This window comes from Moschus berezovskii, chromosome 20 (assembly GCF_049115385.1).
Source record: "Moschus berezovskii isolate FMDL1 chromosome 20, NW_MosBer_1.0, whole genome shotgun sequence".
In the NCBI taxonomy this organism is placed as follows: domain Eukaryota; kingdom Metazoa; phylum Chordata; class Mammalia; order Artiodactyla; family Moschidae; genus Moschus; species Moschus berezovskii.
The window spans coordinates 20,907,656-20,979,744 of NC_142479.1; the positions used below are offsets into that span (position 1 = coordinate 20,907,656).

Genomic DNA, 72,089 nt, shown 5'->3' on the forward strand with positions numbered 1-72,089 from the left:
GATCCCGTAGCCATTTTCTTTATTGCTTTGGGTTCGAGTTTATACACCCTTTCTGTGTTTCCTGTCTAGAAAAGATCCTTTAGCATTTGTTGGAGAGCTGGTTTGGTAATGCTGAATTCTCTCAGCTTTTGCTTGTCTGTAAAGCTTTTGATTTCTCCTTCACATTTGAATGAGATCCTTGCTGGGTACAGTAGTCTGGGCTGTAGGTTATTTTCTTTTATCACTTTAAGTATGTCTTGCCATTCCCTCCTGGCCTGAAGAGTTTCTGTTGAAAGATCAGCTGTTATCCTTATGGGAATCCCCTTGTGTGTGTGTGTTTTTTTTTTTTTTTGAGTGAGTAATGCAACTCTCTGTATTAAAGTCATTACCATTTATCAATATCCCATTTACAATGGGAAATGTTGGGGGGAAACCCCAGTCAAAGAAAATATTATTAAGAGGCACCATGAGACAAATCACATCTTGCAAACACAGGACACAGTCCAAAGACAACTAACTTACAGTCCCATCAGAAGACTAACTCACTCAGCAGCGGCGTCTGAAGGCACTGCAGCATGGTCTGGGCTAGTTAGGCAGTTTTCAGAAAGTCCAAGAAAAAGGGAAACCCTTTAACGATGGCAAAATAATATGAGAGCTTAAACGCAGTTACAGATAATGCATCTTCTCATTTAAAAAAAATGTATTTAATTCCTAAAAACATCTCTTTTTTCCCTAAATTAGCATTCATATAAAAACAGCCAGCTACCGTCTCATCATCTCCAGGTGGCCTGAGGATCCCAAGCCCCTTTCAGATGACAAGGACCGAGGTGCACCGAGGACAGAGATGATTCGGGAACAAGAGGTAGGTGGTGGCGAATGCACTGCAGGGCCAGAGCTGACAGGACGGAGGCACAAGCCCAGATGCCCATGTCCAGAGGGTATCTGGGAGTATCCACAGGTTCCACCTCTTATGATTCTGAAGATCAAATACGTTCACCAACACGTAAGCTCCCCAAGGACAGGGACTCCCCCCATTTTATTTACTAACCTACCTCAAGCACCCAGAAGAGTCCCTGGCACACTGTCAGGCCTCAATAAATATTTGTGGAATGAGTCAAATGAGAAAACAGGGAAGTGCATTTTATATGCTGTAAAGTGCCATCAATAGAGTATTAATTACCCGTTCATCTTTCAGACTCATTTAATTAGAACTTCATTCCGAAGTGAATTTTTTTTAAAATACTGTTTAGACAGTGACCAAAAGCAAAATATTAATTTCCTAACACATGTGTGGACAGCTGTTTTTGTTCAAGGAACAGTGGAATGGGAGAAACTACTAATGAGAGTAGGTGAGAGAGGAAGGGGCCACAGACAGAGTAAAATAAAGGCAGGTGCCTCAGCAACCCAGCTGGGGAGAGAGAGATCAGGAACTGGGCAGGTGGAACGGAGAACTTCCTCTCACTCAGCACTCACTGGGAATGGAACTCAGGGTGCTCTGCTTTATTAACAAGTCTGCTTCCAGAGCCTGATCCCACATTCTGGGGCAATGAGGTCTCAGCTGTCTGGTCATTGGACTCCCAGTGCCAAACACACGGTAGGTGTTCAATAAAAATTTGTTAAACAGAAGAGAACTGGGGGGAGAGAGGGAATCAGAACCTGAGCTAATGATCTTGCAGGGACACAGCCCTCAGGAAAATGAGGTTCAAGCTGCTGACAGGTAAGATTTCACCACGAGGACCAGATTCGCTCAGGAGGTGGACGTGAACATCCATGGAAGGAGAAAAACCTCGACCTGAACTGAAACTTGGGCCATCACTTCCTGGAAAGAAGGTTAAGAAGTGCTAGCACCAGTTGGGTGAGAGAGGTGGCACCTCAACTAAAGCAGGCCTCTCCCTTAGCCAGCGTCTGAAACGAGGGATAAGAAGAGGCGTCAAAGGGCCTCTCCAAACCCAACACTCCTGACACCTGCAGCCCTTCAGGGAGTAACAGTGGGTACTTCCTCCCTTGAGGTCTGCCTCCACTGGTGGTCCCGGAAGGTCCCGCCTTCTCCATGAGCCAAAGGGGGGCAACCGGGCCAGGCGCCCTCACTGCCCCGGGGGCTCCTGGCGGTGCTGCGTCTTCTGATGCCGGTTGAAGCTACGGCCACAGGCCGGGCAGCGGTACGGCTTCTCCCCAGTGTGGATCCTCTGGTGCCGGACCAGCCGCTCCCCCTTGCTGAAGCGCTTCCCGCACACCTGGCAGCCATAGGGCTTCTCGCCGGTGTGGGTCCGCTGGTGCACCGCCAAGTTGGCGTTCCTGCTGAAGCGTTTGCCACACTCGCAGGTGTATGGCTTCTCGCCGGTATGGGTCCGCCGGTGCACCTGCAGATGCTGCCGGCGGCTGAAGCTCCTCCAGCAATCCGCACACTGGAAGGGCTTCTCGCCTGTGTGGCTGCGCTGGTGGACCGCGAGGTGGTGGCGCTGGCTGAAGGTCTTCCAGCACTCACCACACACGTGCGGCCGCCGGCCCAGGTGCGTCCGCTGGTGCTTCAGCAGGTACTCGCGCAGCGCAAAGCCCTTGCCGCACTCCCCGCAGCTGTACGACTTCTCTTCCTCGTAAGTCCGCTGGTGGCGGACCAGATTGGAGCTCCGACTGAAGCCTTTCCCACACTCAGGGCACTGGAAAGGTTTCCAGAAGGAGCTGTTGGTCTGGAGGTCATTGGGCAGTGGGGCGACACTGTGCTGGGGCAGGAGCGGCCCTGGCACATTTCCCAGCGAGCTCCCGGCCTCCTGCTCGCATGGTCTTCCCAGCTCCGGGCCCTGGAGAGCGGCCTCCCCACACCGCTCTGCCGGCCCGCCAGCGAGCTGCCCCTTGGGGTCTGCCAGCTGGGTCTTTGCCTCCTTGTCCTTGCTCCCCAGGCCTGGAGGTGAGACCCCGCAGTCCTGGGGTTCCACATACTCCCCAAAGCAGTCTATCTGGGCTGGGGTTACGTGCCTCCACTCCTCCTCAGGGAAAGCCAGGGCCATGTCTTTAAATGGGCCCAACCCCTGGGATCCAGCCGTCAGGAAGCTGGCTGCCACCTCCTGGTCTCTGGGGCTCACTGCAGGGAGGCCAGCACCAGCCTGAAGGACTGGCAGAGCCTGCTCCTGGAAGGCCTACGTCCCCTCTCCAGGGTCCTGGCTGAGCTGCTCCTCAGCGCCTCGGTCAAGGCCTTGGACGCCTTCCCCGTGGGACATCCCCCACTCGGGCTTGACCTCCACGGGCCCCTGGTGGACACTTGGTTCCCAGGGGTCTCTGCAAAGTGCTGTCTCCTCCCGCTGTCCCTGCACGTGGCACGGAACCCACGGCCTTGGCCTCCAGGGCTCTCTGCGTGAAGTCCTCCACCATGGCCACCAGGGCCTTGCCGCTCTCAGGGCCATGCTCCCAAATCCAGGCGTAGAACTCCCGTGGCAGAATGGTCAGGAACTGCTCCAGCACTAGCAGCTCCAGGATCTGCTCCTTGGTATGCAGCTCGGGCCGCAGCCACTGTCGACAGAGCTCCTGGAGCTCCCTGAGGGCTTCCTGGGGCCCGGCGGCCTCCTGGTAGCAGAACTACCGAAACCGCAGGCGAAAAGTCTCCGGGCTGGGGTCCTCCCTCATCCTGCCCCATGGCAGCTCTTTCTCTAGTTTTACCACAGGGCCACCCGTTTGCTGCTGAGGCTCTTCTGCCATCCCTGGACGCTCTATAAGCATCTTCACACCCCCTCCCAGAAGACTGAAGGTCGTAGTCCAAGCAGGAGATAGAGACTTAGATCATGGGGGTGGCAAAAAAGCAGACAGTCAAGGCATTTTGCAGGTAAAACCAATAGCCTTTTTGGTGGCTAGAATGTGACAGTGTGCTCAGCCTGAGCCGAGCGCCGTGCGGCCCCCCGGGATCCCGACCCGCAAGGCCTCGGTGCTGCGGGAGGCAGCTCCGGGGAGACGTGCCGCCCTCAGCGTCAGCCTCGCCACCACCGCCGACGCCGGCAGCAGCCCCACAGCACGGATCCCGGGCCCCAGCCACCTCGGCCCCGCCACTCAAACGTGCCACCCCTCACAGACCAACACCTGAGGTAGGCTCGCCCCAGCCCGCAGCGAGCCGGAAGTGGGCCCCCTTGTGTGTTATTTGCTGTTTTTCCCTTGCTGCTTTTAATATTTGTTCTTTGTGTTTGATCTTTGTTAATTTGATTAATATGTGTCTTGGAGTATTTCGCCTTGGGTTTATCCTGTTGGGGACTCTCTGGGTTTCCTGGACTTGGGTGATTATTTCTTTCCCTATTTTAGGGAAGTTTTCAACTATTATCTCCTCAAGTATTCTTTCATGGTCTTTCTTTTTGTCTTCTTCTTCTGGGATTCCTATGATTCGAATGTTGGAGCCTTTAACATTGTCCCAGAGGTCTCTAATATTGTTCTCATTTCTTTTAATTTGTTTTTCTTTTTTCCTCTCTGTTTCATTTATTTCTACAATTCTATCTTCTAACTCGCTTATCCTGTCTTCTGCCTCTGTTATTCTACTGTTTGTTCCTTCCAGAGTGTTTCTGATCTCATCTATTGCATTATTCATTGTATATTGACTCTTTTTTATTTCCTCTAAGTCCTTATTAAACCTTTCTTCCATCTTCTCAATCTTTTTCTCCAGGTTATTTATCTGTAACTCCATTTTGCTTTCAAGATTTTGAATCATTTTCACCATCAAAATTCGAAATTCTTTATCAGGTAGATTCCCTATATCTTCCTCTTTTGTTTGTGTTGATGGGCATTTATCTTGTTCCTTTACTTGCTGGGTATTTCTCTGCCTCTTCATCTTGCTTATAATGCTTTGCTTGGGGTGGCCTTTCCCTCTTCTGGCCGTTTGTGGAGTTCTCTTTATTATGTAGTTTCCTCACTGTGTGTGGGGTTGGACAGGTGACTTGTCAAGGTTCCCTGGTTATGGAAGCTTGTGTCAGTGTTCTGGTGGGTGGAGCTGGATTTGTTCTCCCTGGAGTGCAATGAAGTGTCCAGTAATGAGTTATGAGATGTCAGTGGTTTTGGAGTGACTTTGGGCAGCCTGTATATTGAAGCTCAGGGCTATTTTCCTGTGTTACTGGAGAATTTGCATGGTATGTCTTGCTCTGCAAGGTGGTGCTTGGTTTTAGTGTAGGTATGGAGACGTATGATGAGCTCCTATCGATTAATATTCCCTGGAGTCAGGAGTTCTCTGGTGTTCTCAGGATTCGGGCTTAAGCCTCTTGCCTCTGGTTTTTGGTCTTATTCTTGGAGTAGCCTCTAGACGTCTCTATCTGTCATTTCCAAGGTGGTTCCCTCTGTTTTACCTTCTGTTTGCTGGTCTCTTCAGTGTCTAATTTCCTCCCTGATACTGGGTGGGGGGCGGGTGGACACTTTTTATGGCTCAGTTGTTCAGTCCTGTTCTGGGAAGGGAGGAACGCTGCAGACAAATATCTCTGGCGTCTGTGGGGAGTGCTCGCAGTGACTCGGCCACACTGGGTTTGCCCCCGCTCACAGCGCGTGTGCTGTCCCAGTCTACACTGCACAGGCTCTAGGTTGCTGTGCCGGGAACTGTCCGAGGCTGGCACCGGGTTGTATGCACTTTCCAGGTCTGAGCGGCTCAAGTTCAGGTTCTCAGGTACTCGACAAAGGCGCAGACTTGGTTGGGCCTGCGTTTTGTGCCTTCCCTGGTCCGAGCAGTTCAGGGGACCAGGTGTTTGGCGAGCGCTGTCTCTGTGACTTATCGCCTCCCCAGTCCCCGCCACTCAGTTTTCTGGGTGTACAACCGGCACACCTTCTCAGGGGAATATCGACCGGCCCAAGCCCAAGAAGTCCTGATTAGCAACAAGCCTGTCTGCAGTTTGTATCAGATGCCTTTCTGGGGCCATGGTTGCCCGCTCCGGCTCTGGCTGCGCTCCCTGACAGTCTCCGCGGGGGATGGGGGATGGGCCGACCGCAGCCGGCTCACTCTGCTCAGTCCTTTATTCTGTGAGCGGGGCTGGCCGAGTCTTAGGTTAGAGCTTTCCGCCTTTTCGTGGGGAAACTATCCCACAGTCTGCTTTGTTCTCCCCAGTTCTCTCAAAATGTTCTCGCGGCATTCAAGCCCAGTCCTCTCTCTAAGCAGTTCAGCTGGCTTCTCCCTGCCCAGCCCCCGCTTGCTAATGGTGTATGCAGGCGTCTGCGCTGCTTCTCCGCTGGGAGTTACCGTTTGGCGGGTAGTCTGTGGGTTTTAAAAAAATCTTAAAAAAAAAAAAGAGGGTTATGTGGCCCTCTGATCTTCCAAGGCTCGCCACAGATTCCCCAGTGAGAGTGTTTCCTGGTGTTTGGAAACTTCTCTCTTTTTAAAGCCTCCCTTCCCGGGACGGAGCTCCGTCCTTACTTCTTTTGTCTCGCTTTTTATCTTTTATGTTTTTTCCTACTTCCTTTCGAAGACAATGGGCTGCTTTTCTGGGTGCCTGACGTCCTCTGCCAGCATTCAGAAGTTGTTTTGTGGACTTTACTCCACGTTCAAATGTTCTTTTGATGAATTTGTGGAGGAGAGAGTGGTCTCGCCGTCCTATTCCTCCGCCATCTTGTTCCATCTCTCCTCTGTTTTCTTTCTACATGAAATACTTAATTTTTCTGCAGTTCATTATGTATGATATAATGTCTTCTCTTTTTAATTAAATTTGAATATATGTCAATTATTATTTTTCACATTAAGTACTATTTTTGACCCCCGTCAAGGTATATAACCTTATGTTCTATCTCATAATCATGCCAGTACATGATGTCAGTACAATTTTTCATACTTCTAAAAATCCTTATAAATTCTACATTTATGATTGGCAAAAGCAAAATTAAATCTATTTCTTTAATTATCCATGTCATAACTGAGGCAGTGTGTATATATTTACTTCAAGATGAGGAAATCAGTATAGGTTGGGCTTACCCTTCTAATTTTTTTATTGTATAATCTACTTGTTTGAAACAACTTACTATAATGTTATAATCTTTAATTTTGTCTATTTTTTCTATCAAAATATTTTATGTCATTTTCCTTGTTTTATACCAAATTAGAATAACTTTTGCAATTATATATTTAAATGTTTAGTGATGCCAGGCACAATTAAATGGCCTAAATCAGGTCATTTAAAATAAAATGTTTTTTCTTGATTCGAATAGAACTATGAGCTCATTCTTAAAAAAAAAAAAGATGTAGCAACAGAATCAAAATTTTCTGTAATCCATAGGAAAATATCTTTGTGGCTTTCTTTTAAAAATTATTTTATTTATTATAATTGGAGGCTAATTACTTTACAATATTGTGGTGGTTTTTGCCGTACATTGACATGAATCAGCCACAGGTGGACATGTGTCCCCCCATCCGAAACCCCCTCCCACATCTCTCCCCATTCCAACTCATCCCTCTGGGTTGTCCCAGTGCACCGGCTTTGAGTGCCCTGTTTCATGCATTGAACTTGGATTGGTTATCTATTTCACATATGTGAACTGAACATACCTGTTTCAATGCTGTTCTCTTTACAATCACTTTTAAAAATCCAGATGCACATTAGAAACACCTTGGAATTTTTTGAAAACTACAAATGCCTAGGTATTGTTTTTTTTCCCCCCAAAGCTCTAGATGTGATTCTAATGAGCAGCCATGTTTGAAAACAGCTAGATTGTATGATGATCTTTTACCTTTTTCTAGTTTGTTTCACTTTTTCTATTTCATGTTCAGTGTTCACATTTCATTCAGTTTATATTTCCCAATTTCTCTCTTTTTGTTGTTGTTCTTTCTCAGGCCTTTATCTAGTAGAAAAGCTTGTGTGTGTGTGTGTGTATAGTATATATAATATTAATAAAAATATATTTTAGAAAACATGAATTTTTGCTTATCTAAATATTTATGACATTTGGTTCCACTTGCAGGACTAAGCATGAATAGAATGCTAGATTTCTAATTTATATTTACTTAAAACTTTGAGACAGTTCCATTTATTCTGGCCTCTAGCATTACTGCCAAAAGTTTAGAAAGCTTATTATTTTAGTGATTTTTAAAAAATATTGAATGAAGCTTGATACTCCTAATCCAATTCTGAGAATATAAACAAATACTATGTTGTGAAAAAAAAAAGCAAACCAGGAAATTAACATGTATTATTAATTAAAGTACAGATTTTGTTCAAATTTCACAAAAATTTATGTTAGTGTCCATTATTTATTTTCATACCTTATTCAGTATTCCGCATTGTATTTATGTGCACTGAGCAGCTTCAACTGCATGCAACCAATTCTGATAAATTCTCTTTTCATTTTTATTGTTACAAATATTTTCTAATTTTCCTTGTTGTGGCTGCTTAGATACATCCATAATTTAAAAATGGACATTTAATTTCCAAACACATGGGATTTTTAAAGTATCTTTGATATTAATTTCTGATTTTTATATTAATTTCTCATTTAAATGCTTTCTTCTCTGCAATCGCTCTCTGTGTTTTTTCAGTCTTTTAACTTTATTGAGGCTTTCAATGGCTAAGTCAAAGATCTCTCTAGGTAAATGTCACATTGAAGTTGAAAATATGTAGGTTATTTTCAAATACCTTCTGATAATGATTTATTTTTTTAATTAATTAATTTTGATTGGAAGCTAATTACTTTACAGTACTGTGGTGGTTTCTGCCATACATTGGCATGAATTAATCATGGATGTACATGTGTCCCTCCATCCCGAACCCCCCTCCCACATCCCTCCCCATCCCATCCCTCGGGTTGTCCCAGTGTACCGGATTTGAATTCCACAGTGATGAAAGAGAACACACCCTGTATGATTTCAGTACCTTTAGACTGTGAAATACTTGCACCTTGTTTTACATCCCTGGATAAGTTCCAGTGATTCCTGGTTTATAGTATATGGGAACTTGAATAGAGCTTATAGCCCGCTGTTGTGTGAAAACTGTATAACTTTTAATTACATTGAATTGGTTCATAGTGCTTTTTAGGTCTACTATATCCTTCTGTCTATTCATTCTATAATTTTTGAGAGTTTGATATTGAAGCACCAACTAAAAATCTTAATTTATCTACTTAAAAATAATTGTAATATATAGTAGAACTATATGAAACTTTGTTCTGTATTTTCCAAGTTTCCTGTAAGTGTGTTATCATACTTTCATAATTTAGGGACTTCCAAGGTGGTCAAGTGGTAAAGAAACACCTGACAATCCAAGAGACATAAGAGACACTGATTTGATCCCTAGGTCAGGATGATCCCCTGGAAGAGGGCATGGCGACCCACTCCAATATCCTTGCCTGGAGAATCTCACAGATACGTGAGCCTGGCAGGCCAGTCCATAGGGTTGCAAAGAATCAGACAGGACTGAAGAGACTTAGCACACATGCATGCATACTTTCATAATGTAAAAAATAAAAAAAGAAGAAGAAAGAAAGTCATCTATAAAAAGAAAAAACAAAGACAGAAGACCTAAATAGGCATTTCTCCAAAGAAGACATACAGATGGCTAAGAGGCACATGAAAAGATGCTCAATATCACTAATTATTAGATAAATGTGAATCAAAACTACAATAAGCTATTACCTCAAACCAGTCAGAATGGCTATTATCAGAAAATCTACAAGCAATAAAGGCCGGAGAGAGTGTGGAGAGAAAGGAACCCTTTTACAATGTTGGTGGGAATTCAAATTGGTTTAGCCACTATGGAGAACACTTTGGAAATTCCTTAAAAAACTAAAAATAGAGCTATCATGCTGCTGCTGCTAAGTCACTTCAATTGTGTCCAACTCTGTGTGACCCCATAGACGGAAGCCCACCAGGCTCCCCCGTCCCTGGGATTCTCCAGGCAAGAACACTGGAGTGGGTTGCCATTTCCTTCTCCAATGTGTGAAAGTGAAAAGTGAAAGTGAAGTCGCTCAGTCGTGTCTGACCCTAAGCGACCCCATGGACTGCAGCCCACCAGGCTCCTCCATCCATGGGGTTTTCTAGGCAAGAGTACTGGAGTGGTTTGCCATTGCCTTCTCCATAGGTTGGTCTCAGTCAGTTCAGTTCAGTTCAGTCGCTTAGTCGTGTCCGATTCTTTGTGACCCCATGAACCACAGCATGCCAAGCCTCCCTGTCCATTACCAACTCCCGGAGTTCACTCAAACTCATGTCCATCGAGTCGGTGATGCTATCCAGCCATCTCATTCTCTGTCGTCTCCGTCTCCTCCTACCCCCAATCCCTCCTAGCCTCAGAGTCTTTTCCAGTGAGTCAACTCATCACATGAGGTGGCCAAAGCATTGGAGTATTGGACTATTTAGCATAAGTCCTTCCAATGAACACCCAGGATTGATCTCCTTTAGAATAGACTGGTTGGATTTCCTTGCAGTCCAAGGGATTCTCAAGAGTCTTCTCCAGCACCACAGTTCAAAAGCATCAATTCTTCGGCAATCAACTTTCTTCACAGTCCAACTCTCACTAGGACAAGCTTAATTGACTGGTTCACCAAACCACAAGCTAGACCCTACCATCCACTTTGTAGCAGTTACCTCAGCCACAGTGTGTAAGTTACAATCTTATAAATCTAAAAAATTAATAGTAACACTACAGTTTAAACTAGTAAAAAGTATGGCACCAAATCAAAGTCTAACACTACTACTCTCTCTATAGCTTTATTGTGTATGTGATTTTGCACATAACACAGAGTTTGCTGCAGTCTCATCCTTTTCTCCTTTGAAAGGGAAAGTTCATTTGTTTGGGGATGTGATCTTATTAATGGGTAGAGACCAAACTGGTTTCTTCAAAAATAGGTAGAAGATAGAGTAGAAGTGAAGGTCTCTGATTGTAGGTGACACATTTTGTCCTTTCTGTGGCCCTGAGTTCTGCATTGGAAGCCACACTGATCGGTCTCAAGGTTAGGTTTAAGCTACACCTCCTTCCTAGTCTTCTACTTAGATGACCCAAGAATTAAATTACCTGCTTTCAGTCACTTGGAAATCAAAATTCCCAATCAGTAAACCTGACCTCCGCCTGACTGGAGATTGAGGATCTTACTACAAGGTTTTGCTGTTTCGTTTTTCTTTTCCATCATCCAGGCCAGATCCAACCATGGTTGCACACCTTCTACAGCAGGGACTTAGTAATTCCAAAGTCCTTTTGGTTGATGGAAGGTGTGTGAGGTGATATTTCTGAAAAAGGTTATTCTGAAGGCTAGGTTTCCTACTTCTTCCCTCCTCCACAACCCACTAATATTCTGTTCTCCTAAATGACCAAATTAAATATTCTACTAGGGAATATACTTTATGATCCTGCAATCCCACTCCTGGGCATATATCCAAAGAAAAACATGGTCTGAAAGGATACATGAACCCAATGCTCATTGCAGCACTGTTTACAATTGCCAAGACACGGAAGCAACCTAAGTGTCCATTGACAGAGGAATGGATAAAGATATGTGGTGCATGTATACAACGTAATATTACTCAGCCATTAAAAAGAATGAAATAATTCCATTTGCAGCAACATCAACGGACCTAGAGATTGTCATACTGAGGGAAGTAAGTCAGACAGAGAAAGAAATATTGTATGATATTCCTTATATGAGGAATCTAAAAAGAAATGATGCAAATGAATTTACTTATAGAACAGAAGCAGACTCACAGACTCAGAGAATGAACTTACGGTTCCCAGGGGGCAAGGATGGGAGGAGAAAGATACTTAAGGAGACTGGGATAGACATGTACATCCTGCTATATTTAAAATGAATAACCAACAAGGAAGTACTCTACAGCACAGGGATCCCTGATCAATGTTATGTGGCAACCTAGATTGGAGGGGAGTTTGGAGGAGAATGGATACTTGTATATGTATGGTTGAGTCCCTTTGTTCTCCACCTGAAACTATCACAATATTATAAATTGGCTATGCTCCAATATAAAATAGAAAGTTAAAAAAATAAATATAATTGAATGACTAAGTTAATGAACAAACACAAAATGAAAAAAAAAAGAGTAATTTTAAAATCTACCTCACTTATATGTGGAAGAACTTCACATTGTACTCTTATCCAGTAAAAACAGATACTCTATTTTGCCAAGGATAAACATTTGCAGTGAAATAATTCAGACCAATCTGGAAGCCCTATGCAGAACAGAGAATTCTAAGAAATAAGAAAGTTTTACAGCACATCAACGTTCAGTTCAATTCAGTTCAGTCGCTCAGTCGTATCCGACTCTCCGCGACCCCATGAATCACAGCACACCAGGCCTCTCTGTCCATCACCAACTCCCGGAGTTCACTCAAACTCATGTCCACAGAGTCGGTGATGCCATCCAGACAACTCATTCTCTGTCGTCCCCTACTCCTCCCACCCCCAACCTTTCCCAGCATCAGAGTCTTTTCCAGTGAGTCAACTCGTTGCATGAGGTGGCCAAAGTATTGGAGTTTCAGCTTTAGCATCAGTCCTTCCAATGAACACCCAGGATCGATCTCCCTCAGAATGGACTGGTTGGATCTCCTTGCGGTACAAGGGACTCTCAAGAGTCTTCTCCAACACCACAGTTCAAAAGCATCAATTCTTCGGCGATCAGCTTTCTTCACAGTCCAACTCTCACATCCATACATGACCACGGGAAAAACCATAGCTTTGACTAGACGGACCTTTGTTGGCAAAGTAATGTCTCTGCTTTTTAACGTTACAATGCCAATTAATTCCAGTGTTGATCACTTTCTCATAATGAGAAATATGTGGGTTTTCTGTACCAATCCTTGTGATAGAGGTAGTATGAGTTCACAGGTAAAGAATGCATCTATTCTTTAGATGACTAGATCTAGGAGATCTTAGAATAGATAAAAAAGAATAATCAAGTCACTGTATAGATGATCTAGTTAGACTTGGGATGGATGGTAAAACAGTATGAGGGCTTTGGTTCTCAAAATAAAGGACAAGGTTTATAGGAAGTAAGTTTCCACTGTATTGATAGAATATGTTTGTCTGTCTATGACTATTTCTAAGTAAAGATCAGTTAGGCTTAAAATTAGAAGAAAAGGAAAAAAGGGTGAAAGAGGAGAACAGGAAGGAAGGAAAGAAATCAAGCCAGTTATCCATAAGATTGCAGAAAAGAGAGAGAAAGCTTGTCTGTTGAGGAGCAATTCTGTGGTTCTCAAAGTGTGGTGCCTGGAGCAGGGGAATCAGCATCACCTGAGAACTTGTTACAAATGCAGATTCTTGGCCTTATCACAGGCCAACAGAATGAGAAAGTCTAGAGGTTGGGCACAGTGATTTGTCTTTTAACAAGCTCTGCAAGTCATTGTCTCAAAGGTAAGAATCATTGGTCTAAGAAATGGGTTCTTCTAAAACTCCCAGGGAGTCTGTTTCTTTTGAAGAGATTCCTGTACCTTTGGATCTTGACCGAGGAATCCTGAATTCTACAAATTTACAAAATTGTATTGTCCCTGGTCCTTTTGGCCTTCAAGGAATAACTTTTAATGAATATGTGATTTTGAAACACTTAGAAACTTTTTAACAACTCCCATTGCTCCCTTCCTCCCAGTGGTAATCAGCCCATCCCTATCTCCTGAGCTGAGTCCAGTAGTTTCTCCCAAGGATATTCCCTCTTCCCCTTGAGTCACACTCATGATGTATGGGCAGTAACTGGGAAACTGATGCTGGAGGAAAAGGATCTCCAAGAAGATGGAAGACCTGGAGACTCTCTCCCAGTCTGGCTGAAGGAATGTGAGACCAGGGTTTTCTCACCTGTGGATACAGTAAGAAGGACCCAGAGTCACTTGCTGGAGAGTGCAGAGAATAAACAAGGGACACAGACTGAAGGTAGGAAATCTAAAGCGTGATGGGAGACTCAGAAAGTAATGCAGAGGAAATGAGGTTCTGAAAACAGATTCCTCAAGTTGCATGTGCAAAACCAGGCTTTTAACAACCAAGTGAGAACGTGGTCCTGTGATTTAGCGGGAGGATGTTGAGAGCAAAGGATAAAGAAATACACCACAGAATTCTTCGCATGGTCACACTGAACAAGTTCATGTAATTCCCCTAATACAGTAGGATAGCCAACTGTTTTTTGAGCAAATGCTAAATCAGAGTTGCTATTATATATTTTGGGGCTACTGAGTAATTAAATTTAAAATCTAATTCAAAGGGACAACAGAAAAGACATGATAAATGCCATACTAGAGGTACTTATAAAATGTTATTGGGACCCTAAGAAGGGAGGGATTAATTCTGCATGGGAGAAATGGAGAAGGAGTCAGAGAGAAGGTGATATCTGAGGACTCCTAGGTTGAGAAAGCTGTAGAATGTATTTCATGAAACAGAATTCATTTCCAAAGCTACAGAAGCAACTGAGTATATGACATATGTGATAGATTATGGATTCCTTGAACAGCAACCAGTTCCTGGGTAACAGGGGTACCGATGAGAAGGGTAGATGGAGGCTACATCTTGGAGCTTGGTGTGACACACTGAGAGGGAGTCACATGTATGTAAGCACGTGTTTCAACCCTGAATTAACCCATTAATCATGTTAGGTCACTTCCAAGAGTTTGAGTTTTAAGCTGTGGGCCCTCAATACTCATTAAAAGATTATAATGAGGGAGGGAGGTGATCAAATATGAGTTTAGAAAGGCCTCTCTGACAGCTATATAGTATATGGACAAGAGTGGAGGTAGATGGAAGCCCAAGGATGAGACTAAAATGATCTCTGACGGACAATGGATTGCAGGAGGCAAGTGAGGAGGGGAGCGAGGCAAGACAGGGGAGTGCGGAGGCCACTTAACCCTCACTTGTCACCTCTATCTCTCCCCTCCCTAACCTTCTTCACCTTTCTTCCCTTCCATCTCCCGCCCCTCCACCTTTTTCATTCCCTTTCCTTCCTCCCCCTTAATCTTCTCCTTTTTGTTCCTTTGTCTCTTCTATTTCTCTTATTTCAGTATCTTCCTGTGTCTTCTGCTCTTGTATTCAGTAACACTTTACAAATTCTTGGGCTTTTTAAAAAGCTCTTCCAATCCCCTTCATACAGTATCCACCACCTGTTTTTAATTAGAGAATCTCTCTCCACTTTCTCATGTCTCAGGACACACACACTACATATGTCCTGGCCCCTGTCCAGGAAGGGGCCACCTACACCAGGAAGAGGGGACACTCCCTGTAGTTGTTCACCCAGCCAGAGTCAACACCACATGATTTTTGAGTACTGACTATCACGAAGCATGAGCACTGCAGGACACAATAAACTGTGAATCAAGACATGATGTCAGTAGCACGTTATGGTTGAATTGGGGAGGAAAAACCTAGAAACATAAAGCTCATTAACATTTTGATATGTTAGCTGTTACTTGAGAAATGAGTGGTACAAAATGTATCAGAGACTTGGAAGAAGGCAAGAGATCTTTACAGTGGGACACTCCACAGAGGAGAGTGATTACCATGTAATATTCCAGGTACTATTTAAGGAACCTATGTGTTATCTTATTTAATCCCCTAGACACTCCACACTCCACATTTTTGTTGTGGAAACTGAGACAGAGAGCTTGAGTAACTTACTCTGGGTCAGATCTCAAGAATGAGAAGCTCTGGAGTTCGACTACAAGTCTATTGGACTCCAAGCATCTTCTCATCACTGTACTACCCAGAATGTTTAACAAGCAGCCTGAATGTGTCTCTGGATGGCTATTTGATACAGCATGGATATCTATTTCAGCACCAACTTCTACATGCTCCAAAGGCAATGCCGTTCAATCAGTACCTGGAATTATGATCTGCACAAAAATGTCCATCATCTAGAAATGAAAATCAATTTGAGCCCCTGAGCACCAATACATCTCTGTCCGTGATGTGTTTTCTTCACGTGTATGGAGAAGACACCATGCAACCAGGGAACCTCACATGGGTATCAGAATTTGTCTTCCTGGGGCTCTCACAGAGTCAGGAGCTCCACCTCTTCTTTTTTCTGGTGTTCCTGCTTGTCTACACAACCACTGTCATGGGAAACCTCCTCATCATGGTCACGGTGACCTCTGATTCCAGGCTCCACACACCCATGTATTTTCTGCTCAGAAACCTGGCCATCATAGACCTCTGTTTCTCCTCAGTCACTGCCCCGAAGATGCTGGTAGACTTCCTCGCTGAGAAGAAGACCATCTCCTACCAGGGCTGCATGACCCAGATCTTCTTCTTCCACTTTCTGGGAGGTTCCATGGTCTTCTTCCTCTCAGTGATGGCCTATGACCGCCTTGTTGCCATCTCCCGGCCCCTCCACTATGTCACCATCATGAACACTCAGCTCTGTGTGGGACTGGTGGTGGCTAGCTGGGTGGGAGGCTTCATTCATTCCATTTCCCAACTGGCTCTGATGCTCCCACTGCCTTTTTGTGGCCCCAATGTCCTAGATAACTTCTACTGTGATGTTCCACAGGTATTGAGACTCGCCTGTACTGACACTTCTGTCCTGGAATTCCTCATGATCTCCAACAGTGGGATGCTGGATGTCATCTGGTTCCTCCTCCTCCTGGTCTCCTACTCAGCCATCCTGGTGATGCTGAGGTCCCACTCAGGGCAGGCAAGGAGGAAGGCAGCTTCCACCTGCACCACCCACATCATCGTCATGTCTATGGTCTTCATTCCCAGCATTTACCTCTATGCCCGGCCCTTCACCTCTTTCTCCATGGACAAGGCTGTGTCCATCAGCCACACGGTCATGACTCCCATGCTCAACCCCATGATCTACACCCTGAGGAACCAGGAGATGCAGGCAGCAGTGAAGAGATTAGGGAGGCACTGGCTGCTTTGTAAAAGGGAGTGATTATGGGTCACTTCTCTTTGACTTTGTTTTCCATTGATAATTTGGAGAGAAAGCTGCTGTATCTGGCCTCTTCAATAACTTGTGTATGTGTTATAAGGGTCATCATAGAAGTGAATGCCTGTTGAAAATAAGCAGCTTACCCAGATTTTGAGGAAAAAGGTAAATTCTTACTTGTTTGTGTTAGATGATTTGAACACTCCAATGACAGCAACATTTGTTGTCATGGAAACATTCTGGCAAGCCACAGCCTCCTTTCTGCCTTCTTGGTGGACAGTTAGTTTCTTGTTAGAATGACAGCATTTCCCAAGAGGAGCGGTTCTGTTTTCTGTATTTTGACCTCTTTCTCAGTACCTCATTTTGATGTGAGGATGGATCATTGGAAACTGCCCAGGATTCTGAGTCTTAACCTTTAATTTGGCTTTTTAAAAAAAATTTTATTGGAGGCTAATTATTTTACAATATTATATTGGTTGGTTTTGCCATACATTGACATGAATCTGCCTCGGATATACATGAGTTCTCCTTCCTTCCCTTATCCTCCCTCTGGGTCATCTCCGCACACCAGCCCCGAGCATCCTGTAATATGCATCGACCCTGAACTGGCGATTCGTTTCACATATGATAATGTACATGTTTCAATGCTATTCTCCCAAATCATCCCACCCTCACCCTCTCCCACAGAGTCCCAAAGACTGTGCTATACAGCTGTGTCTCTTTTGCTTCTCGTATACAGGGTTGTCATTTCCATCTTTCTAAATTCCATATATATGCATTAGTATACTGTATTGGTGTTTTTCTTTCTGGCTTACTTCACTCTATATAATAGTTTCATCCACCTTATTAGAACTGATTCAAATGCATTGTTTTTAATGGCTGAGTAATACTCCATTGTGTATATGTACTACAGCTTTCTTATCCATTCATCTGCAGATGGATGCCTAGGTTGCTTCCATGTCCTAGCTATTATAAACAGTGCTGCGATGAACATTGGGGTACATGTGTCTCTTTCGATTCTGGTTTCCTTGGTGTGTATGCCCAGGAGTGCGATTGCTGGATCATATGGCAGTTCTATTTCCAGTTTTTTAAGGAATCTCCACACTGTTCTCCATAGTGGCTGTACTAGTTTGCATTCCCACCAACAGTGTAAGAGGGTTCCCTTCTCTCCACACCCTCTCCAGCATTTATTGCATGTAGACTTTTGGATAGCAGCCATTCTGACTGGTGTGAAATGGTATCTCATTGTGGTTTTGATTTGCATTTCTCTGATTATGAGGGATGTTGAGCATTTTTTCGTGTGTTTGTTAGCCATCTGTATGTCTTCTTTAGAGAAATGTCTGTTTAGTTCTTTGGCCCATTTTTTGATTGAGTCGTTTATTTTTCTGGAATTGAGCTGCAGGAGCTGCTTGTATATTTTAGAGATTAATTCTTTGTCAGTTGTTTCATTTGTTATTATTTTCTCCCATTCTGAAGGCTGTCTTTTCACCTTGCTTATAGTTTCCTTTGCTGTGCAGAAGCTTTTAATTTTAATTAGGTCCCATTTGTTTATTTTTGCTTTTATTTCCAATATTCTGGGAGGTGGGTCATGGAGGATCCTGCTGTGATTTATGTCGGAGAGTGTTTTGCCTACGTTCTCCTCTAGGAGTTTTATAGTTTCTGGTCTTACATTTAGATCTTTAATCCATTTTGAGTTTATTTTTGTGTATGGTGTTAGGAAGTGTTCTAGTTTCATTCTTTTACAGGTGGCTGACCAGTTTTCCCAGCACCACTTGTTAAAGAGACTGTCTTTTCTCCATTTTATATTCTTGCCTCCTTTGTCTAAGATAAGGTGTCCGTAAGTGCGTGGATTTATCTCTGGGCTTTCTATTTTGTTCCATTGATCTATATTTCTGTCTTTATGCCAGTACCATATTGTGTTGATGACTGTGGCTTTGTAATAGTATTGGGGACCTGCCTCGATATGGACCCAGGGTATCCTCGGGATGAACAGCGTCAGCATCAGCGAGAGAGAGAGAGAGAGACAGAGGCTGATGATTCCTTGGTTTACGCAGGAAACCAATAAAACCCCAGCACAGGGTTTGTTCTGTTTACGTAGGCCGCAGGCGCCCTCTCGAATCACTGGAGGCACCCCACCAGGGCACCCCCTCGAGTGGGTCTTAGAAGCCCAGGCAGAGAAGTAAACGCAGAGGGCCCAGCACTCCAAGGATCTCAACCAGAAAAAGGAGAATAGAGAAAAGGACGGAAAAAGAGAAAGAACGACACGGGGAGACCAAGCTTCAGTAAACAAGGCCCAAAACTTTATTTTCCAGTGCTGTTTTTATACCCTAAGTTGTACACATAAAAAAAGAGAAAGGGAGGTATAGAGTCACGCCAAAATCACGCGGGGTCTGCAGTCTTGACCCTTATCAGAATCAGGGCTTATTTTTGTATGTCTCGTGATATACAAAAGTTTTAGGTGGTTTACATCATCTTCTGTCCAGGAGGCCTGCTAACAGTTTATGGCCCTCTCTCCTAACAAAGGTTAGTTAGCTAGAAAAAGGCTTATATTCTTTCAAGGTGATTTTCCTAAAGTCAGGCGCTATTCTCCAAAGACACATGACAAGGTTACATTCCTATAAGGCAAGGGTGTGGTGAGCTACAAGAAAAGAATTTATTAACTTAAGATCTGATGTGGATAAATCAAAGGCTACTACTTATTTTCTCTATATGTGATTAATATATTTCCAAGGATACAATAGATAGAGGAAACTCTGCAGCAAGCATTGATTCAACAATGAAATCTTTTTTAGTACTATTCTAATGATTTTAACTTCTTCAACAAATTCCTGTATTTTAGAATATTAGGCTTTCTGTCCTTGCATGGCTGGGAGGCTGTAAACAGTCACATTTGTAGTTGTTAAGAGCCTGGACAAACTTGTCATGCAAGTTAGAAAGCTATCAGAGGGGCTTGGATTAGAACACTCTTATTAAGCCGAGGAGAACTTTTTAACTACAGCTCTGAATTAATGTTTTCAGAGAAACGTGGTTGTGGGGAAGCCCCCGTAAGTATTAGAGGACTTGGTAAGAGGCGTAAGATAGTAAGGCGGTCAGACTCCGGTTTTCTTTGGGGTAGATTCTCGGGTAAGTCCAGGGGGTTCCTCGAGTCCTGATTAGCCTTTGCCCGTCAGGCCTCTTCCCCAATTGACCTTTGCCACGGGTAGGATTTCCCTCGCTGGTTCCCGGCATCTCGCCCTTTTTTATTTCTTAAAACAGCCAGATGTAGTTCAGCTGCGAGCTTCTGAGTGCTCTGCCGGAGAGTTCTGACAATACAAGGAAGAATTATAATGAGAAGCAAAATTAGAGCAGCCACAGCAATATAGCTGAGAACAGTAGATAGAATGTGTTTTCCAAAAATGAAGTTAGAGAAAGTATGAAAAAAGTCATTTGCTATTCCTGCAGCAGTAAAATCTAGTCGGGAGTGTTCCAAGGTATTTATCTGATTATGAAGTTTTCCTAAATCTATACTAATGCTGGAACTGTTCCAAACCCCCAAAATGTGGTTTTTAACTTTCTCCCAGTCATAATCTGTGTCGTTTACTTTTAGGGGTGTAACACATATCCACCGATAGTCGGCGTGACAGGACAATGCCAATTTTACTTTTAAAGCCTGTAATTCAGTTCCAATATACATCATTGCCTCTTCTAGGGCATTTACCCTTATTTCTAGTTTCCTATCTATAACTTCCTGTGTAGCTAGCATTAAAGAAACATCTTTGGACATATTGTCAACATATTGAGCAGTATGTACTTGTTGAGTCAATGACACTGCTGCCGCAGTAACAGAAGTGATTGCTACTGCTAAAGCTGAAATTCCTAGGATAAGCAAGCCCACAAATCGTCGCGGTCGCATTAAATCTTATAGTTGTTGTAGCACAGCAAGACCATAGTTATCATACTAATGAGTAGTTATAGTTACAGGCACCATTAGATAGGGTGGTCATTGTAATACCACAAAAGAGCAGACATTATATTGGGGAGTCAGACAAGATGAGAGCATACATTGTTTACAAGACACTACATTAGGTCTGCCTGAATAATTCATATGTATATTAATTCTCTCAGAGTGATTAGTAAGGAGAAAAACATAGGGAGACGGTAAGCAAGCTAAAATAGAGTAAGTAAAAATATTCTTTGGTCGAATTAGAGTAATGGGGGCAGTAGCGGCAAGCAAAGTACAGAAGCAAAAATGCATTACAGGAGAATTAAGTTCTACATTAGGTTACAACATCTAATCTGAAATCACACCCATAATATCATTTTTCAGGATATCTGGGAAATAGTTATTTCCCAGGATGTCTGAACCATAGCTACTCTATTTTGACTTTCAATTGTAAATTTTTTTTTTAATAACCAAAGCAGATGTCACCATTAATGACGTCAGTGTTTTCTAGGTATGAGAAGATGCAAGAATTGGAACTCATAAAACCTTTTTCTGAAAAGATCTAACTATCTGAAGGCCTGTTCTGCCAGTTTTTTCAGAGCACAGAGTGCCTCATTCCTAATTTCCACGCTGAACTTCTTTCAGGGGGTGTTGAAGGTCAGCAGCTTGCTATGGTCATGATGTAATCTTTGTAGAGGCAGTTGGCAATTACCAACTTCCAGTCAACAGGGTCCCTTCATAGCCACATATCTGACCATGTGACACCATTTCATGGCCATTGTGTCCCGTGGTGCTGGGATGGCTCATTCCCAGGTCTAGGGAAGCAATGGGCCACTCAGTGTGCTAAAATTGGACCAGGCCTTGCAAGTAGCAATAGTCTCTGGACCACTGTCTTACTAGCCTCCTGGTCCAGGAAAATATTCCCTCTTGTTGCTTTTTCTCATACCCAGAGTCACATTATTACAATTATTGATCTCATATGGAACTGTATATCAGCATTATATCACAGGCTCAGTGAAACAAGTGACATAGAAAATAATATAGCCATAGCTAGCAGTTATTAGTAAAATAAGAATTATAAGACAAGAACTTTTATTAGATAAAGCCCGGTATACCCCAAGTCACCTGACTTCATTTGTTAAATGACTATAGCCTGGTGTTAATCTCCTGGTTGTACATTATGGAGCATCTGACCTTTATCGAACTGTCTCAGCAGTGAGTCTTAGTAAACACTAGACCTTAATTAACAAAACTAGAAACTTAATTTATCAATTTACAAAACTTAATATTAGAGGTCTAAGAAGTCAAGAAAACATTATAAATGATCATACGAATCAGGTCCAACATCTTGGGAAAGCTGTCTACCTCTGATGTCATCGTCTTCTCATCCTGGTGTAGCATAGTTTCTTCTGAAAAAAGTCCTTCCATCCAGGTTGGAGACAGTCCCTTAAATTATGTCTTTTTTTTTAGTCCTGGTTGCAGGTCATGAGGCATCTGATCTTCATCCAAAGATAGATGACTGAGACAAGCTTCAGAAACAAACTTAGGGTGTTCTTTAAGAATTCAATTAAATTTTATATTAATATCACATAACAGCAAAGATCCATTCAGGAAATGAGTCTTAGTAGATACAGACTTCCATTAACAAACTAGGATTCAACGTTCATTGAAACATCCTTTTTTTTTTTCTAAAATTACTCTCATTTTTTATCAAATATAACCAAATTAAGACTTGTTTACAAAATAGATCTGTTCTCAATAAACTTGACCTGATTATTTATATAACCATAGACTTTTTATTTATTTATTTTTGCCTTGCTGAAACTTTTATGGAATCTTAAACTTAACTTTAAAATAAAACCTTTCAGGGCTAGGAAAGTCATCCCAAAGGCTTATCACAGATTTCGCCAAACAGATCTAAGTGAATTCCTCCCTTTCTTAAAGTCTCCAAAACTGAGATTTTTGTACCAGTTAGTGAGATAACCTTCCTAATTTATCTGATAAATTTACTGGAAGCCTAAGAGTTTCCAGTCTCTGAAGGGGTCAGATAGAGAAAAAAGTTAAATGCTTCAATTTGTCTTTTAAATACCATTTACCAAATTGCTGTTAAGTCCCTGGTGGCTCAGAGGTTAATGCGTCTGCCTCCAATGCGGGAGACCCAGGTTCAATCCCTGGGTCAGGAAGATCCCCTGGAGAAGGAAATGGTAACCAACTCCAGTATTCTTGCCTGGAGAATCCCATGGATGGAGAAGCCTGGTAGGCTACAGTCCACGGGGTCGCAAAGAGTCAGACAAGACTGAGCGACTGAACAGAACAGAACAGTTTGAGGGGAAGGTTTCCTAAGATCTGGAAAACACAGATTCAAACCAGTAATTTTTCAGAAACCATAAAAGTTATAAGCATATTTGCCAGTTCTTTCGGTCCTTTTGTTAACCTTTTTACAGTCATTAGGTTTCCCACTAGAATCTTTTAATTTCTTACCCAGTTCAGAAACTTATATTTTTCCTAAAGTCCTTTCTATAAATCTTCTGGAAGAGGAAGAATTTTTACAAGAAACTTGGTTAGTGCTGTGACAACACTTTAAGATAGTAATCAGAATTATGGCAACATTTTACCTGAATATATCAGAATTTATGTATAAATTGTTTCTAGGATATCTGTATTAGTAATATCTACCATACAATATACCCGAGACTTATTATTCACTTGACAATACTTCCCATGTAATTTAACATGGAAGTTGAACCCAATTAGTGTAATATCTCCCTTTGGGATGTTTCAGGGGCCCTCTGAAGCATCCAAAGTTAGTTAGAAGCCAAAAGTACTTCATCAGAATGATTTAGGAAGTTTTGTCAACAAATATCAGAAAGGTTTAGAGCACTCAGTCAGATGGGATTATAGGTCACTGTGAAACAATAGCTATTCACTCAGCCATAGTAACAATATAGGATTTCAGAGGCAAATATGGAACAGACCATTTAAGAGGCAAATAAACTTAAATCTATTGTCAAATGCAGTTTAACATCTCAAGAAAACGTTTGTTTATACACAAAACTCTTTCCTTGGGATACACTTTCCACAAAACCTTTTTATCACTTTCTGTACCCATTTGTTCTCCCATCCTGGAACAGCCAACTGTAAGTCAGACCTACTACCTTTTTTCTTTATAAAATGTAACTTCATTCTTCATACCTTCTTTATTGAACACACACATCTTGCTTCCCTTAAGCAACCAAGAATTTACCTTTATATTAGCATTCTATAGATTGGTGAACATAAATACCAGTGATAACTTAAAAAAAATTTAGTGAACATCTCAGGATGGCATCAAACATTATTTATTAATAGTCTAAAATCTTTAGTTTTTCTGTAAGTTAGTATTCAGTAGTGAATGTTTCAGAATCTTATTTTATTTGGAAATGACTTCAGTTCAGTTCAGTTCAGTTGCTCAGTCGTGTCCGACTCTTTGCGACTCCATGAATCACAACACGCCAGGCCTCCCTGTCCATCACCAACTCCCGGAGTTCACTCAAACTCATGTCCACAGAGTCGGTGATGCCATCCAGCCATCTCATTCTGTGTCGTCCCGTCTCCTCCCACCCCCAATCCTTCCTAGCATCAGACTCTTTTCCAGTGAGTCAACTCGTTGCATGAGGTGGTCAAAGTATTGGAGTTTCAGCTTTAGCATCAGTCCTTCCAATGAACAACCAGGATTGATCTCCTTTAGAATGGACTGGTTGGATCTCCTTGCAGTCCAAGGGACTCTCAAGAGTCTTCTCCAGCACCACAGTTCAAAAGCATCAATTCTTCGGCGATCAGCTTTCTTCACAGTCCAACTCTCACATCCATACATGACCATGGGAAAAACCATAGCCTTGATTAGACGGACCTTGGTTGGCAAAGTAATGTCTCTGCTTTTTAATATGCTATCTAGGCTGGTCATAACTTTCCTTCCAAGGAGTAAGCGTCTTTTAATTTCCTGGCTGCAATCAGCATCCGCAGTGATTTTGGAGCCCCCAAAAATAAAATCTGACACTGTTTCCACTGTTTTTCCATCTATTTCCCATGAAGTGATGGAACCAGATGCCATGATCTTCGTTTTCTGAATGTTGAGCTTCAAGCCAACCTTTTCACTCTCCTCTTTCACTTTCATCAAGAGGCTTTTGAGTTCCTCTTCACTTTATGCCATAAGGGTGGTGTCATCTGCATATCTGAGGTTATTGATGTTTCTCCCAGCAATCTTGATTCCAGCTTGTGCTTCTTCCAGCCCAGCGTTCCTCATGATGTACTCTGCATATAAGTTAAATAAGCAGGGTGACAATATACAACCTTGACCTAGCTATTCAATAAAATTTTGTTACTTAATTTAGCACAATCTTAGAAATTCAGGTTACCAAAATCTAGAGAAACTGTTTTAGACAGACATTTTTAATCTTAGTAGAGTTTATCTAAAAGCTCATATCTCATTTACTTTTTTTTTAAGTTTTTTTTTTTTTTTACTAGAGGTACCTTTTTTGCTGACAAACTTATGACAGATATAACAATATAACAATATTTAACTTATAATAAACCTAGGTACAATGAAGATATGCTTAATGTTAATGACTCTTAGACATGTCTATATTGGATTAGCAAACAAACATTAATACTAGATATTTAATATTGAATATTTACCAGTTCACGTGACTCTGAAACTCAGTTAGGTTAATTTTTCTTGTACTTAGAATTGTCTGATTTGTAAGTGCTTATTTATTTATTTATTTTTAGGCCAATTAAATTAGAACTCACAACTTCAGCAATATTATAAAAAAAAAAAAAAAGACGCACACTGAGACATACATAAATCCAGACAGACAGACTTTAAAGTCTCTTGTTCCTTACCAGTCGGGGCACTCTGGCCAGTTGTCTGCATCAGGAGGAGACCAGGGACAAAGGTGTCCCAGTTGCGGCCTCTGGGTCTGGTCCATTGGCAGGCAAGCTGGCCCCTGAGTACTTCGAGTACCTTTTTAGAAACCCAATTCTAACTGCATTTGGTCTTGATTGGCCCTAAGATTCATCAGTTCCTGCCAACATTCCCTGAGTAATATGTTCTGGGCCGTGTCTGCAGTTAGCTGTTGCTCGTTTGTGGGCTAAGTCCTCATACTCAGTATGCCAGAGCAAATATTGTCCCCCAGTCAGACAGGCTTTAGCAACCGTTTGCCAATCATAAGGAGTCATCCATTTAGCTGCCATTAATTTTTCTTTAGGTAGAGGCCATTGTTCAACCCAAACGGGGTCTTGAGACTTCCACGTAATAGGGTCGGCAGCAAAAACAATGGCCTCTGTTATAAATTTGGAAATCCTAACCCAGCACGTTGGGGTCGAGGGAAGGGACAGACTGGCTCAGTCATTCCTGTCTGTTGTTTACCCAATCCTCTTGAAGGGTCGTAGCCCATGTGAAGCATTTGGGAGGTCACTTTATCATCAGGGCTAAAAAGTAGCACTCCCATTTGAGATAGCATGTCCCTCCCCCATAAGGTAATGGAGAGCAAGGGAACTACATAGAGTTGGAAAGTTCAACAGGTATTTTCAAACTGCCAGTCTAACATTTTTGTACTTTTAACTACTGCGGGGACTCCCCCTATCCCCACTAACTCATTTGGGGTAGTATGTGTTGGCCAGGAGCTGGGCCAGTCTTTTCCAGTGAGACAGGAGACGTCTGCCCCCGTATCTAGTAGCCCCAAAATAGAATTGCCACTGACCAGAATAGTTTTCATAGGGCGTTTTTGAGTAATTTCTGTTATCCAAAAGACCATATCACTAGAACCAAATGCTCCTGTCTGTCTTTCTCTTTGAGTAGCATTGTGTCCCATGGCTATAAAGTAAGGTAAAAGTAAAAGTTGAGCTATTCTTTGCCCCTTGTAAATTTGAATAGTTTTAGTTGGAGGGTTGATTCCCCCCCAGTTCCATTCTTGTTCCTCAAGATTGCTTTGGCTATTCGAGGTTTTTTGTATTTCCATACAAATTGTGAGATTATTTGTTCTAGCTCTGTGAAAAATATCATTGGTAGCTTGATAGGCATTGCATTGAATGTATAAATTCCTTTGGGTAATATACTCATTTTCACAATATTTATTATTCCAATCCACGAACACGGTATATTTCTCCATCTATTAGTGTCCTCTCTGATTTCTTTCACCAGTGTTTTATAGTTCTCTATGTACAGGTCTTTTGTTTCTTTAGGTAGATATATTCCTAAGTATTTTATTCTTTTCGTTGCAACAGTGAATGGAATAGTTTCCTTAATTTCTCTTTCTATTTTCTCATTATTAGTGTATAGGAATGCTAGGGATTTCTCTGTGTTGATTTTATATCCTGAAACTTTACTGTATTCATTGATTAGCTCTAGTAGTTTTCTGGTAGAGTCTTTAGGGCTTTCTGTGTAGAGGATCATGTCATCAGCAAACAGTGAAAGTTTTACTTCTTCTTTTCCAATTTGTATTCCTTTTATGTCTTTTTCTGCTCTGATTGCTGTAGTCAAAACTTCCAGAACTATGTTGAATAGTAGTGGTGAGAGTGGGCACCCTTGTCTTGTTCCTGACTTTAGGGGAAATGCTTTCAGTTTTTCACCATTGAGGATAATGTTTGCTCTGGGTTTGTCATATATAGCTTTTATTATGTTGAGATATGTCCCTTCTATTCCCACTTTCTGGAGGGGTTTTATCATAAATGGATGTTGAGTTTTGTCGAAGGCTTTCTCTGCATCTATTTGAGATAATCATATGATTTTTATTTTTCAGTTTGTTAATGTGGTGTATTACATTGATTGATTTGCAGATATTGAAGAATCCTTGCATTCCTGGGATAAAGCCCACTTGGTCATGATGTATGATCTTCTTAATGTGTTGTTGGATTCTGATTGCTAGAATTTTGTTAAGGATTTTTGCATCTATGTTCATCAGTGAAATTGGCCTGTGGTTTTCTTTTTTTGTGGGATCTTTACCAGGTTTTGGGATTAGGGTGATGATGGCCTCATAGAATGAGTTTGGAAGTTTCCCTTCCTCAGCAATTTTCTGGAAGAGTTTGAGTAGAATAGGTGTTAGCTCTTCTCTAAATTTTTGGTAGAATTCAGTTGTGAAGCCGTCTGGACCTGGGCTTTTGTTTGCTGGAAGATTTTTTATTACAACTTCTATTTCCGTGCTTGTGTTGGGTCTGTTCAGATTTTCTATTTCTTCCTGGTTCAGTTTTGGAAAGTTGTACTTTTCTAAGAATATGTCCATTTCTTCCAAGTTGTCCGTTTTATTTCCATATAATTGCTGATAGTATTCTCTAATGATCCTTTGTATTTCTGTGGTGTCTGTTGTGATTTCTCCATTTTCATTTCTAATTTTATTGATTTGGTTCTTCTCCCTTTGTTTCTTGATGAGTCTGGCTAGTGGTTTGTCAATTTTATTTACCCTCTCAAAGAACCAGCTTTTGGTTTTGTTGATTTTTGCTATGGCCTCTTTTGTTTCTTTTGCATTTATTTCTGCCCTAATTTTTAAGATTTCTTTCCTTCAACTAACCCTGGGGTTCTTCATTTCTTCCTTTGCTAGTTGCTTTAGGTGTAGAGTTGGGTTATTTAGTTTACTTTTTTCTTTTTTCTTGAGGTGTGCCTGTATTGCTATGAACCTTCCCCTTAACACTGCTTTTACAGTGTCCCAGAGGTTTTGGGTTGTCGTGTTTTCATTTCAATTCATTTCTATGCATATTTTGATTTCTCTTTTGCTTTCTTCTCTGATTTGTTAGTTATTCAGCAGCGTGTTGTTCAGCCTCCATATGTTGGCATTTTTAATGGTTTTTCTCCCGTAATTGAGATCTAATCTTACTGCATTGTGGTCAGAAAACATGCATGGAATGATTTCAATTTTTTTGAATTTACCAAGGCTAGATTTATGGCCCAAGATGTGATCTATCCTGGAAAAGGTTCCGTGTGCACTTGAGAAAAAGGTGAAATTCACTGTTTTTGGGTGAAATGTCCTATAGATATCTATTAGGTCTAACTGGTCTATTGTATCATTTAAAGTTTGTGTTTCCTTGTTAATTTTCTGTTTAGTTGGTCTATTCATAGGTGTAAGTGGGGAATTAAAATCTCCCACTATTATTGCGTTGTTGCTGATTTCCCCTTTCATACTTGTTAGTAATTGTCTTACATATTGTGGTGCTCCTATGTTGGGTGCATAAATATTTATAATTGTTATATCTTCTTCTTGGATTGATCCTTTGATCATTATGTAATTTCCTTCTTTGTCTCTTTTCACAGCCTTTGTTTTAAAGACTATTTTATCTGATATGAGTATTGCTACTCCTGCTTTCTTTTGGTCTCTATTTGCATGGAATATCTTTTTCCAGCCCTTCACTTTCAGTCTGTGTGTGTCCCTCGTTTTGAGGTGGGTCTCTTGTAGACAACATATATGAGGGTCTTGTTTTTGTATCCATTCAGCCAGGCTTTGTCTTTTGGTTGGGGCGTTCAACCCATTTACATTTAAGGTAATTATTGATAGGTATGAAAGTGAAGAGGAACTAAAAAGCCTCTTGATGAAAGTGAAAGAGGAGAGTGAAAAGGTTGGCTTGAAGCTCAACATTCAGAAAACGAAGATCATGGTATCTGGTTCCATCACTTCATGGGAAATTGATGGAAAAACAGTGGAAACAGTGTCAGATTTTATTTTTGGGGGCTCCAAAATCACTGCAGATGCTGATTGCAGCCAGAAAATCAAAAGACGCTTACTTCTTGGAAGGAAATATATGACCAACCTTGATAGTATATTAAAAAGCAGAGACATTACTTTGCCAACCAAGGTCCGTCTAGTCAAGGCTATGGTTTTTCCCATGGTCATGTATGGATGTGAGAGTTGGACTGTGAAGAAAGCTGATCACCGAAGAATTGATGCTTTTGAACTGTGGGGCTGGAGAAGACTCTTGAGAGTCCCTTGGACTGCAAGGAGATCCAACCAGTCTATTTTAAAGGAGATCAATCCTGGGTGTTCATTGTAAGGACTGATGCTAAAGCTGAAACTCCAATACTTTGGCCACCTCATGCGACGAGTTGACTCACTGGAAAAGACTCTGATGCTGGGAAAGGTTGGGGGTGGGAGGAGAAGGGGACGACTGAGAATGAGATGGCTGGATGGCATCACCGACTCTGTGGACATGAGTTTGAGTGAACTCCGGGAGTTGGTGATGGACAGGGAGGCCTGGCGTGCTGTGATTCATGGGGTCCCGGAGAGTCGGACACGACTGAGTGACTGAATTGAACTGATGATCCCGTTGCCATATTCTTTATTGTTTTGGGTTCGAGTTTATACACCATTTCTGTGTTTCCTGTCTAGAGAAAATCCTTTAGCATTTGTTGGAGAGCTGGTTTGGTGATGCTGAATTCTCTCAGCTTTTGCTTGTCTGTAAAGCTTTTGATTTCTCATTCATATTTGAATGAGATCCTTGCAGGGTACAGTAATCTGGGCTGTAGGTTATTTTCTTTCATCACTTTAAGCTTGTCTTGCTATTTCCTCCTGGCCTGAAGAGTTTCTGTTGAAAGATCAGCTGTTATCCTTATGGGAATTCCCTTGTGTGTTATTTGCTGCTTTTCCTTTCCTGCTTTTACTATTTGTTCTTTGTGTTTGATCTTTGTTAATTTGATTAATATGTGTCTTGGAGTATTTCACCTTGGGTTTATCCTGTTAGGGACTCTCTGGGTTTCTTGGACTTGGGTGATCATTTCTTTCCCCATTTTAGGAAAGTTTTCAACTATTATCTCCTCAAGTATTCTCTCATGGTCTTTCTTTTTGTCTTCTTTTTCTGCAACTCCTATGATTCGAATGTTGGGGCGTTTAACATTGTCCCAGAGGTCTCTAATATTGTCCTCATTTCTTTTAATTCGTTTTTCTTTTTCCCTCTCTGTTTCATTTACTTCTACAATTCTATCTTCTAGCTCGCTTATCCTGTCTTCTGCCTCTGTCATCCTACTGTTTGTTCCCTCCAGAGTGTTTCTGATCTCATCTATTGCATTATTCATTGTATATTGACTCTTTTTTATTTCCTCTAAATCCTTATTAAACCTTTCTTGCATCTTCTCATTCTTTTCTCCAGGTTATTTATCTGTAACTCCATTTTGCTTTCAAGATTTTGAATATTTTTCACCATCAAAATTAGAAATTCTTTATCAGGTAGATTCCCTACATCTTCCTCTTTTGTTTGTGTTGGTGGGCATTTATCTTGTTCCTTTACTTGCTGGGTATTTCTCTGCCTCTTCATCTTGCTTATATTGCTTTGCTTGGGGTGGCCTTTCTGTCTCCTGGCCGTTTGTGGAGTTCTCTTTATTATGTAGTTTCCTCGCTGTGTGTGGGGTTGGACAGGTGACTTGTCAAGGTTCCCTGGTTATGGAAGCTTGTGTCGGTGTTCTGGTGGGTGGAACTGTATTTCTTCTCTCTGGAGTGCAATGAAGTGTCCAGTAATGAGTTATGAGATATCAATGGGTTTGGAGTGACTTTGGGCAGCCTGTATATTGAAGCTCAGGGCTATTTTCCTGTGTTGCTGGAGAATTTGCGTGGTATGTCTTGCTCTGGAACTTGTTGACCCTTGGGTGGTACTTGGTTTTAGTGTAGGTATGGAGGCATTTGATGAGCTCCTATCGATTAATATTCCCTGGATTCAGGAGTTCTCTGGTGTTCTCAGGATTTGGGCTTAAGCCTCTTGTCTCTGGTTTTCGGTCTTATTCTTGGAGTAGCCTTTAGACTTCTCTATCTGTCATTTCCAAGGTGGTTTCCTCTGTTTTAGCTTCTGTTTGCTGGTCTCTTCAGTGTCTAATTTTCACCCTGACACTAGGGGGCAGTGGTGGACACTTTTTAAGGGTCAGTTTTTCAGTCCTGTTCTGGGAAAGGAGGAATGCTGCAGACAAATATCTCTGGAGTCTGTGGGGAGTGCTCACAGTGTCTCGGCCACAATGGGTTTGTCCCCACTCACAGCGTGTGTGCTGTCCCAGTCTACACTGCACAGGCTCTAGGTTGCTCTGCCAGCAACTGTCCGAGGCTGGCGCTGGGTTGTATGCACTTCCCAGGTCTGAGTGGCTCAAGCTGAGGTTCTCGGGTACTCCACAAAGGCGCAGGCTTGGTTGGGCCTGCGTTTTGTGCCTTCCCCGGTCCGAGCAGCTCAGGTGATCAGGTGTTTGGCGAGTGCGGTCGCTGTGACTTATCGCCTCCCCAGTCCCTGCCACTCGGTTTTTTGGGTGTACAACCGGCGCACCTTCTCAGGCGGATATCGACCGGCTGGAGCTGAAGAAGTCTTGATTAGCAACAAAGCCAGCCTGCAGTTTGGTATTGGATGCCTTTCTGGGGCTGCGGTTTTCCCCTCTGGCTCTGGCTGTCCTCCCTGCCTGTCTCGGTGGGGGATGGGGGCTGGGCCGACCATAGCCATCTCACTCTGCTCAGTCCTTTGTTCTGTGAGCGGGGCTGGCGGAGTCTTAGGTTAGGTCTTTCTTCCTTTTCGTGGGGAAGCTGTCCCAGTCTGCTTTGCTATCCCCAGTTAGTTCTCTCAGATTGTTCTCGCGGCATTCATGGCCAGTCCTCTCTCTAAGTAGTTCAGCTGACTCCTCTCTGCCCAGCCCCTGCTTGCTAATGGCGGATTCAGGCGTCTGCATTGCTTCTCTGCTGGGAGTTACCACTTGGTGGGTAATCTGTGGGTTTTAATTATTTCTTTATTTTTTCCCCCGATTATGTGGCCCTCTGAGGTTCCAAGGCTTGCCACAGACTCGCCTGTGAGAGTGTTTCCTGGTATTTGGAAACTTCTCTCTTTTTAAAACCTCCCTTCCCAGGAGGGAGCTCCGTCCTTACTTTTTTTGTCTCTCTTTTTATCTTTTATGTTTTTTCCTACCTCCTTTCGAAGACAATGGGTTGCTTTTCTGGGTGCCTGATGTCCTCTGCCAGCATTCAGAAGTTGTTTTGTGGACTTTACTCTGCGTTGAAATGTTCTCTTGATGAATTTGTGGGGGAGAAAGTGGTCTCGCCGTGCTATTCCTCCGCCATCTTGTTCCCTCTCCTTTAAGCTTTAATTTGGAGACCGTAACCCAATACTTTGGCCACCTCATGCGACGAGTTGACTCACTGGAAAAGACTCTGATACTGGGAAAGGTTGGGGGTGGGAGGAGAAGGGGACAACAGAGAATGAGATGGCTGGATGGCATCACTGACTCTGTGGACATGAGTTTGCGTGAACTCCGGGAGTTGGTGATGGACAGGGAGGCCTGGCGTGCTGTGATTCATGGGGTCGCAAAGAATCGGACACGACTGAGTGACTGAACTGAACTGAACTGAACTGAACCCATCACTTACAAAATGGATGACCTTGTATGAGACACCTGCCTTCTCTTGAACTCATAACTTCTTATCAACAAACTCACTGATCTTAATATCTGATCCCAAGCCTCCCAGTTTTATTATAAGAATCATATATAAAAACTGTGAGACAACATTGAGTGAACTATGGAATTACATGTTACTTTCAAGTTGAAATTATCATGACTATTCACACTTTTTCACTGTACATTTTAGTATAGTATAATGATTATTACAAGCAAAAGATTACATATAAAGCATGTAATTTCAAAACACTATGTAATATAATGTCATTATTCATGTACATGATACTCAATTCAAGAACCACAGGGTACCAATAGCTTATACCTGCCTAAAGGTCCTCTCCATGACATGACTTCTCCCCACAGGAGACCACTTATTTGAATTTTGGGCTTATCATTCCATTTCTTATAAAAATAATCCCATCACATTTTTACATAATCAGCATATTGTTTTGTTTTGGTATTTTGAGCTTTATACAAATATTACATTGTATATAATATTCTGGGATTTGGTTTTTTCCACTCCACATTATGTTTCTATTTTTTTTGAAACACTAAAAACTATTTACTTTTATTAATTAGCATATATTAATTTAACATATAGTTGAAATAAAACCTTTTACAACCCTCTATGTGATTGTTGATTAAAATACAAATTACAAGCATAGAGAAAGATATTTATTTTTCTGATACAATGATCTGAGAATTGTGATTTCTATGGTTTACAAAACAGAGGCTAGGAATCACTTAGTAAATTGACAAACCCTAATTATATGACTTTTTCAGGAAGGGTTTCCCATACATTTCTAGGTTATCACAGAAGATGTTTTTATTTCAACATTGTCAGCTAATATCCATGACTTCTGTTGATATTATAGATACGTCAATATTTTAGTTAACCGTCACTGAGTTCTTACAAATCAAGTGATGTAACTATTGAAAATTTAGAACAAACCTCTGTGTTACTTTAATACATGGAAAGAGTCCATCGTCACTTACATGACATGACCTACAGGGATATTTGACATCAGTGACAAACACCTCCATTTAGATGTTCATTGTACATTTTACATTACTGTGTCTTTACTCTTCTAATGGAGATTAGATATAAATGGTTCCAACACAGTATAGAAGGTCTTCTCTCATCTTTGAGGTAGCAACCATCAGAAAAATTTGAATACACACTAGATACAAAGCCTAGCATGGAGTATTTGAGAATTGAATTACATTCATTTTGGTTTTCAAATAGTCTCAAATCATGTCAGTCTAAGCAAGGATACAATGCTAATAACTGTAACTTCCTAAACACCAACCATTCATCTCATGATCCATACTAGCATATCAGTTTTCTACGTGTTTTAACTACGGATTACCCTCTGCAGTAATTCTCCTTCAGAGTAACGTCAGAAAACAGGATTGATGAAATGCTTTCTAGTAAGCCGTCTCTAATACTTAGATTTGAGTTTTGATTAAATACTCTTCTACATATTTATTACCTCACTCCCATGTGTTTCTTGTATAAACTCTCAAGTTTTCTGGTGTCTGTTTAGGACAAATCTCTTCCATCACTTGTTTCATTACTGGGGTGTACTCTCAAATGTCTACTGAGATGACCGCTCTCATTAAAGCCTTTGCCACATTCCTTTCATTTGTAAGGTTTCTTTTCAGTATGACTTCTCTGATGTTGATGGAAACTTGAGCTCTGATGAAAGGCTTTGCCACATTCTTCACATGTATAAGGTTTCTCTCCAGTATTAATTCGCTGATGTTGGGTAAGGCTTGAACTTTGGGCAAAGGCATTGCCACATTCCTCACATTTATAAGGTTTCTCTCCAGTATGGATTCGGCGATGTGTAATAAGGCTCGTAATTTTGATAAACCCTTTGCCACATCCTTACATTTATAAGGCTTTTCTCTAGTGTGAATTACCGGATGTTCAGTAAGACTTGAGCAGCAAGTAATGACTTCACTGCAGTTGTTAAACTGGTCAGACTTCCCAGTATGAAGTCGCTGATGATGATTAAGACTTGAGCTACACTTAAAGGCTTTACCACATACCTGAGTCGGACAGGACTTAGCGACTGAACTGAACTTACATTTATAAGGTTTCTGGCCGGTATGGCTTCGTTGATGTTGTGTAAGACCAGTGCCATGCATAAAGCCTTTGCCACACTCTGTACATTTGAAAGGTTTCCTTCCCGAATGGATTTTCCTATGTCTAGTTAGATTGGATGAGTTAGTGAAGACTTCCCCACATATATTACACTTGTTCTCTTTTCATGGATTCTGAATCCTCTGTTGTCCAGTAAGATCCGAAGACGGATCAGAAACTTTCCGGGGTGCTCCAAGTGATTCTCTCCAGCTGTTCCCCTTATAATCTCCACGCATGGTCGCCATGCCTTGCAAAGCTGAGGAAATCAAGGACAATCGGCTCACAGCTGGGCGAAAGGATGCCAAATCTGGGTGTATCACTGTTGTCTCCATTCTCCTTACATCCTTAGGATCCTTCATTTTCTCCAGAAAGGTAACTAGGTCCGGCTTAGAGACTAGAAGACCCAAGGAGACCAGGTTCCCATAGTTCTCTAACATCACATCTCTGTACAATTCCCGCTAACTGAGGTCCAGGCACTCCCACTCCTCTAGAGTGAAATCTATGGCCACATCCTGGAACTTCAGCCGTCCCTTTCCTGCACGCTCATTGCAGACCACCCCTGCGAGTTCTTCTCCTGTCTTGCGTTACAGAGAGCAGGCCGCACAACAATTCATGAGAGACATTAATGGATCCACCAGCTGGATTACCAGACCCAGCCTCTGAGGGTTTCTGAAATAACGCAGGAGGAAGACCCGCGTTTAGGAGCCCGGAGCTGCAGCCTCACACTCAGCACACCTGAGACCACAGGAAGTCCACATTATGTTTCTAAATGACACATGTTATTCTGTTTGGCTGTAGTTTATTCATTTGCTCTGCTGTATAATATTCCTTTGTGAGGATAAGCTTAGAGCGGTTGTTCCCAGTTTTTGCTGTTGCAAACAGTGTTCTTTTGAATATTCTTCTACTTGTTGTTTTGTTGAGGGGCTTGGGTCATATATCTGGAAGTGGAAGTGCCAATTAAAGTGGGTAAAAATATTTCACTGTAGAGAAATTGGTATTTCTCTAACATTTCTTTCCACACTTTTTATTGTATGCAATTTCCCATGAATGCTTTTTGTTTGCTTTTCTACTGACTGTTTCTGCATAGTGTAGGAGTTCCTGTGTAATTTGGTTGCTGATTCATTGCTGGCTATATTTATTACAATACTTTCTCCCAGTTTATGGTTTGTCTTTATTTTTGGTGTTAGTTTTCATGTAATCAGGTATATCAATCTTTTATTTTAGTATTAGCGAATGTGTGTTTAGTCTCTCAGTCTTGCCTGACTCTCTGAAAATCCCCTGGATTGTAACCTGCCAGGCTCCTCTGTCCATAGAATTTTTCAAGCAGGAATACTGAAATGTGTTGCCATTTCCTCCTCCAGGGCATCTTTCCAGTCCAGGTACTGAACCTGCATCTCCAATGTCTCCTGAATTGCAGGTAGATTCTTTACTTGCTGAGCCATCGGGGAAGCCCAGCTAGCTCATATTAATATCTAATCTTTTAAAATTGTTTCTTATCCAAAGGATAACATGATATTCTGCTACCAAGTTCTATCTTAACTTTTTTTTTTAACATTTCAAATTTTCTTTTTTTTTTATCTTTTTAAAAAAACTTATCTATTTTAATTGGAGGCTAATAACTTTACAATATTGTATTGGTTTTGCCATATATTGACATGAATCCTCCCCAGGTGTACATGTGTTCCCCATCTTAAACCCCCCTCCCACCACCCTCCCCAAACTATCCCTCTGGTTCATCCCAGTGCACCAGCCCCGAGCATCCTGTATCATGCTTCAAACCTGGACTAGCGATTCGTTTCACATATGATAATATGCATGTTTCAATGCCATTCTCCCAAATCATCCCACCCTCACCCTCTCCCACAGAGTCCAAAAGACTGATCTATACATCTGTGTCTCTTTTGCTGTCTCGTATACAGGGTTATTGTTACCATCTTTCTAAATTCCATATATATGCGTTAGTATACTGTATTGGTGTTTTTCTTTCTGGCTTACTTCACTCTGTATAATAGGCTCTAGTTTCATCCACCTCATTAGAACTGATTCAAATGTATTATTTTTAATGGCTGAGTAATACTCCATTGTGTATATGTACCAAAGTTTTATTATCCATTCATCTGCAGATGGACATCTAGGTTGCTTCCATGTCCTGGCTATTATAAACAGTGCTGTGATGAACATTGGAGTACATGTGTCTCTTTCAATTCTGATTTCCTCAGTGTGTATGCCCAGGAGTGCGATTGCTGGGTCATATGGCAGTTCTATTTCCAGTTTTTTAAGGAATCTATCTTAACTTTTCAAAAAAATTTAACTTTAAAAACATTTTATACTCTTTGAGAAACTTCAAACTTACAGAAAATTTGTAAGTATAGTAGATATTTTTCCTGAAAGTTTGAGGATATGTTACCAACGCAATGCCACCACTCCTTAATATTTGTATGCATTTCCTACAAAGACATTTTCCTCCAATACTGCCATACAGTCATTAAAACTAATATAAAACAAACACTGATAGAATATAATATTAGTTTCTACTCAAGTTTTGTCAGATTTCTCAATAAAGCCTGATAAACAGAGAATCTGGGGAGAAGCCATGTGTTGCATTTAGCTGTCATGTCTTTTTAGACTCATTAGATCTGGAAGAGTTTCCCTTTGATTTTGCTTAATAGTACTCCATTCTTCTTTATGGCTGAATACTATTCCACTGTCTGGATATAGTACATTTTGCTTATCCACTCATCTGTTGAATGACATTTTGGTTGTTTCAATATTTTGTCTATTGTAAGGGCTACTGCTAATATTTGTTAACAAATATTTGAGTACCTATTTTCAGAACCTTTGAGTATATACCAATGAGTAGAATTGCTGGGTCATGTGGTTAATTCTGCGTGTAACTTTTTGAAGAACTCCGAAAGTGTTTTTTACAGCAGCATTCCCGTTGGCACTTATGGGGGTTCTAGTTTCTTCACATTCTCAAACTTGTTATTTATTACTGCTATTACTACTACTATCTGATAGGGTATGAAGTAGTATCACATGGTTTTTATTTTCATTTCCTTAGTTACTGATGATACTGAACATCATTACATGTTTAGCATTATTTATTGTAGGGCATTTAAATACTTTCTTTAGAGAAATGTATCTTCAATCCCATTGCCTAGTTGGAAAATTGGGGTTTGGCCTTTTTCTTGTTGAACTGTTGTTGCCATTCAATCACAAAGCCATGTCCAACTCCTGCAACCCCATGGACTGCTTATACAAACGTTTCTTATGTTTCCTATGTCATTCTGCTTACTTCTCATTCACTTTCCTATTTATTTGGTTTTTCCCTTTTGTCTCAGTGGCCTGCCTTAATCTCTTACTGATCCTTGGCTATCTATACTTAAGAACAAGGCCATAAATACAAATTTGTACATCTCTATATGAAAGCATTTCCTGGTGGCTCACACAGCAAAGAATTTGCCTGTAATGAGGGGGACTCAGGTTTATCCCTGGGTTGGGAATATTCCCCTGGAGAATGAAATGCAACCTAGCTTCACTATTCTTGCCTAGAGAATTCCCTGGACAGAGAAGCCAGGTGGGCTACAGTCCATGGAGTTGCAAGGAGTCTGACACAACTGAATGACTAACACTTTAACTTTCATATAAAAGCCTTTAGACTTTATCTTAGAGGTTCAGGTGGATATTAGCTATTTACTGGGGGACACCTGAATATCAAAACATGGAGGTCTATTTTTCTGTTTCTACGAAGAAAATTCTTGCTTTCCTGTCTTTGTCTTAGATGCTCAAATTTTGTGGTAGGGTAGGGAGAGTGAGAGAAGGCAATGGCAACCCACTCCAGTACTCTTGCCTGGAAAATCCCATGGATGGAGGAGCCTGGTAAGCTGCAGTCCATGGGGTCGCGAAGAGTGGGCATGATTGACTTCACTTTCACTTTTCACTTTCGTGCATTGGAGAAGGAAATGGCAACCCATTCCAGTATTCTTGCCTAGAGAATCCCAGGGATGTAGGAGCCTGGTGGGCTGCCGTCTATGGGGTCTCACAGAGTCGGACACGACTGAAGCGACTTAGCAGCAGCAGCAGGGAGAGTCAGTACTTCTTTAGAGAACAAATTCTTGCTCATTCTTTCATCTACATTCCTCACATTTTACCTCTGGTCCATCATATTCATTCCCTATTCTAGGTGCCTTATAAGAAGATGACTTTTTCATGGGGGTCTACCCAAAGCCATTCCCAACCACCTCCCTCTTTCTTGTCCCCCAGCAAAATTGTGCACTTTCCTAGAACATTTAGAAGCCAGACTTCCTGATGTGTGTATCTGATCCAGGATTGAAAATTACAACAAAAAATGTGTTAGCCAAGTAGCTTCTGGAGAAGGTTTCTTCTCCATGAGTAGAGATAAGAGATGAAGGAGGATAAAGAAACTGCCCCATACCCCTTTCCTCACCTCTAGCTTTTGAATGAGATGTGTGAGGACACACATTATAATGAAGCATGGAGGCATCTTGGCTCATAAGGGAGAGGCCAAGAGCACCACAGACTCACTGAACCCGTGTCCTGATATCAGAGAACTGTGTGTCTCTGGTGGCTCACTGGCTCTCACTCTTGATATTTCTTAATTACCTTTTTATCCTTATTCTTTCTTAGCTCCCATTTCCTTTCCCCTTCCTCCTTCAGATCTCCACCCTACTCACATCTCTAATAATTTTGAAGCTTGGGTGGACTGAGTCATGAACAAAGAACAGTTATAAGCCCCTGACTGCCTTGATTCAGTCTTTCCTGAACAGAATTGAATAAACAGAGGAGCTATATACCACTATGTCCATCCACTCAGCTCTCCCCTCTCTCCTCCTCCCTGCTTTCATGCAGGCCCTTGTCTGTAGGCCATTCTTCTGTGTGATGTCCTCCACTGGCTTCCCACATCTCTGAAGGTAAAAACCTAAATGTATGAGACTGGTCTCTTAACACTATTTAGAGTGGTCCCTGTCTGCTCTTCACCTAAATGTCCCACCACTTCTCCTGTGCTCAAGCTTTGTTGAAGCTTTCAGGGTTCATGGAGCGTATGCTGTACCATTTCATCTCTGGATCTTTGTTCTTTTGCCAGATACACACTTTCCCTCCTCTGTATGCCTAACACACTTGTACTTTACTTCTGCTTAAATGTCATCTCCTCTCCAAAGTCTTCCTTCTCTTCCAGCCATGGTTGGTTTCTCAGTCTTTTAACTTTTGAGCATCACCCTAGAAGAGCTAGAAAAGCATTTATTAATATGTATTTCTGGGTTTAGCTTTCCCATCAGTCTGTGAGTTGCTTGAGAGGAGAATATATGTCTTATTTTTGTATTCTAAGCATGAAGTGCACCCAGACCTACCTCTCACTGCTCTCCTATTCTTGCTGTTCAGTCACTCAGTTGTCTCTGACTCTTTGTGACCCTATGGACTGCAGTATGCCAGGCTTCCCTGTCCTCCACTATCTCCCAGAGTTTGCTCAAACTCATGTCCACTGAGTCAAGGATGCTGTCAAACCATCTTATCTTCTGTTGCCCACTTCTCCTGTCCTCAATCTTTCTCAGCATCAGGGTCTTTTCAAATGAGTCAGCTCTTTGCATCCGGTGGCCAAAGTATTGGAATTTCAGCTTCAACATTAGTCATTCCAATGAACACTCAGAACTGATCTCCTTTAGGATGGACTGGTTTGATCTCCTGCAGTCCAAGGGACTCTCAAGAGCCTTCTCCAACATCACAGTTCAAAAGCAACAATTCTTCGGTGCTCAGCTTTCTTTATAGTCCAACTCTCACATCCATACGTGACCACTGGAAAAACCATAGCCTTGACCAGATGGACGTTTCTTGGCAAAGTAATGTCTCTGCTTTTTGATATACTGTCTAGGTTGGTCATAATTTTCCTTCCAAGGAGTAAGCGTCTTTTAATTTCATAGCTGCAATCAACATCTGCAGTGATTTTGGAGCCACCCAAAATAAAATCAGCCGCTGTTTACACTGTTTCCCCATCTATTTGCCATGAAGAGATGGGACCAGATGCCATGATGTTAGTTTTCTGAATGTTAAGCTTTAAGCCAACTTTTTCACTCTCCTCTTTCACTTCTCCAAAACTCAGTTCAAAATTGTCGATTCTCCAGTGATCAGACTTCTTTGTGATCCAACTCTCACAGACATAAATGATTACTGGTAAAACCATAGCTTTAACTATATGGATCTTTGTCAATAAAGTCATGTCTTTGCTCTTTAATAACCTGTCTAGGTTTGTCATAGCTTTTCTTCCAAGAAGCAAATGTCTTTGAATTTCATGATTGCAGTCACCATCCACTGCGACTTTAGAGTCCAAGAAGATATTCTTTAAAAAGGATAACTTTCCATCTAATGTTAACCTAAAAATGTACGTGTTGTTCTGTTGAGTGCTCAGTCACTCAGTTGTATCTGACACTTTTTAGCCCCATGGACTGTAGCCTGCCAGGCTTCTCTCTTCATGGGATTCTCCAAGTAAAAATACTGAAATGGGTGCCATTTCCTACTCCACGGGACCTTTCCAACCCAGGGATTGAATCTGTGTCTCTTACATCTCCTGCACTGCCAGGCAGGTTCTTTACCACTAGTGCCACCTGGGAAGCCCATTTAAAGTGTACTAGACTTTTCTAGATGGTGGAATAGAATTGGATATGGATGGAGAATCAACCTTGAGATCTGATTGACAAAATAAGATTCATAGGATTTTCCCCAATGCTGTATACAAGCATTTTCCAACCTATGATGTTGTCCATGTAAAGATCAATTAATTTTTTTAAGTAAGCTATCAAACCATTTGTCTTAACTGTGATACTGTGAGAAAGAACTGTCCATTGTAGCTGACAAGAGCAGTGAAACCCAGTTAGTGGTTCTCAAAATGTGGCCCCAGAGAAGCAGTGTCAGCCTCACCTGAAAGCTTGTTAGAAATTTGAATTCTCCAGCTCCATCCAAGATCTACTAAATCAAAATTTTCTATGTGGGCATTTCTCAGGTTTAACATCCCCTCGAGTAATTCTAATGCAATAGGTTCAAAAAATCCCACAAACTTTGAGAGAATCTGGTTTTTCAAATCTTGGTCTCTTAATCTTACATGTCATAAATCTAAAATTTTCAATGTTTTTTGTTGTCTTTTCTTTCATTTTGGTTTGTGTGTGTATGTGTGTGTGTTAAATTTTGTTATGTTTTGTTAGTTTTTTGCCCTCAAGGTAGACCTCTCATACAGTGAGTGTGTTTGAGAGACTTAGATACTTTTTAACAACTCCCATTGTTCCTTGCCCCCAGTGGGAATCATTTCAGCTCCGTTTCCTGAGCTCAGTTCAGTAATTTCTCCCTGAGGATATACCCTCTTCCCCAGGGTCATGGCCATGAATCTTTTGTGTGAGGTATGGGCAGAGATCAGGAAGTTTGAGGCTCATAGAGAGGACCTCCTAGAACAATACAAGACCTGAATTGTCTTCTCCCATTCAGGGTTGAAGGAAGGTGAGAGCCTGAGGGTTTCCATACCTGCCAAAGGTGATGAAGTTCTTGGAAACACCTGCTGAAGGGTGGTGAGTATAAAAAAGTGACATAGGCATGATGGGACTAAGTCTAATGTTGGAGGAGAGCCTCACGAAGTAATTTGGAGTGGGAGTGGGAAATGTGCTGTTAAAACAGCTGCTTCAGGTTGCATGTAAAGCCCAGTAGTTTCAACAACCAACAATCACCCAACCACTGGCCTTGTGAGATAGAGAACACAGGATAAGTAAAATTACTTTAAAAATCTTCCATTACCTACTTAACACATTAACTTGACAATATTTACTGAGCATGTGCTATATTAGAGTTGCTGTTTCAGGTTCTGGGGTTAGCAAGATACTGAAATTATGATGTAGCTGGTTGAGGGAAGATGCTGAAAAAAATGAATAATGATAAACCTGGAACAGAGGTTTGTTTTGATGTTAAAGAACCTTGAAAAATGGGGAATTTGTTTGCATGGGAGAAGTAGTGATGGGAGTGACAGAGAAGGTGACATTTAAGTGGTGGAACTTTCCTAGTGTTGAGAAGGTAGGAACAGAATTTCAGGAAATAAATATGGCATGTCTAAGACTATAATCCATTGAAGAACTAGTGGTTCATTAGAAGTGCAGAAACTGATTAGAAAGGCAGATGGAGGTTACGTTTTACAGTCCAGAGTGACATGCTGACTTGCATGCACATGTGTATGTGTTTCTACTCTGACTAGATCCACAAAGTGTTGGATATGGACCCTAAGGGGCTCTGGTGAACATCACTAAGAGTAGAAGTGAGAAGAGAACATGAACAAATCAGCATTTAGAAAGGTCTCATGGACAGTTATATAGAAGGTTCAGTTCAGTCACTACGTCATGTCTGGCTCTTTGCAACCCAATGGACTGCAGAACACCAGGCCTCCCTGTCCATCACCAACTTGCAGAGTTTACCCAAACTCATGTCCATTGAGTCGGTGATGCCATCCAACCATCTCATTCTCTGTCGTCCCCTTCTTCTCCTGCCTTCAATCTTTCCCAGTATCAGAGTCTATTCAAATGAGTCAACTCTTCACATCAGGTGGCCAAAGTATTGGAGTTTCAGCTTCAACATCAGTCCTTCCAATGAACACTCAGAACTGATCTCCTTTAGGATGGACTGGTTGGAGTGCCTGCAGTCCAGGGGACTCTCAAGAGTCTCCTCCAACACCACAGTTCAAAAGCAACAATTCTTCGGCACTCAGGTTTCTTTATAGTCCAACTCTCACATCCATACATGACTACTGGAAAAACCATAGCCTTGACCAGATGGACCTTTGCTAGCCAAGTAATGTCTCTGCTTTTTAATATGCTGTCTAGGTTGGTCATAACTTTCCTGCCTGGTATAAAAGCAAATTGAAGTGAAAATGAGAAGGGAATTGTCTCTGATAGATAAGTGAGGTCCGGAGGTCAGTGTGGGGGGTGGGATGAGGCAGGGGGAGTAAGGAGGGCACTTAATTCTCACCTGTCACCTCTGTCTCTCACCCTCCGAGTCCTTCGTTACCTTTGGTTCCACTCACTCCCCCACCCAACCACCTTTCCATTCCCCTTTCTCCACTCATTCTATTTCCCCATTTTCATTTCTTGTAATTTTCTTCCTCCCTTTAATTCTTCATCTATTTCTATTTCTCTACCTTCAACATTTTTCTTTCTTTTCTATGCTGGATTCGATATCATCTTCTAAAATTGCCATACTTCAGACCTTCAACCAGAGGGGCAAGAGTGTGTGCAAGTGGGGGCAGGTCCTGGAATTCTCTTCAGTTCTTGAGACTGGCCAGTCACATGTGTAAAGAGCATCTCCAAGAGACAAAAGAGGCTTCTATTGATACTTAAGGTGTGTGACTGCAGAGAGAAGTGGATAACTGTGCAACAAATCCAAACTTTTAGATTAGTGAATTGTTGAACTGCCAATCTTCTTGGTTCCCAAAGGAACAGATTATTAATGATTGAATGTGACATGTTCTTGAATTTTGCATGCCATGTTACAGCAATGCAGTTGCTAAGATTTCCATTTGGCTTGTCAACCTTCTATGCTTCCATTGTGCTGAAAAGGTCACATTCAGTGAACTGATTGTCCTGAACTGAACTCATCGCATTCTTCTGAACCCTCCTCTGCTCTCAGGGTTACTCTTTCAGGGAACTAAACATTACCATCACCACCCAATTGCCCAACCCAGCAATCTAAGGATCTTTCATGACATCTTCCTCTTCCCCTCAATCCAAACTATCACCATGCATGCATGCTAAGTTGCTTCAGTCATGTCCAGCTTTTTGTGACCGTATGGATTGTAGCCTGCCAGGCTCCTCTGTCCATGGGATTATCCAGGCAAGAATACTGGAGTGGGTTTACCTGCCCCCTCCAGGGAATCTTCCCAGTCCAGGGATCTAACCTGTGTCTCATGCTCCTGCCTTGGCAGGCAGGCCCTTTACCGCTCACACCACCTGGGAAGCCCAAACTATCACCAAGTCCTCTCAACCCTACTTCCAATTAGCACTATTTCTACCACCCTAGTTAAGGCTACGCTCACCTTCCCTACTGCCTTAACCACATGCAGCTCCTAACTGGGCTTCCTGCATCCTCCTTTGCGTCCTGTCCAATCAACTTGATGTCCAATCAACATCTCAGTCAATCAAAATCAAACAACTGAGCTCACTGCTCTCTCCCCTGAACATTTTGGTGGCTCCCATCTCTAACAGGAAAGAAAGTCACAGCTTAAAAGAGAATGAAGTTTAGAAATGATTAGGGTGATGGTGGCCTCATAGAATGAGTTTGGAAGTTTCCCTTCCTCAGCTATTTTCTGGAAGAGTTTGAGTAGAATAGGTGTTAGCTCTTCTCTAAATTTTTGGTAGAATTCGGCTGTGAAGCCGTCTGGACCTGGGCTTTTGTTTGCTGGGAGATTTTTGATTACAGTTTCAATTTCCGTGCTTGTGATGGGTTTGTTCAGATTTTCTATTTCTTCCTGGTTCAGTTTTGGAAAGTTGTACTTTTCTAGGAATTTGTCCATTTCTTCCAGGTTATTCATTTTATTGCCATATAATTGCTGATAGTATTCTCTAATAATCCTTTGTATTTCTGTGTTGTCAGTTGTGATCTCTCCATTTTCATTTATAATTTTATTGATTTGGTTCTTCTCCCTTTGTTTCTTGATGAGTCTGGCTAGTGGTTTGTCAATTTTATTCACCTTCTCAAAGAACCAGCTTTTGGCTTTGTTGATTTTTGCTATGGTCTCTTTTGTTTCTTTTGCATTTATCTCTGCCCTAATTTTTTATGATTTCTTTCCTTCTACTGACCCTGGGGTTCTTCATTTCTTCCTTTTCTAGTTGCTTTAGATGTAGAGTTAGGTTATTTAGTTGACTTGTTTCTTGAGGTATGCCTGTATTGTTATGAACTTCCCCCTTAGCACTGCTTTTACAGTGTCCCAGAGGTTTTGGGTTGTTGTGTTTTCATTTTCATTCATTTCTATGCATATTTTTATTTCTCTTTTGATTTCTTCTATGATTAGTTCATTATTCAGCAGCGTGTTGTTCAGTCTCCATATGTTGGCACTTTTAACAGTTATTCTCCTGTAATTGAGATCTAATCTTACTGCATTGTGGTCAGAAAAGATGCTTGGAATGATTTCAATTTTTTTGAATTTACCAAGGCTAGATTTATGTCCCAGGATGTGATCTATCCTGGAAAAGGTTCCGTGTGCGCTTGAGAAAAAGGTGAAATTAATTGTTTTGGGGTGAAATGTCCTATAGATATCTATTAGGTCTAACTCTTCTATTATATCATTTAAAGATTGTGTTTCCTTGTTAAAGAAAGGAAAGACTTTTCCTGGTAAAGACCCCACAAAAAAAGAAAACTATAGGCCAATATCACTGATGAACATAGATGCAAAAATCCTTAACAAAATTCTAGCAATCAGAATCCAACAACACATTAAGAAGATCATACATCATGACCAAGTGGGCTTTATCCCAGGAATGCAAGGATTCTTCAATATACGCAAATCAATCAACGTAATACACCACATTAACAAACTGAAAAATAAAAATCATATGATTATCTCAAATAGATGCAGAGAAAGCCTTCGACAAAATTCAACATCCATTTTTGATAAAAACTCTCCAGAAAGTGGGAATTGAAGAGACATACCTCAACATAATAAAAGCTATATATGACAAACCCACAGCAAACATTATCCTCAATGGTGAAAAACTGAAAGCATTTCCCCTAAAGTCAGGAACAAGACAAGGGTGCCCACTCTCACCACTACTATTCAACATAGTTCTGGAAGTTTTGGCCACAGCAATCAGAGCAGAAAAAGACATAAAAGGAATACAAATTGGAAAAGAAGAAGTAAAGCTTTCACTGTTCGCTGATGACATGATCCTCTACACAGAAAACCCTAAAGACTCTACCAGAAAACTACTAGAGCTAATCAATGATTACAGTAAAGTTGCAGGATATAAAATCAACACACAGAAATCCCTTGCATTCCTATACACTAATAATGAGAAAATAGAAAGAGAAATTAAGGAAACTATTCCATTCACTGTTGCAATGAAAACAATTAAATACTTAGGAATATATCTACCTAAGGAAACAAAAGACTTGTACATAGAAAACTATAAAACACTACTGAAAGTAATCAAAGAGGACACGAATAGATGGAGAAATATACCGTGTTCGTGGATTGGAAGAATAAATATTGTAAAAATGAGTATACTACCCAAAGGAATTTATACATTCAATGCAATCCCTATCAAGCTACCAACAATATTTTTCACAGAACTAGAACAAATAATCTCACAATTTGTATGGAAATACAAAAAACCTCGAATAGCCAAAGCAATCTTGAGGAAGAAGAATGGAACTGGGGGAATTAACCTGCCGGACTTCAGGCTCTATTACAAAGCCACAGTCATCAAGACAGTGTGGTACTGGCATAAAGACAGAAATATAGATCAATGGAACAAAATAGAAAGCCCAGAGATAAACCCACGCTCCTATGGACACCTTATCTTCGACAAAGGAGCCAAGAATATAAAATGGAGAAAAGACTGTCTCTTTAACAAGTGGTGCTGGGAAAACTGGTCAGCCACTTGTAAAAGAATGAAACTAGAACACTTCCTAACACCATACACCAAAATAAACTCAAAATGGATTAAAGATCTAAATGTAAGACCAGAAACTATAAAACTCCTAGAAGAGAACGTAGGCAAAACACTCTCCGACATAAATCACAGCAGGATCCTCCAAGACCCACCTCCCAGAATATTGGAAATAAAAGCAAAAATAAACAAATGGGACCTAATTAAAATCAAAAGCTTCTGCACAGCAAAGGAAACTCTAAGCAAGGTGAGAAGACAGCCTTCAGAATGGGAGAAAATAATAGCAAATGAAGCAACTGATAAAGGATTAATCTCCAAATTATACAAGCAGCTCCTGCAGCTTAATTCCAGAAAACTAAGTGACCCAATCAAAAAATGGGCCAAAGAACTAAACAGACATTTCTCCAAAGAACACATAAAGATGGCGAATAAACACATGAAAAAATGCTCAACATCCCTCATCATCAGAGAAATGCAAATCAAAACCACAATGAGATACCATTTCACACCAGTCAGAATGGCTGCTATCCAAAAGTCTACATGCAATAAGTGCTGGAGAGGGTGTGGAGAGAAGGGAACCCTCTTACACTGTTGGTGGGAATGCAAACTAGTACAGCCACTATGGAGAACAGTGTGGAGATTCCTCAGAAAACTGGAAATAGAACTGCCATATGATCCAGCGATCGCACTCCTGGGCATACACACCGAGGAAACCAGAATTGAAAGAGACACATGTACTCCAATGTTCATTGCAGCACTGTTTATAATAGCCAGGACATGGAAGCAACCTAGATGTCCATCTGCAGATGAATGGATAAGAAAGCTTTGGTACATATACACAATGGAGTATTTCTCAGCCATCAAAAAGAATGCATTTGAATCAGTTTTAATGAGGTGGATGAAATTGGAGCCAATTATACAGAGTGAAGTAAGCCAGAAAGAAGAACATCAATACCGTATATTAACGCATATATATGGAATTTAGAAAAATGGTAACCTGAACCCTGTATAAGAGACTGCAAAAGAGACATAGACATTTAGAACAGTCTTTGGGACTCTGTGGGAGAGGGTGATGGTGGAATGATTGGGGAGAATGGAATTGTAGCATGTATATTATCATAAGTGACCAGTCCAGGTTCGACGCATAAATTTTCCTATGTTCATTTCTTTGCATTTGTGCTTTTTTAATAAAATTCTTTTTTAGAAATAAAAATAAAAAAAATAAAAAATAAAAAAGAAATGAAATTGAAAAGAAAAGAAAAATAAATAAATAAAATTGCTGATCTTTCAGAAGAGCTCTATGTCTCCTTTAAACAATATATTCATTTAATTTCTTCCCTAACAAAATAGTTACCCCTTTGCCCCTTGTCTCCACCTATAATCTGAGGAGCCTCAGCCAGTAAGGGGCCAGCTACTCTGGAGGATGGAAAGGAATGGAGTGACCCAGGTGTGCAGCTGTGTCCAGAGGCTCCCTTGCTTGTCCCATGCAGGTACCATTGCACACCAAGTAGATTTTCACCCACCAAGCCGTAACACCAAGTACTTATTATTAATAGTTACTGACTATGAGCAAGGATGGACAGTGCAGAGCACAAATACATTGTGAAATCAAGACCTATGTGTCTAGCACCTTATGGTTGAATTGTGAAGGAGATACACAGGCACATGAAAAGTTCATGAACACACTGATGTGCTCACTGTTACATGAAAAATGACTGATACAACAGCAGATATTTTCTAATAACTGTAAATGGAAAGTAACCTCTAAATTGCATAAAATATAAGGAAATTTTAAAAATAATTGGAGGCTAATTACTTTAATAAATTAATTTTTTAAAAGAAAAAGTGATCAGTAAAAAATATAGTAGAGACTGGAGTTGAGTAGGAGACTGCACAGAGGAGAGTAAGTAACATTTATTATTTCAGATACTGTCCTAGGAACTTTCTGTGTTATTTTACTTAACCCCATAGGCAGTTTCTATAAAGAAAATACATTTCTTACAGATATGGAAATATATTCCTTACAGATACGGAAATTGTAATGCAGATTAAGAAGCTAGCTCAAAGCCAAATCTCAAGGAAATGGATGCTCTAAAGTTTTGGCTCTGGTTCTGAAGAATTCTGAGGGCTTCCCACCCCTATATTACACTGAATCTTAGAAAGGCAGGTGGCATGTGTCCTGGATGGTTTTAAGATATCTCATGTGTGTGTGTTCAAGCACAAATTAGTAAACTTTCAAGAGACATTAAATTAGCACTTGATATTGTGATCAGTACATGAGGATGTCCATCATATTTACTTGGACAACTGAACTGAGCCCTTGAGCCCTAAAAGGGCAAGCAACAACTTCATGTATCTATGTCTCTGCCTTGTTTTCTTTAGGTGTATGGAGAAGACATCATGGATTCAGGAAACCTCACGTGTGTATCAGAATTTGTCTTCCTAGGGTTCTCCCAGAATCAGGAGCTCCAGTTTTTACTGTTTCTGGTGTTCCTGTTTGTCTACACCACCACTGTCATGGGAAACCTCCTCATCATGGTGACAGTGACCTCTGATTCCAGGCTCCACACACCCATGTATTTCCTGCTGAGAAACCTGGCTGTCATAGTTGTCTGTTTCTCCTCAGTCACTGCCCCAAAGATGCTGGTGGACTTCCTTGCTGAGAAGAAGACCATCTCCTACCAGGGCTGCATGGCCCAGATCTTCTTCTTCCACCTTTTGGGAGGTGGGACTGTTTTCTTCCTCTCAGTGATGGCCTATGACTGTTACATAGCCATCTCCCGGCCCCTCCACTATGTCACCATCATGAACTCTCGAGTGTGTGTGGGGCTGGTGGTGGCTGCCTGGGTAGGGGGCTTTGTCCACTCCATTGTCCAGCTGGTTCTGATGCTCCCATTGCCCTTTTGTGGCCCCAACATCCTAGATAACTTCTACTGTGATGTTCCACAAATGCTGAGGCTTGCCTGCACGGACACCTCCCTCCTGGAGTTCCTTATGAACTCCAATAGTGGGATGCTGGTCTTCATCTGGTTCCTCCTCCTTCTGATATCTTACACTGTCATCCTGGTGATGCTGAGGTCCCACTCAGGGCAGGTGAGGAGGAAGGCAACTTCCACTTGCACCACTCACATCATCGTCGTGTCTATGATCTTCATTCCCTGTATCTATATCTACGCTCGGCCCTTCACCTCTTTCCCCATGGACAAGGCTGTGTCCATCAGCTACACTGTCTTGACCCCCATGCTCAATCCCGTCATCTACACCCTGAGGAACCAGGAGATGCAAGCAGCCGTGAAGAGATTAGGCAAGCACCTAGTGATTTCCAGCAGGAAGTGAACTTAAGTTGACTTTAAACGACAAATCTTCTCTCTGAACTTTGTTTTCCCATATGAGAAGTGAAGGTAAGTCTTCATGGAATGTGACAGTTGAGATTAATATTTCTATGGAGCTGTTGTTCTGTCAGGTATTGTGTTAGGCACTTTCACACTTTTGTCTCATTCTCAGAAAACTGACAATGGATATGTTATTCTTATATTAAACAGTTTAGAAATGAGAAAACTCAGAAGTGACTTGCTCAGTGATGAACAGCAAGTGAGGAGATGGCCAGGAGATGGTTCTTCTGATCCCCAAGTTTCAAGACAGGAGATATGGGTGGGATTTGAAACCCAGGGCTTATTCCAATCACAAGGGAAAGCTTAGAGTTTATCATCTATGGATGGGGGCTTCCCTGGTGGTGCAGTGGTGAAGAATCCACCTGCCAAGCAGGAAACGCTAGTTCGATCCCTGGGTTGGAAGATTCCCTGGAGAAGGAAATGGCAACCCACTTAATTATTCTTGCCTGGGAAATTCAAAGGATAAAGGAACCTAGTGGACTGTAGTCCATGGGGTCACCGCAAAGAGTTGGACACAAATTAGTGGCTAAAGAACACCAACAACAATATCTATGGATGAATATCTGTGATGAATATTCAACTCTTTCATCTTAAATCTGGAACACTCACCTTTGTTTTGCTCCCTCATCCTCTCTGTGGTTTTTGGAAGTGGTATCACTTGTAATGTCATCTAAATATTTCCCATAAGGGTATATTCCCTTTGGGTTTGTTTCTTTTCTGTCAAATACACCTTGGATAATCTGAAAAACTACTCTGCCTTCCCAACCCATTCTTTGCATCAAATATAGATGATATGGCTGACAGGAGGATGCTGTTGGGGGTCCAAGGCCAGAGAGGACAGGGCCATGTCTATTAGTGGTCTAGATACCAGTATGTGTTCAATCCAAGGTTGCTACCTCATGGGTTTTTGCCTTTCTCTTTGACTTCCTGCCCCAGATTGAGGGCTCCTTGAATGTGGACCATGCCTTATTCACCTTGAAATTTGCTTAGGACGTTGAACAGTAGCTTCTCCAGAGAGGTGTTTCTACTTTTTCTTGTACCCCATTCCTTCCCTGTATAGTTCAGATCTATATTTGATTTCTCTCTGTATAACATTTATTTGCTCCATCTTCTTGTTTCCTTTTTAAAACTCTCGGGCAATGTAGAATCTTGACCCAAAGTTAGGAAGATAATATGAAAACTTTTATTTCCTATTTCCTCCCAGTAACCACCTCATCCTGGAAATATTTAATAAAAGTTGCAGGCTCTTCAAGCTCTGAGTTCATTCTTTCTTCACTTCTATGTCCCTGCACCTTTTCATTCATCTCTCCCCATTCTCAGTGGGTGTTTGGAGATGAGAGCAGAGAAAATGGACTGTGTCATATTTGATCTGAGTGTCCCTCAAAACAGTGTTTTCTCCTTTCACACAAAAGTCCTTTAAATATCTGGTGATACTTTTCTCACCCTCTAACTTGTCTCTTCTCTAGATGAAGCATCTACTTTCCTTCAATTGTTCCCATTGTGACAAGTTTCCTAATTCCACCATCTTGGCCATCTCCTCCATATTTACTCTTCTATGACAACATCCCTCTTGAAATGCAATGCTCAGCCTATGACATATATCTGATTGGAGAGTGTGATCACTTTGGAAAACTATGATAGTCCTACTTGAAATATATAGCCACAAAGATGTTTTTGGTGGCAAACAGCAGCATAACCAAATCAGTGCTTAAAGAATTAAGAGATTATCTCATTTAAAAAGATTAGAGGGCTTCCCTGGTGATTCAGTAGTAAAGAATCCACTTGCCAATGCAAGAGACTTGGGTTCAATCCCTGGTTCAGGAAGATCCCACATGCCTTGGAGTAACGAAACCCATTCACCTCAACTATTGAACCTGTGCACTAGAGCCCTGGAACCACAACTACTGAGCCCATGTGCCTCAAGTATTAAAGTCAGAGCACCCTAGAGCCCCTGCTCTGCAATGAGTGAAGCCACGGCAGTGAGAAGCCGGCACAGCACAGCTAGAGAGAAGCCCATGTAGCAACAAAGACCCAGCACAACCAAAAATAAATGAATAAATAAAATTATGTATATAAAAATTAGAGGATTGGCAATTCCAGAGGTGGTTAATTCAGCAGCTCCAACATTTTAGGGCCCTGGGTTTGTTAGTCTATAATTTCCTGTCTTTCCCCTCATGATGGCAATATGGTTGGTAAAACTTCAGTAATCATATTTGTGTGTGTGTGTGTGCGCGTGTTTCAGTTCAGTTCAGTTCAGTCGCTCAGTCATGTCCGACTCTCCACGACCCCATGAATCACAGCACGCCAGGCCTCCCTGTCCATCACCAACCCAAATCTTCGCAACCCTATGGGCTGTAGCCCACTAGGCTCCTCTGTCCCTGGGATTTCCCAGGCAAGAATACTGGGGTGGGTTGCCCTCTCCTCCTTTAGGAGTCATACATTTATATCCAAACAATTGAGCAAGAAGGAAGAGGAGGGGCATTCATGTGCTTTTTATTTTATTCTTTTCAACCTAGGGCGAAATTTTTTTCTAGAACCACTCCAGCAGAATTCCCTTATGACTTGTTGGGCAGAAACTGGGTCATATGATCACCCTACTCTACAAAGGAAATGGAAAGTGCATAGCTGGCTGTTTCAGCCAGGAAATTGCAATCGACAGTGTCTGCCACATAAATGGAAGCCCCTGGTAGCAGGATGGCAGAGAGGTGATTGGCCTCAGTCAGAAATCTTGGCAATGGGCAAAGTTTCTCATGGACAGGGTCATAAAATTAAATGCCTAGAGGAACTGACAAATAACACGGATATGTTAAGTGGGTCCAGGGAACTAAAGGGAACTAGAGAGTGCATATCCAGGTCAGAGGGAAAACAGCACTCCTACTGCTCTTGCCCACCCTTTGCACTGAAATCCTTACCGAACATTCAGAAGAATTTTATTTAAAGATACTAACAACCCCAGATGACTAGTCCAGGCCATCTTTCCAAATTGGCATTCAGGGATCTTCTGACAAAACAACTAACCTGATCAACCTAAACAGACGCCTCAATGAATACAGCTCTATCCATGAGAATTTACACCTTTAAGACATCTCTCATGGAAGCTATGTTGAGTTTATAAAATAAATTTGGCTCAACTCCACATTTATTTATTGCCTAAATGCACAGTGGACCTTCAATGTTCTTTAGTTATTTTGTTTAGTGATTGGTGAAAACACTTCTCTTAACAGTTGTTGAGGGAAGGCTGTAAGTCATTCCAGTGGTAGTACATTAATTTTGTTCCAGAGAATAAATCACTGTTTCTCAGCCTCATTATCCCTTGATCTTGCCATTCCACTTGTATTTATAACAAGCATGGGGATGATGTAAGTGTAAGCAGAGAAAAACCTCAATTAACTTTACTTATGAAGTTTATTTCATATCAGTGAGTTCAGTCACTCAGTCATGTCCTACTCTTTGTGACCCCATGGTTTGTGGCACATCAGGCTTCCCTGTCCGTCACCAACTCCCAGAGCTTGCTCAAACTCATGTCCATCGAGTCAGTGATGCCATCCAACCATCTCATTCTCTGTCATCCCCGTCTCCTCCTGTCCTCAATCTTTCCCAACGTCAGGGTCTTTCCTAATGAGTCAGCTCTTTGCATCAGGTGGCCAAAGTATTCGAGCTTCAGCTTCAGCATCAGTCCTTCCAATGAATATTCAGGATTGATTTCCTCTAGGACTGACTGATTTGATCTTCTTTCAGTCCAAGGGACTCTCTAGAATATTCTCTAGCACCAGAGTTCAAAAGCATCAATTCTTCGGGACTCAGCTTTCTTCATGGTCCAACTCTCACAGCCATTCAAGACTACTGGAAAAACCATAGCGTTTGACTAGATGGACCTTTGTTGACAAAGTAATGTCTCTGCTTTTTAATATGCTGTCTACTTCATATATGATCCATTAAAAGTGGAGCATCAGTCAAGGTTCTGCCATAGAAACAGGACCAGTATGATATGGAAGTGTTGTGAAGGGAGAAAATTTCCTCCACCATTCTAGGGTCTCCTGGCTGGTCTATGAATGAAATTGACATAAGACAAATTAAGAGAAAAAAATCAAACACAGTTTGAAAACATGTACACATGGTAGAGAACCAGGCAACCTGAGTAATCCACCAAAATGGCTGAAACTTTCACCTTGAATATGACCTTCCACTAAAGACAAAAGAAGGTGTTGGAGGAAGTTGTGTGGGACACCAAAAGGGAGGAAGACAACTCACATGGAAGTGGAAAACAAAATGTTTGGTAAGTAAATACTTGCTGGGCCATGTAGAGACAATGGAACACAGAGTGGACCCTGATCTCTAGGCTCGGTCCCCCGAAACACACACACACACAGACACATACCTAGTCCACATTCTTTGTAGGCGAATCTGGTGAAACCCATTCTGGGAACAGGTTCTCTATTTAAATTCTTTAGACAGCTAAAGGGGAAAGTCAAGATTTCTTCCTGAGTCTTTTGAGCCTTGATAATTTTCAGCTCAAAATAATCCAAAGACATTTCAGGGTGAAAAATTTTATACGTATTATATATGAAGAAGGAGAGAGAGAGAGAGATTTATTGCAAGAAATTCCTTACCTGACTGTAAGACTGGCTTGACAAGTATGAAATCTGTAGGGCAGGCCAACAGGAAGGGCAGGCTGGAATTTTTGGGAATGAAGCTGCAGTCCAGAATTGCATCCTCCTCAAGGAAACCTCAGTTCTGCTGTTAAAATCTTCTTTTTAAAAAAAGGTAATTAATTTATTTTATCGAGCCCATCCTTGCATGAAATGTTCCCTTGGAATCTCTAATTTTCTTGAAGAGATCTCTTGTTTTTCCTATTCTGTTCTTTTCCTCTATTTCTTTGCATTGATCACTGAGGAAGGCTTTCTTATCTCTCCTTGCTATTCTTTGGAACTCTGCATTCAGATGCTTATATCTTTCCTTTTCTCCTTTGCTTTTGACTTCTTTTCTTTTCACAGCTATTTGTAAGGCCTCAGACAGCCATTTTGCTTTTTTGCATTTCTTTTCCATGGGGATGGTCTTGCTCCCTGTCTCCTGTACAATGTCACAAACCTCCATCCAGAGTTGATCAGGCACTCTATCTATCAGATCTAGTCCCTTAAATCTATTTCTCACTTCCACTGTATAATCATAAGGGATTTGATTTAGGTCATATCTGAATTGTCTAGTGGTTTTCCCTACTTTCTTCAATTTAAGTCTGAATTTGGCAATAAGGAGTTCATGATCTGAGCCACAGTCAGCTCCTTGTCTTGTTTTTGCTAACTGTATACAGCTTCTCCATCTTTGGCTGTAAAGAATATAATCAATCTGATTTCAGTGTTGACTATCTGGTGATGTCCATGTGTAGAGTCTTCTCTTGTGTTGTTGGAAGAGGGTGTTTGCTATGACCAGTGCATTCTCTTGACAAAACAATTGCACTCATCTCACACGCTAGTAAAGTCATGCTCAAAATTCTCCAAGCCAGGCTTCAGCAGTATGTAAACCGTGAACTCCCAGATGTTCAAGCAGGTTTTAGAAAAGGCAGAGGCACCAGAGATCAAATTGCCAACATCCGCTGGATCATGGAGAAAGCAAGAGAGTTCCAGAAAAATATCTATTTCTGCTTCATTGACTATGCCAAAGCCTTTGACTGTGTGGATCACAAGAAATTGTGGAAAATTCTTCAAGAGACAGGAATACCAGACCACCTGACCTGCCTCTTGAGAAACCTGCCTGCAGGTCAGGAAGCAACAGTTAGAACTGTACATGGAACAACAGACTGGTTCCAAATAGGAAAAGGAGTAAGTCAAGGTTGTATATTGTCACCTTGCTTATTTAACTTCTATGCAGAGTACATCATGAGGAATGCTGGGCTGGAAGAAGCACAAGCTGGAATCAAGATTGCCGGGAGAAATATCAATAACCTCAGATATGGAGATGACACCACCCTTATGGCAGAAAGTGAAGAGGAACTCAAAAGCCTCTTGATGAAAGTGAAAGAGGAGAGTGAAAAGTTTGGCTTGAAGCTCAACATTCAGAAAACGAAGATCATGGCATCTGGTCCCATCACTTCATGGGAAATAGATGGGGAAACAGTGGAAACAGTGTCAGACTTTATTTTTTTGGGCTCCAAAATCACTGCGGATGCTGATTGCAGCCATGAAATTAAAAGACGCTTACTCCTTGGAAGGAAAGTTATGACCAACCTTGATAGTATATTAAAAAGCAGAGACATTAATTTGCCAATCAAGGTCCGTCTAGTCAAGGCTATGGTTTTTCCCATGGTCATGTATGGATGTGAGAGTTGGACTGTGAAGAAAGCTGATTGCTGAAGAATTGATGCTTTTGAACTGTGGTGTTGGAGAAGACTCTTGAGAGTCCGTTGGACTGCAAGGAGATCCAACCAGTCCATTCTAAAGGAGATCAATCCTGGATGTTCATTGGAAGGACTGATGCTAAAGCTGAAACTGCAATACTTGGCCACCTCATGCGACGAGTTGACTCACTGGAAAAGACTCTGATGCTAGGAAAGGTTGGGGGTGGGAGGAGAAGGGGACGACAGAGAATGAGATGGCTGGATGACATCACCGACTCTGTGGACATGAGTTTGAGTGAACTCCGGGAGTTGGTGATGGACAGGGAGGCCTGGCGTGCTGTGATTCATGGGGTCGCAGAAAGTCGGACACGACTGAGCGACTGAACTAAACTGAATTAATTTATTTAAATTGGAAGATATTTACAGTATTGTTACGGCTTTTGCCATACATCAACATGAATTGGCCACAGGTATACATGTGTACCCCCACCCTGAACTCCCTCCCCACCCTACTCTTCTGGGTTGTCCTAGAGCACTGGTTTTGGGTGCCCTTGCATCAAACTTGATGCATCAAACTTGCACTGGTCATAATTTATTGAATCTGGTACATCCACATTGGCTAGGATAATCTCCTTTACTTAAAATGAATGGATGGAACTTCCCTGGCCGTTCAGTGGTTTACACTCCACTATTCAAATGTAGGGGGCAGGGTTCAATTGCTCGTCTGAGAACTAAGATCTCACAGGCCATCTGGTATGGCCAAAAGAAAAAATTTTGATGAATTGATTGTAAAAAAATAAAATTAGCTGATTAGAGAATCAATCACATCTATAAAATACCTTCACAGCAACACCTAGATTCAAGTTTGAATAACTGAGAACTACAGACTAGTCGATTGACTCATAAAACCAACCATCAAGAGGGGAATCATTAATCATCAATGACTCAGGCCTCTCTCAATGAGCATGTAAAAAAAAAAAGTTTCTTCTAAATGTATCCTGCATCCATTTTTCAGTTTGAAGTCAGACAAATATGTATGTGTGTGTGTATATATATATATATATATATATATATGTAACTTTAGATATGTGATACATAGGATAATCATTTTCTCATCTCAGTGTACACGACTGGGTCTTTACTCCATTCTGGCCATTCTCGGCTTTGGAACTCATGTTGGTGAGAGGATGCAGTGAACAGATGATGAGGTTTGGTGAACATTTTACAGAATCACATTTGCCCCGACAAGAGAATACATAAAATGGAACATATCAAGTTTCTCTTATTGAAAACTAGATCAGAATCTGTATCAAAATCATCTACATGATAGTCAGTGAGATGGACAAGTCCTGTCCCTTCCCCAGAATCAATCAAGGTTACTTTTGTGTGACTTAATTTCATTTTCTTATTTTACTCTTTTTTCATTGTGGATCCATCTTAAAATGGACTCAGTTCAGTTCAGTTCAGTTCAGTCGCTCAGTCGTGTCCGACTCTTTGTGACACCGTGAAACACAGCACGCCAGGCCTCCCTGTCCATCACCAACTCCCGGAGTTCACTCAAACTCATGTCCATCGAGTCGGTGATGCCATCCAGCCATCTCATTCTCTGTCATCCCTGTCTCCTCCCACCCCCCAATCCCTCCCAGCATCAGAGTCTTTTCCAGTGAGTCAACTCGTCACATGAGGTGGCCAAAGTATTGGAGTTTCAGCTTTAGCATTAGTCCTTCCAATGAACACCCAGGATTGATCTTTAGAATGGACCAGTTGGATCTCCTTGCAGCCCAAGGGACTCTCAAGAGTCTTCTCCAGCACCACAGTTCAAAAGCATCTTAAATAAGAACACTTAAAAGAAATTATTTATGTATGTGGCTGTGCTGGGTCTGTTTCTGGACAAGCTTCACATTCTGATCTTACCTGCCTTTGTACTTTATTTTGCCAAGAATGAGCATTTGTAGTAAAATAATTCAGACCAACCTGGAAAGTTATATGTAGTTCAGAGAGCTCTGTGTAAAAAATCAGACTGTTTTTAAAACACATCAAGTTTAAAATACCAATTAATTCTAGTTTTGATCAATCCCTCATAATGAGCATTGTATAAGCCTCCTGTACCAATCCTTGCATTAGAGGTAGTAAGAGTTCACAGGTAAAGAATGCTAGCATTTAAATAGATGATGTACTGGACTTGGGGCTTCCTTGATGGCTCAATGGGTAAAGAACCCATCACAGTGCAGAAGACACAGGGGATGAGGGTTCGATTCCTGGGTCAGGAAGATTCCCTAGAGGAAGGCATGGCAACCCACTCCAGTATTCTTGCCTGGATAATCTCATGGACAGAGGAGCCTGGTGGGCTACAGTCCACAGGGTCACAAAGTGTCATACATGACTGAGTGACTAAGCATACAGGCACATAGTGGACTTGGGCACAGATGGTAAATCAATAATGGGGCTTCAGTTGCCAAAATAAGGGCAAGTTTTACAGGACAGTAAGGTTCTGTTGAACTGATACCATATATCTGCCCATGGATGACTTTCTCTAAGTAGAAATCAATTAGGCTTAAAAGTAGAAGAAAAAGAAAAAGGGAAGAAGAAAGAGAAGAAGAAGAAAAGAAACCAGACTAGTTATCTCAGATTGTACAAGAGAGAGAACAGTCCTTATGCTGACGAGCAAGTCCATGGTTCTCAAAGTGTGGTCCCTGGAACAGAGAAATCAGCATCATCTGAGAATTTGTTACAGATGCAAGTTCTTGGCTTTATCATTGAACAACAGAATGAGGAAGTCTGGAGCTTGGGCACAGTAATTTGTCTTTAACCAGCTCTCCAGGTGATGGTCTCAAGGGAAAGAATCGAAGAAATGGGTTCTTCTAAAACTCCCAGAGAAACCGTCTCTTTTGAAGAGACTCTTATACATTTAGATCTTGGCCTGAGAATCCTACATGCTACAAATCTATAAAATTGTATTGTCCTTGGTCTTTTTGACCCCGAGGAATAACTTTTAATGAATGTGTGTTTTTGAGAGATTTTAAAACTTTTTAACAAGTCCCATTGCTCCCTTGCCCCCAGTGGTAATCAACCCAACCCTGCCTCCTGAATGGAGTCCAGTAGTTTCTCCTCAAGGATATTCCCTCTTCCCCTAGCGTCACACCCATTGTTGTATAGGTGATGTTTGGGCAGTGGCTAGGAAACTAAGTTTGCAGAAAAGGGATCTTCAAGAAGATGCAAGACATGAGGGCTCTCTCCCATTCTGGGCTGAAGGAAGGTGAGAGACCAGGGTTTTCTCACTTGTAAATAGAGCAGCTGTTAAGAAGAATCCAGACACACTTGCTGGAGGGTGTGAAGAAAAAGCAAGAGATTTAGACTTGATGATAGTAAGGCTAAAGTGTGAGGAAAGCTTCAGAAAATAATACAGGGGAAATGGGGCGTTGAAAACAGATTTTCCAATGAGCATGTGCAAAACCAGGCCTTTAATGACAAAGTGGAAACTGCTGCTGCTGCTGCTGCTAAGTCGCTTCAGTCATGTCCGACTCCGTGTGACCCCATAGACTGCAGCCCACCAGGCTCTGCCATCCCTGGGATTCTCCAGGCAAGAACACTGGAGTGGGTTGCCATTTCCTTCTCCAATGTGTGAAAGTGAAAAGTGAAAGTGAAGTCACACAGTCTTGTCCGACTAGTAGCGACCCCATGGACTGTAGCCCAGCAGGCTCCTCTGTCCATGGGATTTTCTAGGCAAGAGTACTGGAGTGGCTTGCCATTGCCTTAGAGGGCATGATTTAGAGGGATGATATCGAGAGCAAAGGATAGGAAAATACACCACAGAATTATCCACGTGGTCACATTGAACAGGCATAATTACCTACTAATTCATTATGACAGCAACTTTTTTTGAGCAACTGGTGAATCAGAGTTGCTATTACAGGTGCTGGGGCTACTAAGTTACTGAACTTACAATCTAGGTAAGAGGGACAACAGAAAAAAATATGATGAGACGAAAATGACCTCTGATGGGCAATACATTGCAGGCACAGGTGAGGGGTGGGGAGTGAGACAAGGCAGGGGAGTGAGAAGGCCACTTAACTCTCACCTGTCACCCTTATCTGTCACCTTCTGTGTCCTTCTTCGCCTTTGCTCCCAGCCTCTTCCCTCCCCCTCCACTTTCCCCTTCCCCTTCCTTCCTCATAATATTCCCTCTTCATTCTTTTAACAACACCTTGGTGGCTCAGACAGTAAAGAATCTGCCTGCAATGCAGGAGACCTGGGTTCAAAAGATCCCCTGGAGAAGGGAATGACAACCCACTCTAGTATTCTTTATTCCTTTGTCTATACTATTTCTCTTATTTCAACATCTTCCTTCCTCATCTGTCTTTGTATTCAGTAACAGAAATTCTTGGGACTTTTAGAAGAGCCCTTCCATTCCCCTTTATACAAAATCCATCATCTATTTCTTAATCCAGAATCTCTCCACCTTCTCAGGTCTCAGCTCATACACCATGTACATCCTGTTAATTCATCCAGAGAGGGACCACCTACACCACTGATGGGAGGGGGCATTCCCTATAATTGCTTACCCACCCAGCAGTCAATGCCACGTGCTTTTTGAGTATTGACTATGAGCAAGCATGAGCCTTGCAGTGCCCAGGTTAATTGTGAGTCAAGGCACATGTCTGTAGTGGCACATTATGGATGAATCAGGAGGAAAAATCTAGAAATAGAAAATGTTCACGAACTTTTAGATGTAGTAACTGTTGTGTGAGAAACGACTGGTACAAAATAGTATTAGAGACTGTAAGAACGTAGGAGGTTTTTAGTGGGAGACAACAGAGAGGAGAGTGATTACTATTTATTATTCTAGATGCTATTCTAGGAACTTTATGTGCTATCTCATTTAATCCCCTAGAAACTATATAGAGATAACACTTTTAATTCCACCTTACGGAAGTGGAAACTGAGACAAAGAGCTTGGATAACTTATTGTGGGTCACATCTCAAGGATAAGAAACTCTGGACTTTGACTACAAGGCTGCTGGACTCCAAGTATCTTCCTATCACTATATTACACTGAATTTTTAAAATCAGGCTGTGTATGTCATGAATGGCTTTAAGATATCTCAAGAATATATATTCCAGTACCAACTGGTACACATTCCAGGGCCAAGGCCATTTAGTCAGCACCTGGAATTATGATATGCACATAAATGTCCATCATCTAAACTTGGACGCTCAATTTGAGACCCGAGCACTAATTCATCACTCTCTGTGGTGTGTTTTCTTTAGGTGTTTGGAGAAGAAGAAGATACCATGGAATCGGGGAACCACACGTGGGTGCCAGAATTTGTCTTCCTGGGGCTCTCACAGACTCAGGAGCTCCAGCTCATCTTGTTTCTGGTGTTCCTGTTTGTTTATATCACCACTGTCATGGGAAACCTCCTCATTATGGTCACGGTGACCTCTGATTCCAGGCTCCATACACCCATGTATTTTCTGCTGCGAAACCTGGCCGTCATAGACCTCTGTTTCTCCTCAGTCACTGCCCCGAAGATGCTGGTGGACTTGCTCTCTGAGAAGAAGACCATCTCCTACCAGGGATGCATGACCCAGATCTTCTTCTTCCACTTTCTGGGAGGTGCCATGGTCTTCTTCCTCTCAGTGATGGCCTATGACCGCCTTGTTGCCATCTCCCGGCCCCTCCACTATGTCACCATCATGAACACTCAGCTCTGTGTGGGACTGGTGGTGGCTAGCTGGGTGGGAGGCTTCATTCATTCCATTTCCCAACTGGCTCTGATGCTCCCACTGCCTTTCTGTGGCCCCAAAGTCTTAGATAATTTCTATTGTGATGTTCCACAAGTGCTGAGACTCGCCTGCACTGACACCTCCCTCCTGGAGTTCCTTATCATTTCCAACAGTGGGGTGCTGGTCCTCATCTGGTTCCTCCTCCTCCTGGTCTCCTACTCAGCCATCCTGGTGATGCTAAGGTCCCACTCAGGGCAGGCGAGGAGGAAGGCAGCTTCCACCTGCACCACCCACATCATTGTGGTGTCTATGGTCTTCATTCCCAGCATTTATCTCTATGCCCGGCCCTTCACCTCCTTCTCCATGGACAAGGCTGTGTCCCTCAGTCAAACCATCATGACCCCCATGCTCAACCCCATGATCTATACCCTGAGAAACCAGGAGATGCAGGCAGCAGTGAAGAGATTAGGGAGGCATCCGCTCGCTTGTAAAAGTGAGTGACAGTGGGTTCCTCACTTCTCTTTGACTTTGTTTTCTTTGTAGAGTCAGCATAGAGACGTACTATATCTCCCCTGCTTACAACTTGTGGATGTGTTGTACGGATTATCATAAAAGTGAATGCATAGTGAACATAAGCAACTTACTCAGATTTTTTGCAAAATTGATAATATCCTTATTTTTTATTTTGATGTTGATTTGAATACTCCTGTGACAAGAAGATGTGTTGTCATGGAAGCATTCTGGAAAGTCACACCTGCTTTTCTGCCATCTTGGTGGACAGTTTCCTCTTAGGATGACAGCATTCCCCCAGAAGAGCAGTTCTGTTTTCTGTACCTGACCTCTTTTTCCCAGTACCCCTTTTTGTGTGAGTCTGGATTGTTGGAAACTACACAGGATCCATAGTCTTAAGCCTGAAATTGGAGAGTTTAACCAACACTTACCAAATGGATGACCTTGAATGAGATACCTGGCCTCTCTTGAACTCATAACTTCTTCCTTGACAAACTTGCTAAAAGTAATATGTAATCCCAAACCTTCCAGTAACAGAATCAGAAACTGTGACAAAACATTGAGTGATTCATTTTTTTTTTCAAATTGGAAATTATCATGAGTATTCAGATATTTTCACTGTATATTTTAATATAGTATAATAATTACTACAAGTAAAAGATCATGTGTAAAACTCATTGGAAAAGACCCTGATGCTGGGAAAGATTGACAGTAAAGGAGAAGGGGGCAGCAGAAAATGAGATGGTTAGATAGCATCATTGACTCAATGGCCATGAATTTAAGCAAACTCAGGGAGATAGTGAAGGACAGGTGAGCCTGGAGTGCTGCAGTCCATGGGGTCACAAAGAGTCAGACAAGACTTAGTAACTGAACAACAACAACAACAAATGTATATACATTATAATATACAACATTATCCATATAGTGTATAAACAGTCATGTATACAGTACTCAGTTCAAGAAGCACATGGTACCAGTAACTTCTGTATAGGTGCTCTCTACCACATCACTTCTCCCCAAATGAAACCACTTTCTTGAAATTTGTGTGTATCATTCCATCGTTTATAAAAATGATCTCACTACACCTTTACATAATCAACATCGTGTTTTATTTTGCTTTTTTGAGTTTTATACAAACATTAGACTGTATATAATAATCTGGGATTTGCTTTTTTTCCCTCCACATTATGTTTCTAAATGCCACATGTTACTCTGTTTGGCTGTAGTTCATTCTTTTGCACCTCTGTATAATCCTTTGTGAGAATGAGCTTAGTGGGATTGTTCTAGTTTTTCTGTTGCAAACAGTGCTTTTTGAATTTTCTTCTACTTGCCTCCATTGTTACACTGAGGAACTATGAGTCATCATATATTTTAAAGTGGAATTGCTGAGCCATGAGATCTTCAAAGATTTACCTTTATTAAATCATGCCAAATTCTTTCCCAAAGTTGTTAATGCAGTGCATCTCATCAGCAGTGTTGAAGTGTTCCTATTGATTCATATCCTCCTAACATTTGATATTGTCAGATTTCTTCATTTTTGCTAATTTAGTGGGTAAAAAATGAAATTTCACTGTAGTCTTAATTTGCATTTCTCTAACATTTCCTTCCATACTTTTTATTGTATGCGGGTTTCTCATGAATGCATTTTGTTCCTTTTCCTCTGAGTTTTTCTAGTTAGTATATGAGTTCTTAGGTAATTTAGTGGTTGATCTATTATCAGCTATATTTATTATTGTACTTTCTTCCAGTTTGTGATCTGCCTTCTCTATTTTTTGTGTTAGTTTTCATGTAGTTACTTTTATTTTAGTATTAGTTCATATTGAAATCTTATTTTTAAAATTTGCCTCTTATCCAGAGGACAAAACGATATGATGTTCTGCTATGTAGTTCTTCTAGCTTCAAAAGATGTTTAAAAGCATTTTTAACTTTTTGAAAATTCTCACACTTACAGAAAAATTGCAAGTAGAGCAGAACGTACTTTTTCCCTGAAAGTTTGAGGGTAAGTTACAAACTTGATGCCCACCACTCCTTAACATTTGTGTGCATTTTCTTTATTTTATTTTTATTGGAGGCAAATTACTTTACATTAATATATTGGTTGGTTTTGCCATACATTGACATGAATCCGCCCCGGGTGTACATGTGTTCCCCTTCTTGAACCCCCCTCCCACCTCCCTCTTCCCCATATCCTCCCTCCAGGTCATCCCCGTGCACCAGCCCCAAGCATCCAGTATCATGCGTCGAACCTGGACTGGTGATTCATTTCACATATGATAATATACTTGCTACAATGCCATTCTCTCAAATCATCCCACCTTCACCCTCTCCCACAGACTCCCAAAGACTGTTCTATACACCTATATCTCTTTTGCTGTCTAGTATACAGGGTTAAGGTTACCATCCTTCTAAATTCCATATATATGCATTAGTATGCTGTATTGATGTTTTTCTTTCAGGCTGACTTCACTCTGTATAATAGGCTCCAATTTCATCCACCTCATTAAAACTGATTCAAATGCATTTTTTTTTGATGGCTGAAAAATACTCCATTGTGTATATGTACCAAAGTTTTCTTATCCATTCATCTGCAGATGGACATCTAGGTTGCTTCCATGTCCTCACTATTATAAACAGTGCTGCATGAACATTGGAGTACATGTGTTTCTTTCAATTCTGGTTTCCTCGGTGTGTATGCCCAGAAGTGCGATTGCTGGATCATATGGCAGTTCTATTTCCAGTTTTTTGAGGAATCTCCACACTGTTCTCCATAGTGGCTGTACTAGTTTGCATTCCCACCAACAGTGTAAGAAGGTTCCCTTTTCTCTGCACCCTCTCCAGCATTTATTGCATGTAGACTTTTGGATAGCAGCCATTCTGACTGGTGTGAAATGGTATCTCATTGTGGTTTTGATTTGCATTTCTCTGATTATGAGGGATGTTGAGCATCTTTTCATGTGTTTGTTAGTCCTCTGTATGTCTTCTTTGGAGAAATGTCTGTTTAGTTCTTTGGCCCATTTTTGGATTGGGTTGCTTATTTTTCTGGAATTGAGCTGCAGGAGCTGCTTGTATATTTTAGATTAATTCTTTGTCCATTGCTTCATTTGCTATTATTTTCTCCCATTATGAAGGCTGTCTTTTCACCTTGTTTATAGTTTCCTTCGTTGTGAAAAAGCTCTTAAGTTTAATGATGTACCATTTGTTTATTTTTGCTTTTCTTTCCATTACTCTGGGAGGTGGGTCATAAAGAATCCTGCTGTGATTTATGTCAGGCAGTATTTTGCCCATGTTTTCCTCTAGGAGTTTTATAGTTTCTGGTCTTACATTTAGATCTTTAATCCATTTTGAGTTTATTTTTGTGTATGGTGTTAGAAAGTGTTCTAGTTTCATTCTTTTACAAGTGGTTGACCAGTTTTCCCAGCACCACTTGGTAAAGAGTTTGTCTTTTCACCATTGTATATTCTTGCCTCCTTTGTCAAAGATAAGGTGTCCATAGATGTGTGGGTTTATCTCTGAACTTTCTATTTTGTTTCATTGATCTATATTTCTGTCTTTTTTCTAGTACCATACTGTCTTAATGACTGTAGCTTTGTAGCATAGCTTGAAGTCAGGCAGGTTGATTCCTCCCATTCTATTCTTCTTTCTCAAGACTGCTTTTGCTATTCGAGGTTTTCTGTATTTCCATACAAATTGTGAAATTATTTGTTCTAGTTCTGTAAAAAATACTGTTGGTAGCTTGATAGGGATTGCATTGAATCTGTAGATTTCTTTGGATAGTATATTCATTTTCACTATATTGATTCTTCCGATCCATGAACATAGTATATTTCTCCATCTATTTGTGTCATCATTGATTTCTTTCATCAGTGTTTTATAGTTTTCTATATATAGGTCTTTGCTTCTTTAGGTAGATATAGTCCTAAGTATTTTATTCTTTTCATTGCAATGGTGAATGGAATTGTTTCCTTAATTTCTCTTTCTATTTTCTCATTGTTAATGTATAGGAATGCAAGGGATTTCTGTGTGCTAATTTTATATCCTGCAACTTTACTATATTTAGTGATTAGCTCTAGTAATTTTCTGGTGGAGTCTTTAGGGTGTTTTATGTAGAGGATCATGTCATCTGCAAACAGTGAGAGTTTTACTTCTTCTTTTCCAATTTGTATTCCTTTTATGTCTTTTTCTGCTCTGATTGCTGTGGCCAAAACTTCCAAAACTATGTTGAATAGTAGTGGTGAGAGTGGGCACCCTTGTCTTGTTCCTGACTTTAGGGGAAATGCTTTCAATTTTTCACCATTGAGGATAATGTTTGCTGTGGGTTTGTCATATATAGCTTTTATTATGTTGAGGTATGTTCCTTCTATTCCTGCTTTTTGGAGGGCTTTTTGTCATAAATGGATGTGGAATTTTGTCAAAGGCTTTCTCTGCATCTATTGAGATAATCATATGGTTTTTATCTTTTAATTTCTTAATGTGCTGTATCACATTGATTGATTTGAGAATATTGAAGGATACTTGCATCCCTGAGATAAAACCCACTTGGGCATGATGCATGATCTTTTAAATATGCTGTTGGATTCTGTTTGCTAGAATTTTGTTAAGGATTTTTGCATCCATGTTCATCAGTGATATTGGCCTGTAGTTTTCTTTTTTTTTGTGGCATCTTTGTCTGGTTTGGGTATTAGGGTGATGGTGGCCTCATAGAATGAGTTTGGAAGTTTATCTTCCTCTGCAATTTTTTGGAAGAGTTTGAGTAGGATAGGTGTTAGCTCTTCTCTAAATTTTTGGTAGAATTCAGCTGTGAAGCTATCTGGACCTGGGCTTTTGTTTGCTGGAAGATTTCTGATTACAGTATCAATCTCTGTGCTTGTGATGGGTCTGTTAAGATTTTCTATTTCTTCCTGGTTCATTTTTGATAAGTTATATTTTTCTAAGAATTTTTCCATTTCTTCCAAGTTGTCCATTTTGTTGGCATATAGTTGCTGATAGTAGTCTCTTATGATCCTTTGTATTTCTGTGTTGTCTGTTGTGATTTCTCCATTTTCATTTCTAATTTTGTTGATTTGATTCTTCTCCTTTTGTTTCTTGATGAGTCTGGCTAGTGGTTTGTCAATGTTATTTACCCTCTCAAAGAACCAACTTTTGGCTTTGTTGATTTTTGCTATGGTCTCTTGTTTCTTTGCATTTATTTCTGCCCTAATTTTTGTGCTTTCCTTCTACTAAACCTGGGGTTCTTCATTTCTTCCTTTTTTAGTTGCTTTAGATGTAGAGTTAGGTTATTTATTTGATTTATTTGAGGTAGGCTTGTATTGCTATGAACCTTTCCCTTAGCACTGCTTTGATTGAATCTCATTGGTTTGGGGTTGTTGTATTTTCATTTTCATTCGTTTCTATTCATATTTTAATCTCTTTTTTGATTTCTTCTGTGATCTGTTGGTTATTCAGAAGCGTGTTGTTTAGCCTCCATATGGTTGCATTTTTAATAGTTTTTTATCCTGTAGTTGACATCTAATCTTACTGCATTGTGGTCAGAAAAGATGTTTGGAAAGATTCCAATTTTTTTTTAATTTACCAGGCTAGATTTATGGCCCAGGATGTGATCTATCCTGGAGAAGGTTCCGTGTGCACTTGAGAAAAATGTGAAATTCATTGTTTTGGGTGAAATGTCCTGTAGATATAAATTAGGTCTAACTGGTCCTTTGCATCACTTATTTAGTTTGGGAAGTTTGGCCACAGCAATCAGAGAAGAAAAGGAAATAAAAGATTCCTGATTGTAAAAGAAGAAATAAAACTCACTGTTTGCAGACGACATGATCCTCTACATAGAAAACCCTAAAGACTCCACCAGAAAATTTTCGAGCTAATTCAGTTCAGTTCAGTTCAGTCACTCAGTCGTGTCCGACTCTTTGCGACCCCGTGAACCACAGCATGCCAGGCCTCCCTGTCCATCACCAACTCCCGGAGTTCACTCAAACCCATGTCCATCAAGTTGATGATGCCATCCAGCCATCTCATCCTCTGTCGTCCCATTCTCCTCCTGCCCCAAATCCCTCCCAGCATCAGAGTCTTTTCCAATGAGTCAACTCTTCACATGAGGTGGCCAAAGTATTGGAGTTTCAGCTTTAGCATCAGTCCTTCCAATGAACACCCAGGATTGATCTCCTGTAGAATGGACTGGTTGGATCTCCTTGCAGTCCAAGGGACTCTCAAGAGTCTTCTCCAACACCACAGTTCAAAAGCATCAATGCTTCAGCGCTCAGCTTTCTTCACAGTCCAAATCTCACATCCATACGTGACCACGGTAAAAACCATAGCCTTGACTAGACGGACCTCTGTTGGCAAAGTAATGTCTCTGCTTTTCAATATGCTATCTAGGTTGGTCATAGCTTTCCTTCCAAGGAGTAGGCGTCTTTTAATTTCATGGCTGCAATCAGCATCTGCAGTGATTTTAGAGCCCAAAAAAATAAAGTCTGACACTGTTTCCACTGTTTCCCCATCTATTTCCCATGAAGTGATGGGACCAGATGCCATGATCTTTGTTTTCTGAATGTTGAGCTTCAAGCCAACCTTTTCACTCTCCTCTTTCACTTTCATCAAGAGGCCTTTGAGTTCCTCTTCACTTTCTGCCATAAGGGTGGTGTCATCTGCATATCTGATATTTCTCCCAGCAATCTTGATTCCAGCTTGTGCTTCTTCCAGCCCAGCGTTCCTCATGATGTACTCTGTATATAAGTTAAATAAGCAGGGTGACAATATACAGCCTTGACGTACTCCTTTTCCTATTTGGAACCAGTCTGTTGTTCCATGTCCAGTTCTAACTGTTGCCTCCTGACCTGCATGCAGGTTTCTCAAGAGGCAGGTCAAGTGGTCTGGTATTCCCATCTCTTTCAGAATTTTCCACAGTTTACTGTGATCCACACAGTCAAAGGCTTTGGCATAGTCAATGAAGCAGAAGTAGATGTTTTTCTGGAACTCTCTTGCTTTCTCCATGATCCAGCGGATGTTGGCAATTTGATCTCTGGTTCCTCTGCCTTTTCTAAAACCTGATTGAACATCTGGAAGTTCATGGTTCACATATTGCTGAAGCCTGGCTTGGAGAATTTTGAGCATGACTTTACTAGCGTGTGAGATGAGTGCAATTGTGCGGTAGTTTGAACATTCTTTGGCATTACCTTTCTTTGGGATTGGAATGAAGACTGACCTTTTCCAGTTCTGTGGCCACTGCTGAGTTTTCCAAATCTGCTGGCATATTGAGTGCAGTACTTTCACAGCATCATCTTTCAGGACTTGAAATAACTCAACTGGAATTCCATCACCTCCACTAGTTTTGTTTGTAGTGATGCTTTCTAAGGCCCACTTGACTTCACATTCCAAGATGTCTGGCTCTAGGTGAGTGATCACGCCATTGTGATTATCTTGGTCCTGAAGATCTTTTTTGTACAGTTTTTCTGTGTATTCTTGCCACCTCTTCTTAATATCTTTTGCTTCTGTTAGGTCCATACCATTTCTGTCCTTTATCGAGCCCATCTTTGCATGAAATATTCCCTTGGTATCTCTGATTTTCTTGAAGAGATCTCTTGTCTTTCCTATTCTGTTGTTTTCCTCTCTTTCTTTGCACTGATCACTGAGGAAGGCTTTCTTATCTCTCCTTGCTATTCTTTGGAACTCTGCATTCAGATGTTTATATCTTTCCTTTTCTCCTTTGCTTTTCACTTCTCTTCTTTTCACAGCTATTTGTAAGGTCTCCCCAGACAGCCATTTTGCTTTTTTGCATTTCTTTTCCATGGGGATGGTCTTGGTCCCTGTCTCCTGTACAATGTCACGCACCTCCGTCCAGAGTTCATCAGGCACTCTATTTATCAGAGCTAGTCCCTTAAATCTATTTCTCACTTCCACTGTAAAATCATAAGGGATTTGATTTAGGTCATATCTGAATTGTCTACTGGTTTTCCCTACTTTTTTCAGTTTAAGTCTGAATTTGGCAATAAGGAGTTCATGATCTGAGCCACAGTCAGCTCCTGGTCTTGTTTTTGCTAACTGTATACAGCTTCTCCATCTTTGGCTGCAAAGAATATAATCAATCTGATTTTGGTGCTGACCATCTGGTGATGTCCATGTGTAGAGTCTTCTCTTGTGTTGTTGAAAGAGGGTGTTTGCTATGACCAGTGCGTTCTCTTGACAAAACTCTATTAGCCTTTGCCCTGCTTCATTCCGTGTTCCAAGGCCAAATTTGCCTGTTACTCCAGGTGTTTCTTGACTTCCTACTTTTGCATTCCAGTCCCTTATAATGAAAA

The 72,089-nt window shown here is 41.3% G+C and overlaps 4 protein-coding genes across 4 annotated transcripts; 3 read left to right on the forward strand and 1 right to left on the reverse strand.

Moving 5' to 3' along the window:
- Positions 1-1,380: 1,380 nt before the first annotated feature.
- Positions 1,381-4,087, reverse strand: LOC129539109 (zinc finger and SCAN domain-containing protein 25). The gene is given in 3 exon segments (XM_088828437.1): positions 1,381-3,299; positions 3,301-3,842; positions 4,045-4,087. Coding segments are annotated over 2 exon segments (1,626 nt in total). The 5' UTR covers positions 3,691-3,842; positions 4,045-4,087; the 3' UTR covers positions 1,381-2,063.
- Positions 4,088-15,820: 11,733 nt separating this feature from the next.
- Positions 15,821-16,756, forward strand: LOC129536549 (olfactory receptor 4D2). The gene has a single exon (XM_055395552.2). The coding sequence runs from the start codon at positions 15,821-15,823 to the stop codon at positions 16,754-16,756; it is 936 nt and encodes a 311-aa protein (XP_055251527.2).
- Positions 16,757-50,238: 33,482 nt separating this feature from the next.
- Positions 50,239-51,174, forward strand: LOC129536558 (olfactory receptor 4D1-like). The gene has a single exon (XM_055395561.2). It carries the CDS (start codon positions 50,239-50,241, stop codon positions 51,172-51,174), a length of 936 nt encoding a protein of 311 aa, XP_055251536.2.
- An 11,679-nt stretch (positions 51,175-62,853) lies between these two features.
- LOC129536567 (olfactory receptor 4D2-like) lies at positions 62,854-63,789 on the forward strand. The gene has a single exon (XM_055395571.2). The coding sequence runs from the start codon at positions 62,854-62,856 to the stop codon at positions 63,787-63,789; it is 936 nt and encodes a 311-aa protein (XP_055251546.2).
- The last annotated feature ends 8,300 nt before the right edge of the window (positions 63,790-72,089 follow it).

Coding starts and splice junctions, on each gene's coding strand:
- LOC129536549 (XM_055395552.2), top strand. CDS start 15,821: ATGCAACCAGGGAACCTCACATGGGTATCAGAATTTGTCTTCCTGGGG.
- LOC129536558 (XM_055395561.2), top strand. CDS start 50,239: ATGGATTCAGGAAACCTCACGTGTGTATCAGAATTTGTCTTCCTAGGG.
- LOC129536567 (XM_055395571.2), top strand. CDS start 62,854: ATGGAATCGGGGAACCACACGTGGGTGCCAGAATTTGTCTTCCTGGGG.